Source organism: Chrysoperla carnea, chromosome 4, assembly GCF_905475395.1.
Source record: "Chrysoperla carnea chromosome 4, inChrCarn1.1, whole genome shotgun sequence".
Classification (NCBI taxonomy): domain Eukaryota; kingdom Metazoa; phylum Arthropoda; class Insecta; order Neuroptera; family Chrysopidae; genus Chrysoperla; species Chrysoperla carnea.
In genome coordinates this window covers 61,267,957-61,327,362 of record NC_058340.1, presented here as the reverse complement: position 1 = coordinate 61,327,362, position 59,406 = coordinate 61,267,957, and the positions used below count along the sequence as shown (strand labels likewise).

At 29.1% G+C, this 59,406-nt stretch overlaps 4 protein-coding genes across 6 annotated transcripts; 2 read left to right on the top strand and 2 right to left on the bottom strand.

Annotated features, from left to right (window-relative positions):
- The first annotated feature begins 383 nt into the window (after nucleotides 1-383).
- On the top strand, nucleotides 384-7,712 carry LOC123297379 (nuclear transcription factor Y subunit alpha). 3 transcript variants are annotated; one of them, XM_044879019.1, is made up of 7 exons: nucleotides 384-568; nucleotides 1,147-1,513; nucleotides 2,945-3,168; nucleotides 3,341-3,517; nucleotides 3,801-3,892; nucleotides 4,900-5,005; nucleotides 6,702-7,712. In XM_044879019.1, the coding sequence occupies exons 2-7, from the start codon at nucleotides 1,186-1,188 to the stop codon at nucleotides 6,753-6,755; spliced, it is 981 nt and encodes a 326-aa protein (XP_044734954.1). In that variant the 5' UTR covers nucleotides 384-568; nucleotides 1,147-1,185; the 3' UTR covers nucleotides 6,756-7,712. The 3 variants fall into 3 exon arrangements, with proteins under 3 accessions (XP_044734954.1, XP_044734953.1, XP_044734955.1); XM_044879018.1 differs by having other exon boundaries at nucleotides 2,942-3,168; nucleotides 6,702-7,709; XM_044879020.1 differs by having other exon boundaries at nucleotides 2,942-3,168; nucleotides 3,801-3,874; nucleotides 6,702-7,707.
- A 3,294-nt stretch (nucleotides 7,713-11,006) lies between these two features.
- LOC123297386 (ragulator complex protein LAMTOR1) lies at nucleotides 11,007-13,981 on the bottom strand. Its single transcript, XM_044879026.1, has 4 exons — nucleotides 13,852-13,981; nucleotides 13,700-13,776; nucleotides 13,549-13,638; nucleotides 11,007-12,129 (listed from the first exon to the last, which is right to left on the bottom strand). Exons 1-4 carry the CDS (start codon nucleotides 13,891-13,893, stop codon nucleotides 11,826-11,828), a joined length of 513 nt encoding a protein of 170 aa, XP_044734961.1. The 5' UTR covers nucleotides 13,894-13,981; the 3' UTR covers nucleotides 11,007-11,825.
- A 1,242-nt stretch (nucleotides 13,982-15,223) lies between these two features.
- LOC123298831 (lipase 3-like) lies at nucleotides 15,224-47,630 on the bottom strand. The gene is made up of 9 exons (XM_044880926.1): nucleotides 47,327-47,630; nucleotides 46,720-46,993; nucleotides 24,420-24,465; nucleotides 21,808-22,000; nucleotides 17,239-17,353; nucleotides 16,881-17,124; nucleotides 16,171-16,329; nucleotides 15,875-16,105; nucleotides 15,224-15,380 (listed from the first exon to the last, which is right to left on the bottom strand). The coding sequence occupies exons 1-9, from the start codon at nucleotides 47,628-47,630 to the stop codon at nucleotides 15,231-15,233; spliced, it is 1,716 nt and encodes a 571-aa protein (XP_044736861.1). The 3' UTR covers nucleotides 15,224-15,230.
- A 5,612-nt stretch (nucleotides 47,631-53,242) lies between these two features.
- On the top strand, nucleotides 53,243-59,138 carry LOC123297378 (flocculation protein FLO11-like). Its single transcript, XM_044879017.1, has 5 exons — nucleotides 53,243-53,505; nucleotides 55,344-55,480; nucleotides 55,544-56,654; nucleotides 57,351-57,542; nucleotides 58,022-59,138. Exons 1-5 carry the CDS (start codon nucleotides 53,460-53,462, stop codon nucleotides 58,174-58,176), a joined length of 1,641 nt encoding a protein of 546 aa, XP_044734952.1. The 5' UTR covers nucleotides 53,243-53,459; the 3' UTR covers nucleotides 58,177-59,138.
- Nucleotides 59,139-59,406: the final 268 nt, after the last annotated feature.

Here is a 59,406-nt window from a genome sequence, read left to right as displayed (position 1 = left end):
ATCGGATTCTTTTAAGATGTTTTAATTGTATTTTCTAAAATTTATCAGAATAAATTAAAGTCTCATGCAATAAGCTGGTATAAATTTGGTAACAATAAATTAAAAATTCTGATATTTATTTACTTTGTACACTCTGTACCAAATTTCACAGAAAAATTAAAAATTGATTTCATGAAAATTCATTCGAAATATTTGAGTATTTTTTAGTATTTTAAAACAAATGGATTTTCATTGTTATATTTAATTACATTAAACTCAAAGTTATAAAAAAAATCAATTTAAGAAATAATATTTTGAAAAATGATTGTATACATATTGAAAACAATAATTGAATATTAATTGATATCTGTAATTGGGTAGTTTGTAATAGATGAAATCTGGGCGCGTATGCCGTGATTGGCACTTGTATCCCGATCATATGTAAACGTTTACACAATCGACCGATCCGCGCTTTGGGAGGAGGTGTTGCTACACCAATGCACAACTAGTGTCAGACATATTACGCCGACCATTGGTCTACAAATTCTCGACCAATCATTGGGAATAACTGAAGACAAAAATATCCAATGTAAGTTCACATATTATTAAACCAGCCAATTCATATCGTTTAACCGTTTTGAACCGTTCAATTATACCGGCAAAATAAAATTCGATTCAAATAAACCGAATTTTTTTAGTGAAAATCGAAATGTGTTTATAATACACCATTAAACTTCTGTTTAATTCACAAAAATGGCGTTTTCTTTGTTAACTTTATTTTACTGTTTTTGTCGAAGTTCGCTAACTAATTCGAGGATAAATTTGTTTTGTTAATTTTTTTTTTAAGAAAAATTTAATAAATATAATTATTTTCGACGAAAATAAATTTTTATTATTTATTTAATAAGTACGATTTGAAAGCATCTGTTTCTGAAATTGGCAATTATGTACTAGAAAAACTTAGTAGTGTTTGTTAAAAAATTATAAAAAAATTGTTTTATTTCATTTAATCAAATAGTTTTAAATTATCGAAAATTCGTGAGTTTTATAAAAATTTTCGAGAAGTGTGTCAAAAACCTAACCTCAAAAGCTTAGAAATATACAAAATATATTCAAATTTCAAATTGTCAAAATCATCTGAAAATATGGTAAATATTTATATTCTAGTAAAAATTTTTACAAATTGCGAAAAATTGAGTATTCGTAATGATGGAACAATTGACCACGGATGGTCAAGTTGTGATGCAAACGCCCGTTCAAGTGATGCAAATGAATCAAACTGGACAAGTGATACAAGGTGCAAATGGACAACCGATAATGGTGCATACGGTACCTCAACCTGGACAAACAATACAAGTGGCAGGTCCTGGACAACAAGGAACTGCTCTACCAATTCAAGTTGTAAATCAAGGTCAAATTGTTATACAACAGCCACAACAAGCTCAAATTATCCAAACCGCTGATGGACAAGCTTTTATATATCAAACTGTTAAATTGGAACATGCGTTGCAACAAGCTCAACCGGCTGCCACATGTAAGTATTATATTCTGTGGCCTTTTTATAGTATTAAGGGGACTAACATGAATAGTACAAAATTTGTAGTTCTATCATGGTTTTTTGAGGGGTTTTTTAAGTTTGACAAAGCACTTTAATCGAACTCAATGAGAAAAACTAAAACAAAGAGTAAAATTTTTCCTTAATTTTCGAAATACAAATTTTGAAAATTTGCCAATTGTCAGACAAATTATGGCATGAAGGTGGTTTTAACAAAAAATTGGTAAAAGCACTCGTTTATTAAAAATTATACAATAGCTTGCAAGCATAGTCACATCCCATCTTCCTTGGTACCGTCTCTCGATATCGCTGACATCTTAGTGAAACCGTCCCCCCTGTTTTTCGCTGTAAGCTCCCAGGTTTTCAGGAAAAAAGTCCATGCAGGAGTGTACAAAATGGACCTTCAGGCTTATCTTGCAGCTTTGAGCTTCGTATGCTGCTAGTTGAACAATGGTTTTGTAGTCAGGATCCTTAGTATTTCCCAAAAACTTTCACACTACATCATTGAACGATACACGAGCTTATTTTTTCCTTCTCATTCATACTTTCCACAAAGAGGGTGCCGGTTAAAAGCCTTCTGATGTCGGGGCCAGTGAAAACTCCCTCTTTCAACTTTGCTTCGGGAATTTTGTACATAGATATTTAAAACAGTCTCCACCCTCTTGCAGGGGTTTTACAAATTGTTTCATCAACCCCAAATTGATATGCAGAGGTGATAACAAAACTTTTTCTGGCGACACCAAAGTAGTATTGATAACATTTTTCTCTCCAGGTTTTAAAGTTTCTCGGGGTGGCCAATCACTTTTAGTCCAATGTTTAGTTCTGTGGCTCTACTATCCCATAAGCATAAGAAGCAAGGGTATTTAGTATACTCTGCCTGTTGACCCAAAAGCATCGTCAGCTGCCTGCTGACCCAAAAGTCTCCACAAACCATCCATTAATGGTCCTGATATTTGATTCTTTCCAGGATAATGGCCAAATTATTACAGTTAGTTTTCTTCCATATGCACAGAATACCCCATTGGAAGCGAATCTAATTTATTATCATCGTGCAATAATAATACTTTAAGACTAGTTTAATATAATATTACTATAAAACACTATATAATACTACTCTAAGACTAGTTTATGTTGTTATTATATCTATGAAAACCTATGTGATAGAATGCTTTGAATAGTTTTCCTGTTTTGGGGAGGTCAAAATCTATAAGAAAATGTAAAAAAATCCTATGCAGTTTTTTAGTCGCAGACCTGTGTTATTGTATTTTCAAGTTTGCGATTGAGTGAAAAAAAAACCCTTTTTATGCACCAGGGGCTAGGAATTTTTTTTGCGCATGACTTGCAGGGACACCCTGCATATTTTTGCGAAAAAAGTTTTCCACTTATGATCAATAATTTTTTATTTAGTAGTTAATATCAATGGAAATATTGTACAACTGGGTACTGGACAAGCGGCTACAGCTGTTGCTGCACAATCTACAGTAACAACACAATCAGCGGGTTCTGGAGTAACATCACCTGTAATTCAACAAGCAACAACATTACAAGCGAGTGCTGTACAAACCACTTCAAATGCTCAACAATTAGGTGTAGCTGCAAATGGTAATATTGTTATGGTTGGCAGTATTGCTGATGTAAGTGTTTTGAAAAAACTATTTAATAATATCTTTGTAATTTGAAAAATAAAAAAAAGTTATGGTTCTATCAAACCAAAGTGGCACTGAGCAAGAGATAGACTTGCTCAGTGCCACTTTGGTTTGATAGAACTCTATTACATGTTTTTAAAATTTTTAATGATTATTCTAGATGGTACCTGGACCAAGTCAAAGTGTTCAACAATTTCAACGAGTACCTATACCTGGAACAGAATTTCTCGAAGAGGAACCATTATATGTAAATGCTAAACAATATAGAAGAATATTAAAGAGGAGGCATGCACGTGCTAAATTGGAAGCAGAAGGAAAAATTCCTAAAGAACGACCGGTATGATAATTTTATAATTTTTTATTTTCTTTACTCACGTAGGATAAATACTATCTTAGTGCGCGATATGGGATTTGAATGCTAAGAAAGATTCTATCTAGCCATAGGAAAAACGACTACAGGTGTTAGCTGGCATAGATATATAATATTTAACGGAAATGTTGTTTACAATCTTGTAAATTGCATACTATACACATAGAAGAGAGCAATAGAAAACTCGCATATTGTTGATATTTTATTATATCTGTAAATAAAAAATTCAATCTGTTTATGTCTTTTACAGAAATATTTACATGAATCCCGCCACAGACATGCAATGAATAGAATACGAGGTGAAGGCGGCCGTTTTCATTCTGGGTCAGTTAAGAAACGCAGGTATATAAAATTTGTTTGGAGTTTGGAGTAGACAAAACAGAATTATTGTTCAATGAGACAATTTTTAAATATATTTTATTTATAGAACAAAGAAATGTTCAAATTTTTAGACTTACAAAACTTTAATCTTTCATGGTGGATAAAATGCTACAATATTTTAAAATTTATTTATCGTTATAAGAGAAAAATTAACTGATTGTGTTTATCTAATCTTTGATCGTGAGCATAGGGGCAAATCATAAGGGCATATTAACTCTTTGAATTTTTTTATTATGCTTTGACATTGAAACCAATTTTTTTTAAATTCAGTATTCGTCATCAATCCTTTATAATCGCGTGGTCAGCTTTTTTTTTTTTTTTGCTCTGCAGCTTTAGAGACATAGCTATTTTTTCTCCTCATAATACAGTCGACCTATTTCGATTTGCGTTTATAATTTGAATTTCCGTTGAGAGGGCTATTACAATGTCATCTAATTTAAATAACCTAGCTGAGATAGGTTAGATTAACGAATTCTGCCACGTATTCCGAAAATCGTGCCATTTTTTGCCAATAATTTCACTTTTCTGATACTACCAAGTATTTATGGTCTAAACTTTGCTCTAGTAGGTATTTTTGGCCGCAATAGGAAAGAGGGGGGGGTTAATGGCTAGTGATTAGTTGTCCAACTTTTTTTTTTTTAATTTCAGTACATATTAAGTGAAGGCCTGGTGGGTTACAATCTGGAGCTTTAAGTGCCTTTGACATTTGAACAGACCACTATAAATAAATTATAAGAAACCTTTTCGGCTGAGAATCTTGAATACAATTGCGTAGCTTTTTATCAATCGAATGAACGATATTCTAGTAAATCCAATCAATATAAACGATAAAAAAAAATGAAATAATATAAAATTTGATGAAAAAATTGAAGTTCAAACTCCAGAAAAATTATACTTTAATGCTACCACATTTTACATACGAAATATTTGTATTTTTTAATTGGGTCTTTTTATATTATTTTTTATAGACATGAATCACAAAATGCTCAAAGAGGTATGTCAATTCCAGCCACATCATCGGCCACAAATTGTTTAACCGATTTGCCGTCGTTAGCGTCTAGTATCATTATTGAAGTAAGTAGTTTTGTCACTCATTTTAGTAATGAATGTTAAATTATCAGATCTATTTTATTTGAAAATTATCTTCAATATACAGTGTGTCCCCGGATAGAGGTAACTATACTAGTAAATTTTCTTATTTTGCACTTTAAGAAAAAAAGTTATTCTTTATAAGAAGTTTTGCTTATTCTGAAAAGTATGCAGAAATATTTAAAACTTCTAAATAATGTACAGGGTAGTCAAAAATTTGGTATCACTATTTTTTTTTTGGGGTAAACTACCCTTCGTTTTTAAAAGTTGACAAATTTGTTACTGAAAAAAGTTACTCGAAATTAACAATTATGACTCTATACAAAATATCAAGAAGATCTTCCCAACTTTGACAATTCCATTCTTAGTGAATGTTTATCCGAGAAAATAAATTTTCTTTTTAATTTTCTAAACAAGTCCACAAAAAAATACACTCTCAGATAGTACATGTTAATTGGTTTATTATTATTTTTAACCAACTTCAAACAAAACAGGAGGAGGTTCTCAATTCGACTGTATTTTTTTCTTACGTTTTTTTATAATTAGAGCTTTTGTTCAAATAAAAAATGATGCTATAATTAAAGTACACGGAACTCCTCGATATTTTGTATAGTCATAATTGTTAATTTCGAGTAATTTTCTTAGTAATATTTCGCCAATTTATAAAAAAAAGGGTAGTTTACCAAAAAGAAAAATAGTGATTTCAATTTTTTGGCTACCCTGTTATTTGGCTACATTATTAAGAAATTTTAAATATCCTTACATACTTTTCAGAATGAGCAAAACTTCTTATAAAGAATGACTTTTTTTCTTAAAATGCAAAATAAGGAAATTTATATAGTTACCTCTATCCGGGGACACACTATATATGTATGCTTTCGTACTTAATCAACCAGTCACTCTTAAGAGTACTATCAGAGGGGATAGGACTAAATTTTTGTTATCACTTCAGATGAAGAATTCTCACTTCACAAATAGAAAAGTGAAGTTGGTTTTTAAAAATTTTTATTAGTATATAATATATGAACGTTTAAAATTCCTAATTAAACAATAGAGTTAGTTTTTCATTCCTTCACCCCACCCACCCCAACTTTGTAATTTCAAATGACACTTCCTACTTTGTGATACGTTATTTGAAAGGGCATAAAATTATCTCTTTAACCATGATAACAAAAAAGAAAGCGATCGATTCTCACTCAAAACAATCATCACATCAGGTCCAGAGTTATTAAGGGTGGATACTTTTGAAATAATCACACTGTATAGGGTAAAAAAGACCTAAAAATACATACCCACTTCATTAGATAAAATATAGAATAGGATATTCGTTATATCTTTGAAAATATTTGATTAATCGCCGAATGAACCCGATATTTGTATTTATTTGGTCAAAATTACTCTACACTGAATTTCATCATATTAAAAAACAAAGAGTGATTGCTTGTGATTTCTTCAATTTTTCATAGAGTGCCCTAGCCCTTTGAAAAAATTGTTAAAATTGAGATAGTTTTTAGTCTGCAATTTCGATAAAACTCGTTACTTAGTGTACATTTGACCAAAAAAAATACAAAAATCCCATACTAATAGCGATTTCAAGCAACTTAGAAAATATTTGTTTAAACAGTTAATTGAACTGGATTTACGTGACTTGATATTTAAATTCTGTATTTTTTATTTTCAGAATGCTGGTACCAATGGAATGGGTGAAATCATGTCAGATCCATTATCTGGTTGATATACGACCAACAATTTTTTGTATTTAACTTAAACAAATTCATCAATTTTATTCTTTTAATTTATCAAATTCATGGGTCATTTTGATTTCTTTTATAAAGAAATATATGGCCTTAAAAATTTTATCACAGCAGTTTAAAAAAAAATGGCGTTTAATGTCGTTGAATGTAAAAATGAATGATTGAAGGATAATTTTTTTTGGTTTAAATGCATGAATGAGATAGATTGTAACGGCCTAACCAAATTATTTAAATTTTGCACTTAGGGTTGCCACTTCAATGTTCCGGGAAGTCGGGAAATAAATTATCCATTATAAAAAATTTAAATAAATATTCAATTAATTTTAAATAAAAGCTGCTCACAATTGTCAAAATCTACCAAAATATTAAAAAAATAATCAAAGAATCAATTTACTAAACTCTGAAGGATTTATGTTGATATCGAGAGTCGATAGAAATTACACAATTTCTGGGGTCTCCTGATCAAATCTGCAGAGATGGCAGCCTTATTTGGACTTCGTACTATTTTTTGAATGACAAGAAATTAAAATTTTAATCTTTTTTTAGTTGTTCTTAAAAGAGTAATTTTTCTAAGACACTTCCAATTTATAGCCTGCTTTTCGTCGACCGGACATTTTTTTATTTCTTTAAAGTTTTGACCAAATTTTTAACAACTAAATAAGAACGAAATTCTTAAATTACATTTAGAGCAAGTTATCGACACGAAATTAAGTATTGGACGTATTTCGAGGATTTTTTGATGCAACTTCGTATCTCAGAAAAGAATGGTTTATAAAAGACCAAATATTTATAATTTTTATTTATATAGAAAATAATATTTTGTCTCTCTTGGACAAACTTATGTTTTTGCGATATGAAATTGAAACAGAAAATTCTTGTTATGATTAAAAATTTGAATTGAATGGTGATGAAGATGAAGAAATAATAAAAATATTTTTCCATATATATTAGAACGCCACCAAATACTGCTGAAAAAATATTTATAAATGATGAAATATGTACATATAATAAATTATGAATGTAAGTTTAATTATTAAATAATTTAGTTTATAGACAAACAAAACAACACAAACACACATTTTTGTATTAGTTCTATTTTATAATATTAAAAATAAAAATAATTTATAATGTTTATGAAAAATCTGTCTATCATTATTTTCTTTCCAATTTTTAACCGACTTCGTAAAGGAGAAGGTTCTCAATAGACCTTTTTCACATTTTTTTGTGTGTTCCCATTTCAATTTGCATTAAGTATGTGCGCGACAAATAGACGAATAGCTCAATATCACGCCAACCGATTTCGATGATTCTTTTTTTAGTGACAAATAAGTTAATGTACTTCAGATTCACTAAAAATCACAAAATAAAAAAATAAAAACTTTTAACAAAAAGAAAACCGACTTCAAAAGAAAAACTTTTCCAAAATAAATTAATATGCACTAAAAAGTAAAAAAATAATGATAATATAATGTAGTTAAAATTATTGTTATTTTTGGAGTCGGTGTCATTCAAGCTAATGTAGCAAACTGTTCTGTCAATGTTTTTTCCTTGGCTGCACCGACTACAAAAATAACAATAATTTTGACTACATTATATTATCGTTATTTTTTTACTTTTTAGTGCATATTAATTTGTTTTGAAAAAGTTGTTCTTTTGAAGTCGGTTTTCTTTTTGTAAAATGTTTTTTTTTTTTTCTTTTTAATAAGGAATTTTAAACGTTCTTATCTTGTATACTAGTAAAGATTTTTTTAAACCAACTTCACTTTTCTATTCGTGAAGTGAGAACTCTTCATTGGAAGTAACTCTGACATCTGAACTGTGATCTCCCGCTAATATACAGAAATAAAACAAATAAATTACATAATGTTAGTATCTATATTTATATATAACTGTGTACAAATAGCATTTTTTTAATAAATTTTTCTTTTTATTTTATATCTCTATCTAAATATTAAATATACATGTATAAACCAATAAGAAAGAAAAAAGACAAACAAAATATTGAAAGAATAATAATATAATTAATAAAACATCACATTTGAATCAACAAACGTATAAAAAAAAATTAACAAAGTAATATTAATTAATGAAAAATGTGTTGATTTATATCTTAGAAAATAAAAACAAGCATCAAATCAATCGTTTAGTGGATGAAAGAAAGTTCAAAAAATTTAAATGGAATACAAATTAATGCCATTTTAAGAACAAATTATAATTTTTAATCTATTGCTAAAAATAAGTTTTTAATTAGTAGATGGTTTTTTTTTTCCAAGAAATTACAAATTTTTAACAAATTAATTTCTTTTGAACTACCACAAATATTATTTACCTGACTGAGTGTTTATGGAAAGGATAAACTGAGTTTGAACTCAATATTATCATAATTCTGCCTTTCTCACAATTGATATTTAATCCTTGGTAGTCTTATTAAACAAACGAAAATTAATTAAACTAATTTATAAATGATATAATATGACAGCCCCATTGTCACAGGGAAGCTTCAGAACAATAATTAAGGTGAAAAGATAGATAATTATAAAGATGATTTAAAAAAATTTAAGGAGGTGCAAGTACCCAGTCATAATGAAGAGGGTTTATTTGATACATAGATGATTCCATTAACTAATAATAATTTGTGTAAACTTAGGCCAAAAAAGATTTTTTATCTGATAAAACTATTTCATTATTTAATATTTAGGAAACATAAAAAGAAAATAATAAAATTTGGCATTTTAATAATAAATCATCATCGAATTTCCGATTTTGTACCATTAAAACTTTTTACAATTCTATGAGATTAAAAAAATTATTTCTCATTTCGAGACTTTCAATAAAATACTTCTCGCATATTTTGACTCTCGACTACAATTCCATCACAACAATTTCCGATAAATACATTATCTATTAAGTTGAGTAGTCATGTTGGTCTTGGATCCCGTTTATTAAATTGAAACGCTAAACTACGTACCTTCCTCTCTTTAAAAAGTATTTTCAAGACTTTAAAATGGCATTACCTCTTCATTAAGGAAGTATTAATTACAATACAAATCAAACATTTATTCTGTTAACTAATTTTTTGGGTTGGGGAGGGAGACTGTATAATATAAGAAATAACATCCCGTGGTTAAGTTAGAAAAAGGAAAGATACGAGAGAGATCATTTATTAATTTAAAAACATGGAGTATAGTTAATAGGCCTGTGCCCGAAAATTTTTTTTATTGCGTCAATCGACCGACATTCGTTAACGAATCAAAACATCGTGTGAAATCAATTTTTGGGTAACATCAAAAACTACGAAAATATGAAGGAAATGTACAAATAGAAAGAGAGTAACATAGCAAGTGGTGATGTCATAACTTGCGACTACCATAGAGACTACATATCAAAAATTGTTTTGCAAGAAAATATATAGATAAAATTATTTAATTGATTATATCTTTCATGTTTATCAACGATTTTAATTTTTATTTCAGATCTTGTCATCTATTATCGCACATTTTCAAATTTTAACGAAAGATGCATTTAAATCAATATCAAGACACAGCCAACATAGAAATTTTTAAGTAGTAGTTCATCTCCATGAATATAGTAAATTGTTTAGAAATGAACATTTTTGCTTTCAAACGAAGATATTTTGAAAATGATACAACTCAAGTACCCACATCTATCCTTTTGATTTGAGAGACTGTCCATTAATTTAAAATTCACCATTTTCGATCCAATCCCACTATCCTCATGTCATGGTTTATCTCTTTATCACGAGATCTAATAATAATTTTGATATTTATACTGTTTCCCCAACTTCAAAATTATTCAAATTTGTACAAAACAGCATCCACTAAACAAATGACATAATATTAGGATATACATAATATTAATTCTCAATTTTGTCATTCAAAAATTAGCAGCTACCCTCCTTTTTTGAAAAATTCTATGATTCAGCATTTTTTGAGTATCAAGTATTATTTCCATAGGATGTGAATAATTTTTTTTTTGTGGTTAAATAACAATTTATTATTTTGCACGGAATGTCTAGATTTAACAAACAATATTTTTTTTTACTTTACAGAAAAATGTGCAAATCATAATTTCAATCAAATTCATCGCTATAAAATTTGTAGTTTGTAATTGTAAATTGATGAAAAAATTAAACTAACACAATTGTTATTTATTTTGAGTATTCTGGTCATGGAGGTTAGAGAGAAGGAGAACGATCGCTACACGCTAAAACATTAGCGCGCCTGTCCCTGAAAATTCGTCGATAAGTAGTATCTGCGAAGTTAGTTGTTTATGAGTATAAGTAGGTGAAGTTAGTTTCATAATGTACAAATTTAACAATAGCCCGCTTTTATTGAGACAACTTAGCGATCGCAGCGCCTCACTTATTTTGTCCGTATTCCTGGGACACTATTTCCTACAGCGATCGTTCTCCTTCTTTCTAACCTCCATGATTCTGGTAATTAGTCTGTCACTTGAATAAATATGTATGTCTCAACTCAAAGTCAACAAAAATTGATCATGTTTCTTATTATACAAAAAATAAAATCAACTTTTGACAAACTTTTAAAGTCCAAAGATGTTTCGTTTATTCGAGAAACTTAAGTCTGTGACTTTCCCCACTTTTTTTCCATATAATTTTAATCCAGCTTCCCGAAACGAAGTTTGTAGGGATGCATATAAACTTCATATCTTTAAACTTTATTTATTTTTTTTTTAAATTTCAATCGAATTTTACTGAGTTGGTTTCGTAGAATAAGAAAACTATTTCTATAAAAAAAAATGCTTAAAATTAATTGTCAAAACTTATAGACAGATATAATTTTTTTATTTCTCGCGACACATGATACTTAAAGAAATATTGCTTGTTAAGTAAATTTTAAGGCATACGACACAATAATATTCTAACGGATACACTAAAAAGAAACCAATTGAAAAGCAGTGATTTGAATTAAACGTTCAGTTAACTAAATTAATATTATGTATATCATAGGCAGGGTAATAATATATTTTTTTTTATAAAGTCAGTGTCGATTTTTACAATAAAAAAATATTTAAGGAATTCGAAACGGTACAACTAAATCCTCTTTATGTTCAACTTTGAGATCACCAACAGCGATAACCGCTTGTGCAACACTATTCGTTATTAAATCCCAATCGTCATTTGTTATGTCAATTGATGTAAGAATTTTTTCTGGTGTTGGAATATCTGTTAATAAACATGGTGTAGTTAATGTTGGTATCGTATTATGATTACTAAATGTTTGTTGGACACGTTGTAAATATTGCCGTATTCGGTCTGCATATTCTTGTTGTTCTAAATTATGGGAATCCAACGCTGCAACATCTATTACATTCCTAAAAATAAAACATACTTTTGAAGTTTCTAATCCATGGATATAGGAATATTTTAAAGGGGATGGAGTATAACCGAGTGGGGCGAGTCTCACTCCGGGGGAAGAGGCAAGGTATCATTGTGCCTACTTTCTATTGGCTGTTAACTTGGCGCATGCTGAAAGTATGCTTAAAGCCTTCTTTAAGTGTTTTTGATTCGTTTGTAAGCATGGAAACATGTTTGACGAGTGTGGACAACATAAATAAATAATCTTATATTCAAAAGAAAAGTAAAATTTGTAAAGAAAAATAAATATGTGAAGTATTTATGCTTGTTTTAAAACAATTTTTTCAACGATATAAGTAACCTAAACTTCAATATTCTATTCAATCTTCAATCCTAGTGTTACAACTATTATAAGTTAACTAATGAAATTCAAAAGAAGGCTTAAGAATGTCTCGAAAATTCGTCGATTAATTTTCAATACTAAATTTCAACGTATTATAGAATTTTTAAAATATGAAATTAATGTAAAAATTTATTTGGGGAAATTATTACTTATTTATGTATTGAATTATGTACCCGTGAACCTAATCTTAATTTAAATAAGTGAAGTTTTATTTTTATTATTTTACGAATTATTTACGAGATATTCTTTCGGTAATTAGTCGGTCATAGGAATATTAAAGGTATATTTCTTCATCCAAGGGTAATTAGTTAAAAATATTATATTTGTAATTTATTTCTAAATTGTATTTAAAAAAAAAATACATTTTTTTCTTTAGGGTAAAAGATTTTACTTTAAATAGAAAGATTTTTTGCTCGGACCAATCTACAACACACGCAGAATTCGTTACCCATTTAAATTTTCCCGCAATTGAGAGTGCGAACAGCCGCAGCCAATCAAAAGCAGGCATATTGCTTGAGGCAATCTAAAACCATGGATATAGAAATATTAAAATCTAAAACACACGAAATAATATCGTTCTATTTGAATTTCCCGCAAATGAGAGCCGCAGCCAATCAAAAGTAGGCACATTACTTCCCCCTGAGTGATACACCCCCTCGTCCAAAGTAGGACTTTATACTACATCCCTACTATAATTACTAGCTCCGTGGTTTTAGCTAATATTTCCATGATAACAATATTTTTGAGGGGAATCTACTTTTGGATATTTTTTTGTAATCTGTCAAACTTAAAATACAAACTTAGAGTTTTAGCTACTATTTCCATGACGACAATTTTTTTGACAAACATTTTTAAATCATAAAATTTTGTTTGCACTTAGCAACTAGTAACGACATCCTTTTTTACTTCTGAATCTTAATTTTTGATTTCTGTTAACTCATCAAAAATAAGGTTTCTCATTTTACTGAGAACAAACAAAACACTGGTACCAAGATGATTTAAGTAGTTTTTCAAACAAATATATGATACTTACGACGCTGTTTCTTGTAATATTCTGTTTAATGCAGATTGCTCATCAGTCTTCTTAGGTAATGAATTTGGATATTGACTTAGATAACTATCACTAAAAAAACAAAAAAAAACATAAGAAACAAATAAAATTGATTATGAAATGTTTCAATTACCTATTGTTTATTAGAATATTTGTGCTGCTACTAACTGGATCTACAAGTAAATGAGTTCTTTCATTTGGTTCTCCATTCTGTAAATAACAAAATATAAACAAAAAAAAATTTTACACATGAATATACTTGAAATAATCTTTTTTTATAATTACCTGTGTGGGTCTTTCTTCATCACAACTGTAACAACATCCCATATTTAAAAATGTTGATTATTTGCAAGATTTTGATACATAAATTAATGTCTTTTGACAATTGTTATCATTTTTACATCACAAGACTGACTGACCAATGACTGTACTTGAATATAATAGAATTATTTTACAAGTAGAACTCTGTTGTTTATATTAATAATAATGCGGTTTAGAAAACTTTTTGAAAAGTTTGTTTACCATTTTCCATTTAAAAAAAAGTATATATTTATTTAAATAAAAATCTTTCTTTATTTTTATAAATCGGTTAATAAAAATTTTAACAAAAAATACAAAAATAATATTTTTTTATAATTTTGAATTTAAGTCAATGAAGCGGTCGGTATTTTAGAATGCTGTAAACACTAGCTTTATAATAAAATGTAAAGATGGCACTGGAGTATAATTCTGAGAATTTCGGTAAGAGGATAATAGATGTCGACATTTGTAGCTTTTGAATGCGTACTATACACTCCGTGCATGAGTTTTATTTCAGACAGTTACCATAGTAACAATACACTACTTTATTAATATAATATTGTATAGATTAATACGATTTTCAATTTGTTATTTTTCAATAATTTCAATTTGACTATACCATTTACTTGTAAACAATTGAAAATTGTATAAAACGCAACGCATAATTTAATGCAAATATAAGACAACAGCCCTGCGATCAATTTAGCTGTCCCATCCACTTACTATGCTCCCTGCCAACAAGAAATCGTAAATCGTGGAAAGATACTTGTTTATGTGTTTTGATTATGGCTTTTGTCAGCAATTTTTAGTTACAAATTATATAACTAATTAAAAATATGTATATTATTTAAAAAAGTACACCGAATAAGTATATTACAGGTCGAAGATTTAAATCAAACTAGTTAAAAAATATTAAAAAAATCTTTCAAAAAAGCATTTACCCATATACATATTTATTTTTACCCACACATTCATATAAATGTTTCTATCCATACATAAACATCTTTTTACCTTTATTACCGACTAAGATTTCTGATAACTTGTTTAATTCACTCACAGATGGCAAGACTGTAGTTTGCAATACATCTTAAAAAGATATTTGACTGTATTTGAATTGGCACAAAGCACCGTTTTAGTTAAAAATGATGACATTTATGTTTTCACCGCTGCAACTATGAAACGGTGGAACTAAGACTTTAATACTTGAATCGTTCCTTGTAGCCATAATCTTAATAAAAATCATAACAGGTTTAAGTATAGAAAGTATTTTCAATAGACCTTATGTATGAGGTTCACAGAAAATATTTTGGAATCACTCTGGGATCTTGTTTGGGAAAATAAAACAAATTTGACAAAATTAACTTTCAAAAATTATTTATTAATTTTATTAAGTCGTTGTAAACTAATTCTTTTGCATCTTTCGCCCATAAAAAGTCATTATGGTTAAAACTTTTCTTTGGTACTTCATATACTCCAACTAAGTTTGGTAATAATTTAGCAATTTGTCTCACATCCTAAAAAATTATTAAATTATATTTCAGTTATAGTATGTAAGAATTTATGACAATCGTTTTGTTAAAAAAAAAGATATACAGTCATGGGGACTGTCCACGGAATTGAAAAATTAAAAAATGTGGAATAACTGTGTTTTTCTTTTAATTTTTTAATGAATTATAGTATTAATAAATAAAATTTAATTATTTGAAATTGAAACTATTAATGTGAGTATAAAAAACTATTATGAATAATAAAAAAGCAGTAATACATAGTGATCAAGCGGTCACCCATCCTAGAACTAAGTGTACTCAATATTGCTTAACTTCTGTGATCGGACGCGAACCATGGAGCAATGACTTTAGTTCACCCAAAAAAGTGCTCAACGCGCCGAAAGAAGTTTTCACTTCAAAAATATTTTGAATTTTCGATCAATAGGGACATGTGGTCCAGTATGTAAATTCAAGCCTGTTTACGATACCTAGCTATGAATTCAGTTTTATGAAATACAAACCTTAGTATTAACAATAAAATCTCCACGTGAATAATACATAGCAGTTGGTAAAGTAACTTTCGATAAGTCATATAAAGGAGGCTTTACATCACCATACAATTTTAAATTTTTTTCTGTTCCATAATCAAATGGTTTTAGACCGCGTGCATCTCTAATAATTTGTCCAAAATGTGCTAAAGTTTGTGTTGAAGTGCCCATCGGAAAATGTTTCAATAAATGTGGAATGAAATGCTAAAAAAACCAACAAAATATATAATTTCGGAGTTTTTAATTTTCAAATTATTAGTATTTATTACCAATGGGGTTTGTTTTGGATCCCATCCTAGAAATCGAGCCGTCGTTTCTAAACATATTTCTTCAATAGAAAATCCCGCCTCACAGATCATTCTTATTATTTTAAGATTAACTTCAGATGATGGGAACGCTTCGAATATTCCACGTCGCTCTAAAGTTTGCTAAAAAGTATAATTTTTTCAAATTTAATAACGATTATATTATAACGTTGCCAAGTTGCCAAGGTATAATTGTCAGGCTACAACCATTGGAGTGGGTGCAAATACACTTTGTGCCCGAACGATAAAAAACATGATTTTTCCATGTATATGGCCAAGATATTGCGCCCTCAAGTTTATAAAGTCGAATTTTGACCTGTTTTTTCTAAAACGGTACAAACTTTGGAATGCGAAGATAATAGTGTATTCTCTCCGTTCTTAAAAAATGGTGAGAGAGTAACCTGACTACTTGGGAACATTGATTTTCGGAAACTTTATTGATACCTATATGATATCCGAACGAAAAAATTTCGATCGAAATTTTTTTAACTTGTGCGGCGTTATAAACTGGTATAGCCCAAAAAAACTAAGGGGCATCAAATATCATAATTTCAGCAAAATATGTACATCTTATAATATATGGTACAACTGTACAGGAATGAGCAACGATAGCCTTCGATACTTTTTCTTTTACGCAATTTTTACCGACAAAACAAACTCAACAAAGTACTCACCTGAAAGGAATTCATACCTTCTACCATTGTTGCTTGCATTTGATTTCGAACTTTCAAAAAGTATACTGGCGATAAATTTATACTAATACGAAATTTATCGTTATATTCAGGTCTTGTTGATCCCAAAATATACGTCATTAAGGTACCCATAGAATGACCGATGTAAAATAATTGTTTTTCATTTGTTTTATTCAAAATATAATCAATGGATGCTGGTAAATCGTAATATCCAAATTCATGAAACCTGTTAAATTTAGGAAATGTAATTAATTTTTTTTAAATACAAATTAAGATATTTCTTACGATATGAGTCTAAAATTTTTTTGACTCTATTATAAAAGGCTTTAGTAAACATTACCCGAACTTCCAGAATTTCGGATCCTTAGTTTTCAATGAAATATGCTTTCTTGAATGTGTATTCCCTCGAGCATTTCCTAGCCATACATCGTATCCTTGATCAGCTAATAGATATGCTATACAAAATAAGATTTAATTAAAAATAAAGACATTAAAACAAGGTTTCTAAAAGATGAAAAAATTAGGTATATTTTTTTTTTTAAATATTTTTTTTAATTTTACCTTTATCAAGGTTTTTAATTTGATTTTATTTAAATTTCCATTGACATTGGTTACCTTGATAATCAGTAAATTGGGTGAAAGTCACTTGCAATTTCGTAATAAAAACTTGATCTTACAAAAATTTGGTCAAGAATCAATGTTATTTTATTGAAAGCAGACACAGAAAACAAATCCGGTCTTCAAAATTTAAAAAATGCAAAAAATTGTATTTGTAAATATACGTATATAAAATAAATAATATTTGTTGTTTTCCAAATTATGGAAATTCAAAAAATCATTGCCACAAAGTGATTTTTTCCCTCTGCCATGTTATGTTGCTGGTAAACCAATTTCTTCGAAAACTATGTTTAGGTACTTATCACAATGTCTACGTTTAGCGGAGCTAATCGTTAGTATGTTTCGGTTAATATCATAGAGCTACAAAGTCGCCGATAAACGATTTGATCGCAGTGTTGTCGCCCCGTCTCAGCTATAACCCTTAATAGTATATACAAAACTATAGCCCAACTACAACCCTTAATAGTAAATGCGTTATCGTCTGCGCGCTTGATTCTAGTTGCAATTATTATTGGCTGCGATATACGGAAGGAAGGACGTTTAAAATTTCTGTCTCTTTCTGCCTGATCAAGAATTAACTTATTGCGTTTTCTATGTCTCTACAGCTCTATGGTATTATCTCTATGGTTAATACTGAAACCATCCATCTATCTTAAAGAAAAAGTAGAGTGGTGTGCTGGTGAAAAGTCAGTGCCCAGTTCCACTAGATGCAACCAATTGTAATTTAAAAATTTGTTTAAAAACCTTTTCCAATTTTAATTCATTTGAAAACTCTTAGTCTAAGATCCGTATTAAGATCGTCCTTCACCGAACTCCTTACCAGACAAAAATGATGTTTTAGAGAACAAGATAATTTTTTAAATATGTTTAAATTAGGCAACCCCTTTGGAAATTGTCATTATTATTTTTAATTAAATTTATAAAAAATTAATTTTTTTTTTAATTTCACCGGCGTGTCTACTAAATAAAATTAACTCCGATGGAAAGTATATAATGTATACAATATGCTACACCTCAGTTGCAGACCTTTTTTTTGTCCCTATTACCTGGTTGCCGTGTTTAAACAGGTAAATTGATATTAGTAATTGCGCTTTATTGTTTACCAATTGAGACCAGTCTTAAAATGTAAGCAATTTAATTAGAAATAACGTAGTATAAAGTTGCTTGAGAAAATTCAGTCGTAAATGCGGGTTGCAAGGGTTTAAAGTTAAAAAATTCGGGGCGAGCAAAATTGTTAGACAGAGAGGCATTGAGTGTATAATTCTCTGTTATAGAAAAGGATACACTACTACAGCTGCGCGCACAGGCGTCGTAAACTGTGAGAGAGTGCGCATGTTCCATACTCCATGGTAAAGACAAGAATAAATTAAAGTACTATAGTGTAGTGTTTTGAATGCGTATTTTGTTAGTAAAAACGTGTTGTGTGCTGTAAAAAAGTACAAAAATGACAAAGAAAAAGTGTTTTTTGTGCAAAAAAATTTCAGGTCCTCAACAAACTAGACTTACAGATTTTTTGAAAAGTCTGAAAAATTATCGTTTCAAAGAGGCTTTGATAGAGTTTTTGAGTAACTATTGGGAGAATGACTACTTAAAAAATTTAATTAATGACAAAAAAATATTTTTGACAGTGAAAGAACATTGCTATTCTTATAAAACTCAACAAAATCGCGTGATAAAAAATAAAGCAAAAGATTACGAATGTTTTCACGAAGAAGCGGATACAAGAATGGTTTTTCATGCTTACAAAGCAACAGCAGGATCAAGAATTTTAATTAAATCGGCAGACACAGATGTTTTGATAATTTTACTCGGTAACATGCATAAAATTAAAGATTCTCAAATTTGGCTTGCAAGTTCATTGATGAAAAAAAAAGTGGCAATGATCTTAATTGCATAAATTGCACAGAATTGGCATCAAAATTGGGATCTGATCTGTGTCTAGGTTTACCTGCTTTCCATGCATACACTGGTTCTGATTACACCGCTGCTTTCTATAATAAAGGAAAGATAAGACCTTTCAAGTTATTTTCAAAAAACCAAAAGTATCAACAGTATTTCGCTTCATTGACTGATGATACTGACATTTTTATTGATGAAAAAATGAATGTAGTCCAAGAATTCACCGTAGCAATGTATGGTATTAAAAACTGTAACAAAGTAAACGACGCTCGATATGAAATATTCGTAAAAAATTTTTCTGCGAAAGAAGATAATGAAAATTTTCTAAAAAAAGTTAGAAGTTTTGACTAAAACAAAAAATTTTACGCACTATTTATGTAAATTCAATGTGGCTACATGCAACTGAATCTAATTGCGTAAAATTAAACCCTGAAAATTGTGGTTGGTACCTTGATGGTTATTTAAAACCAAAAGGATTTGATGGAGACCAAACACCTTTAAAAATAGAGGATATTTTACAAATGACAGAAAAAGACAATGAAGAAGTTTCCTCTGACTTAGAAAACGATACAACTTTCGGCGATTCTGATCCGGAATAATAATCATTTAATTTTATATTTTGTGTGATTACTTCTTGTAATGTGATTACTCAATAAAAAATTTTCAATTTTCCTACTAAACATGTGTTAATAATTTTTTTTTTTAAATATTGTTTTTTGATTTGTTTTGAGAATACTCAATAAAAAAATTTCCTATTTTCCTATTAAACATGTATTAATAATTTTTTTTAAGAATATTGTTCTTTGATTTGTTTCAAAAACGTGCTTCTCTACTAGTTTCATATATGCCAAACTTTTCAAAAATCATTTTATTGAATTTAATAAAAAAATCATTTTATCCCTTCCAAAACACTACACTATAGTACTTTAATTTATCCTTGTCTTTACCATGGAGTATGGAACATGCGCACTCTCTCACAGTTTACGACGCCTGTGCGCGCAGCTGTAGTAGTGTATCCTTTTCTATAACTTTTCTATAAAATTCTTGATCCTGCTGTTGCTTTGTAAGCATGAAAAACCATTCTTGTATCCGCTTCTTCGTGAAAACATTCGTAATCTTTTGCTTTATTTTTTATCACGCGATTTTGTTGAGTTTTATAAGAATAGCAATGTTCTTTCACTGTCAAAAATATTTTTTTGTCATTAATTAAATTTTTTAAGTAGTCATTCTCCCAATAGTTACTCAAAAACTCTATCAAAGCCTCTTTGAAACGATAATTTTTCAGACTTTTCAAAAAATCTGTAAGTCTAGTTTGTTGAGGACCTGAAATTTTTTTGCACAAAAAACACTTTTTCTTTGTCATTTTTGTACTTTTTTACAGCACACAACACGTTTTTACTAACAAAATACGCATTCAAAACACTACACTATAGTACTTTAATTTATTCTTGTCTTTACCATGGAGTATGGAACATGCGCACTCTCTCACAGTTTACGACGCCTGTGCGCGCAGCTGTAGTAGTGTATCCTTTTCTATAACAGAGAATTATACACTCAATGCCTCTCTGTCTAACAATTTTGCTCGCCCCGAATTTTTTAACTTTAAACCCTTGCAACCCGCATTTACGACTGAATTTTCTCAAGCAACTTTATACTACGTTATTTCTAATTAAATTGCTTACATTTTAAGACTGGTCTCAATTGGTAAACAATAAAGCGCAATTACTAATATCAATTTACCTGTTTAAACACGGCAACCAGGTAATAGGGACAAAAAAAAGGTCTGCAACTGAGGTGTAGCATATTGTATACATTATATACTTTCCATCGGAGTTAATTTTATTTAGTAGACACGCCGGTGAAATTAAAAAAAAAATTAATTTTTTATAAATTTAATTAAAAATAATAATGACAATTTCCAAAGGGGTTGCCTAATTTAAACATATTTAAAAAATTATCTTGTTCTCTAAAACATCATTTTTGTCTGGTAAGAAGTTCGGTGAAGGACGATCTTAATACGGATCCTCTACTATCTACGCTGTCTTGAAATTTTGGCTGTGTACTTTTCTAAACTCTGTTTTTGATACAAGATATCCAAAATTTTACAGAATATGAATTATTCTAAGTACTATGTCTAACGTGAACTATTATTCTAAGTACGTGTTATAAGTTTGACCGCTATGTGTGTCTGTCTGTCTGTTTGTGGCATCGCAGCCCCTAAACGAATGAACCGATTATAGATTATTTTAGATTAGATAAGAGTAGTCGAGATTTATTTATTCTCTCCTTGGTGAACTTCTTATTCTTGTACATTTTTAAACGTCTTTATTCTCATTTCTTAAAGATTCACAGGTTTTTGAAAAAAAAAAAATAGAAGAAATAACCAACCTACCTAAATCATCTTCTCGTGAACGAAGTAGCCATAAATCTGACGAACCTAATAGCCCATGATGAATTAATACAGGACCTTTATATTTTTTCGTTCTATCTTGATATGGTATTCGATGTAGGGATAATATATATCCATCTTCAGTTACCACCCGATGTGTCTCTCCTATGAATCCTTGACTTTGTATTAATTTTATCTGAAAAAAAAGTAAATATAAATACTTAAATATCGGATAAGAAAATATAAGAAATCTTAGAGAATGAGAAAATAAGAAAATTAACAGTTTTGCCATTCGAATGGCTTTTAAGTTAAAATTAGACGAAAAATTTCCATTTAAGGGGCTGTACGTTGCCAAGAGGGAAGGGTAGGGGGGAGTTACGTAAATTCGAAGCACATATTCGTAATCAGCGATCTAAAAATTTTCAGACAGCACTTCAACTAGAAGCACGATTCTTCGCAGTTCGCAAGCTCAGTATGGCCTCGCGCTAATTAACAGTAATTATATCCATAAGTTTTGTTTACAACTTTTATCGCTAATAATTTTCGAGTTACAGCGATTTAAAGCACAGAAAACACTGTGCCTACTCATCCCAGTTTTACATCCAACGAAAACCCCTATCCCGCGTATGAACTAATAGGCATTTTTCTCGATTTTATACATGTTACCAGTATCTTAATTAACAGTACCTACATTTCAATTTTCTTCACGGCTATGAGCTTGTCATTTAAGTTAATTTTTCCCATTCAATGGTCTCATTAATTAAATTTCGATTACTAATTATGATCATTATTAATGATTGGTGTTTGCCACCTGTATATTAATTTGTACACCATGCCCACATATTTGTAAAATTAATTGTATTTGTGACCTTAAGGTCAGAATACAAAGAGTGTACGGTCAGGGTTACTATTAATAAAAAAATGAATTATTTGTAAGTGATTGAGATGTCAACTTACTTTTGTTTATTGCTTATTGGTTTATATTTATTGCTTATTATACAAGGTGTCCCAGATAACTACCAAAAAAAAATCCAGCAATTCTTCTTAATACATATACTATTTTGATATTAGTTAAGATATAATCAGCAAAGTTGCAGGAAACTTGTAAAATTAATTGTAGTAAATTTTGCTTTCTGAAACTTTGATTATTATAAAAACTTCAATTTCACTAATTTTAGTCGAGAAATTTTTAAAATAACAAACATTAATTAACGAAGCCATATCTAGTGAATGATAGATTGGATCCAAGTAATGCAAATTTTTGGGTGAAAATTTGATGAAGAATTGCTGATTTTATTCTGTCTATATTTATTTGAGACAGCCTGTAGGTATATGAGCTTTTGGCTTATAAATATATTTTCTAATGTAAACTTCATTTTATCTTAACGACATTGTACAATATATATTTAATGAGTAAAATTTTAAATAATGTAATATTAAATTCAAAATTTAAGAAAATCGCTTGCGTTAATATTCCCGGAAAAAAATCTTGGTCAAAATATCTTTACGACAATATTTCTCCGGACAAAAATATCTCCTTGTCGAAATATTCCCACGAAAAAATATGTTTAGACAAAATATATACAAATTTTAGCATAAGCTAGAAAATTTTTAAAATTAAGAGCTGAAATGGAACAAATAATAAAAAAATAACACAAAATGGAATAAAACATATGAAAAAAAAAATTTAATTATTCTTAAAATTCAAAATTTTCATATTAATTTAATAATTATTAAAATGGCCAAAATTATGTAAACAATTTTATATAAATGTATTAGCGTATTTTCTAAAGTGTTTTGCATTAATAAATAAAATTATGGATCACAGGGTGAATGTAAGGGCCAAAAACTCTCTGGGCGTGCTTACACGAACCCATTAAAAGCATGACTAACCCACGGATCACTTGGAGAACGTAAGGGTCAAAAAAGCCACAGACCCGTGCCTAATTCCACCACTTTAAGCATGTCCAATCCGTGAATCAGAGGATGGGCTTTTAGGATGAACACAAGGGCCAAAAGGGGCGCAGACACGATCTCAATAAAGGAGTGACCAACCCGTGGAATACAGGATGATTGCAATCACAGGATTAATTGATTATTATACGATCATTACATTTAGTTGGAAGATATTTTGTTTTGGGTATATTTTATCAAGATTTTCGGAAAGTAGATATATTTAAGCAATTTCTCTGAGAATTTCAGTTGATCCGAGAAATATTCACGAAGATAAATGCATCAAAGAAGATTTTATGTTTTATCTTTTAAAAAAATTGAGTTAAAGTTATCAGAATTAAAAAGCAAACAGAGCTAATTTAAAAAAATACAATGCAATTTGTTTGTTATGTCATAATAAATATCCTGATTAACCAAAAATAATGTATGCATATATTGGGTTGACTATTATATCAGAAGTATGTGTTTTTTAAACTAATACTACAATTAATTCATACAGTAAAAATTAAAAGTAGCTATAAAATAAAATTCTTTAAGTGCTACATTTATAATGTACCAAAGTACGAAAGGAATATAGTTCCTACCGGTTGTCTCACACGACACCTCTCTTTCTTTTTTATCTTATAGTTTTGACTATAGTAAAATATAGACCACATACTTACTGCAGATGGTAATTTTTGAATAATTGGATCATATTTATTATCGGAACTAGTTTGATTATTATAATTAATATCATTAATCAATAATTCATTTTGATAGTAATTAAAAATCGATGGAAAATTAACCGATTTATAATTGAATTGTTGTGCATGAATTATGGTTGAATAACAATACAAACATAATAATAATAATACAATTTTCCGATTCAATGAAGGCATTGTCCTTATACATATACACTTTTTTGTTGTAGACACTACACTTCACTGTAAAACAGATCCGATTGATTTTGTTTTTCGTCTTCCCCGGTGGTAACTTCGATATTAAATGGTCTCACAGTGAATTATTTATATAGTCTTGCTATAATAAAAATAATAACCTTCTCAACAACAATTAAATTCTGTACATGTGTTTTGCTGTATTCAACTGTGTTTGGTTCCTATATTCGTGATTTGGTTAACTAATCAGTTCTTCGTTTGATAATGATTATGTTGATAGCACGTTTTTATATATAGGAAAAATTATGGTGTGAACTGTATTTTAACTTCTGTATACAAATTAAAAGTAATTTTTTATTATTATATCAATAAAAAAAAATTCAGATTTTTCCGAAATTTCAAATAGCTATTTCCGAAAAAAATAGTCGAATACAAAAGTGAAAATTTTAACCCTTACCGCTTTGTGTCGGGGGTTGAAAGTATGAAAAGGTAGCACTTTTTATGTACTATTTACGATATTTTGATCGAATTTGTATTAATAATAGAAACGGGCCTATACCTAATTGTTTTTGAAAATTGATAGGCCGCCGCTGACAATTGAGGCGGTTAGCGACCAAAATGAACCTCCTCAGATCGAAGTATGATTAAATATCTGCAAAATATCAGAAAATAAAATTTTTTATTAACTTGCCTGGCAATAAAAAAATGTTTAAGATAAGGCGTGAATATATAATTTCCGCGATTTAAAATTAATGTCGGGATTCAAGTTTCTCTATTTTAACGCGAAGAATGCTGCTATCGTTAGCGAAGATATCTTTACACAAAATGTTGTATTGATTCAGCCAAGAGTACCAAAAACGTTTTTATTGGTGTATGAGATCAGTACTAGTGACCAAAACCGAGCTAATTATCGAGCAGACTGCTTTCATTAATAACCGATCTCCAATTTTCGGTTTGCTAGAATTGTAGCGATGTATCGGAGGAAGCAGGTCACATATTATTTTATAGCCGTTCGTCAGCAACCAAGGACATTACTTTTTGATCTCTCCTCTGACTAAAGGTTGTATTAGAATAGATAACCACGATTTACTTTGCAGTAAGTATATCGTAGGAAAAGCGCCATGAGAAAAATCGACGAAAAGTAATACACTTTGCGAAAATAAGATTAAAAGCATTTACCGTTCTTCCAAGTAGAAAGCAATTTCTTAAATCATTGTTGCGAAGTCATACTAAGCAAAAAGCTATTCATATTGATTCATGGTGAATCACCAAATACTATACCTTTCGCATCATGTAAAGATTTGGTTAAAAACTTAATTTCAATTTTGAATTCCGAAAACTTAGTCTTTATTTTGTCTACTACTTTTATAGTCTGTATATGGAGGAATCTTAACAGGCTACGCTATGGTTATAGTAGAAATTATGTTGTATTATAGGAATTAAAAAAATATGAAAAATTAATATGTCAATGTTTCTGTGTTATTAGTGCATTAGATTTATTGAATCTGGTATAAGTTAGACGATTAATAAACAGCATGTTGTACCATTTTAAAGTTGCCAATCTAATCTTTAGAAAGATTTAAGCTTGCGTGACTACTATTCGTTGTGTGCGTAGTCATGGTACGGACAATAAAATCGATGCCAGGGCTTCCAGTGAAAAATTTTGGCGTTAAAGGAGGCTGTTATGACTAATTTGCAATTAATGTTATAGAAAATGTCAAATTCAAATTATTGAAAAACACTAATTAATTAAACTTAATGCATTAAAAATTGTGAAAATAAAAAATCAAATTGCACAAACATTATTTTTCAATTGTAAATTATCATAATTATTTATTTAAATTTGTGAGACAACAATATTAAAATTTCAATGTAAGTCACAAATGCAATCCATACAATTATATAATTAAAGTAGTGTATCGTTACCATGGAAACACCTCTAATAAAACTCACGCACGGTGCGAATATGTAGGTACTATGTAGTATTACTCCAGATTATGTGCAGGGTGAGGCAGATAAGTGTTCAATTTTGAAAATGCTGTAAAATAAAAACCTTTAATACATAAAAAGCATTTAAGAAAATTACATTAATTCTTTTTTCACGATAATTATAAATTATATTTTTTAGCGTTTTCTAAATCGCACACATCTCTGATTCATTCTTACATAAGACCCGTATGCAAGCCATACGGGTTCCCATTGACCCAGGGAAATCGGTTATTTTTATGTTTTTGGAGTAGTAATTTACGAATTTTTTAGACTCCCAGCCGAACTTTTGAACCGTCTTTAGCTTTCATTTTGACACGTAACGCCCAAAAGTTCGATTTGGCGGTAAAAAAAATTCGTAATCTATGCTTCACAAACCAAAAGTATACAAACCCTTAAGTTACTAATATTTATAAGTTTTGTTTTTTGATTCTTATATTTTCTGAAGGAACAAGGACTACAAGTTTTTATAATAGTTCGTAGTTCATTATAGGTATGTTATTATAGATATTATTAATATGATAATTAAATAATCCACCTTATTACTCATTTTTTTAAAAGAGGCTTCTGAGGAGTATGACGAATACAATATATGCAAATTCTAAATATTGAATATTAGGGGAGAGTGAGGTAATTGGCACCTACAAAAATATATTGTTAATCAAACTCATAATTTCTATAATTTAAATTTTTATTTATTATGAACTTTCTACTTAAGCTCTACTTATCTGGTTATTAGAAAATCACAAAAAATCTTAAATCTAAGTAACTTTTGGCGCAAATAAAAAAAAATTCTTAATACGGTAGTTGCCTGATGTCGAATTTGCCATATTACGCATAAAAAATGTAAAACTTGATAACCATGAATAAAAATTGATTAAAAAAACGAAGAAGCTGTAAGCATTCAAAGATTGTTGCCCATCTCTTTTTAGCAAAACAAAGTTTAATATATATTTATATGTATCTCTATGGTGATATCGGACAATGACGTCACTAACCTATATCATCTTCCTCTTTGTTTAATTAGGAATTTAAAACGTTCATATTTTGCGTACTTCTAAAGATTTTCAAAAACCTCACTTTTCTACCCGTGCAGCGATAATTCTTCATCTGAAGTGATAAACAAAAATTAGTTAACAAGCCTATTGTGAATCCAATGTGAGAGCCACTAAATGTCCTATTATTCGAATGGGACTAAATCCAAATTGTTATAGGTGCGAGGAATAAAAAATTTTGGGATGGGGTAATGAAACCCATACTACTATCATTAATCGCTTAATCTTGAAATACCACTCTAAAATTTTGATAGCTATTTTAGAGACATAATAAATTAAAATACAATATAATATGTACGTATTTTAGTTCTTGTCTAGGACGTGAAACTTTTGAATTTTTTATACGTTTAGAGCAAAAAACACACAAACGTCTAATATAACTGAATTAGTGCAACTAAAGAATTGTCCGCGGTAGGACAGCTTTATCAAACATACACGAAGATACTCGAACGTTATTTAGTCATTTACACAATTACAAGAATTCGAGAAGTTCATTTTATGGTCGCCCCATTACCACATGTTCCCCTATCTATCAAAGACTCTTTCTGAAGTTAAACTGCATTATTTAATCAAAAATCACTTAAATATTCCTTTGAAGGCAAATAATGGGATGGTGTTAACTGAAATATGAAGGGCATTACGTACGGAGGGATTCATAAAGTACGGAGAGATTTAGGAGCAGATATAAAAAGCGATGCGAGTGTGTCTATTCTAGTAACACAACTTGCGGCCAAATTATACAGGATAATTTGGACCTAAAAACATATTTATCCAGTTATACGACGATTAGATGTATTTCTAGAGAAATTTCGAGAGTCGCTTCGCTTTTTATACAAGATTTAAGGCGAAATCTCAAAAACTAATAAAAAAAAAACTCCCAATCGTTAAATAAATCCAATTTTTGTGTGTTTTGGATCAAAACTTCCCAAAATACCAAGTTTTAAATTCCGAAACAAATTTTTTTCGTGATTTGCTTTTTTTTTTAACGAGAAAGAAAATTGCAAAAAAATGGGAATTGATTTTGGTATTTAACTAGGATAAATTGGTAAGTAATTTAGGCCTAATAAATTAAAAAATCTTATTCATTCATCTAGTTTCTAAGACACCACCCGAAAGTAACGAAACAAAGTAAAAAGTAAGACCTTACCGAAAAAATTTCTGGATCTGCGCTTGATATAAAACTTTAATAATTTAAGCTATCACAGAAATACCGTCGCCATCAGAAATTTGATGTTCTGTATGAACCAAATGCTGTATAATTTTTTTTGCCTTTCTAAAAGGTTCTCAGAAACTTCGTAATCAAGTGCTTCTGCGTAGCTTTTCAGAGGCTGAGACGCCGAAGCTTGTGTCTAAATTCTTATTAATAAATGTTTTGGAGGAAAATTATAAAATAAACAATTTTTTTAACCATGTATTTTGTCTAATTTTTAATAATAAATGGAAATGCAAAAAATAATAATTAAAAAAAAAAAAAATTATAGTTATGAATTTGACAATGAATAATATTTTTAAGCCAAGCAAGGTCTTCATGTTGATTTACTTGGAGTTATTTTATTCATTCATAATTTTTGTATGTGCGTGTATTATTATTTTAACACTTAAAAAAATAATATGGTCCACGGTCCACGGATATAAAAAATCTTTCACAACAAAATCAAGGCAGAAAATATAACTTATTATTGTGTTTTAAGGTATTTCGATACCGTATTTGAAATTTTATTTATCAATTAGTCATTCTTTTATACGTCTTTTGTGGAAAATTCATATCGATTCTCTGTACGGTTTAGGAGAAATTAACTATCAAAGTTAGTGTTTTTACAAAAAAAAGTTTTTCATTTTTATGCACAGTTCTTAATTTTGGTATGATTTTAAAGCTTAAAATTTGAGTACGATTAGAAAGCTCAAAAATCAACATTTATTACTACTTCTTCATATACCATCATGTAAAAAGGGCTGTTGTACCATGTATATATGAAATATACCAAGGTATACTAAGTTTAGTCCCAAGTTTGTAACGCTTAAAAATATTGATGCTATGAACAAAATTTTGTTATAGGTGTTCATAAAATCGCCTAATTAGTCCATTTACAGTTGTCTGTCTTTCTGTCTGTCTGCCCGTCTGTCATCACGATTACTCAAAAACGAAAAGAGATATCAAGCTGAATTTTTTGCGTGCTGAGGACGTAAAAGGTGGAGTCAAGTTCGTAAATGAGCAACATAGGTAAATTGGGTCTTGGGTCTGTAGGACCCATCTTGTAAACCGTTAGAGATAGAACAAAAGTTTAAATGTAAAAAATGTTCCTTATAAAAAAATAAACAACTTTTGTTTGGAACATATTTTCGTAAACATCACTGTTTACCCGTGAGAGCGCAAATTATGCGCAAATCATATAGTATGCATTATATGGGTACATCAGCTATGTATCTATGTGTGACATGTATGTATGTATGTGTAATGTGACAGAGTAATCAAAACTATCTATACATGATATTTCAACAATTAACTCAATCAATTGTTTGTTTTCACTTGTTAATAATTAATTTATCGTAAACCGTACAGAGAATGGACTTGAAATTTATACAGAAAGGGTATTAAATAGTCATTAATTGACACACAAAATTTCAGCTTTTTGGTAACACTTTCGTTTTGGTATTGGAAACGCCTTAATATGCAACGCAACATTAATATTGTTGTAAAAATTATAAAAATGTTTTCAAGTATTGTACATGCTTCCATCTATTAACAGTTTTTAACAGCTGAAAGAGTTTTAATAACAATTTTATAAATGACCAAAAATCAATATAACTTTGATAATATTTTATATAATATGATTATTTTATCTAGATGGTGTCTTATGTATCTTTACATGAAGCTCTCTTGCGTTTAAAGGGGCCCAAATGGTAATAATGTGCACTTGCATCTTTGTCCAAGTATTTTCCATCGGGGTTTATACCATTTGCGTAGGTTTAAGAAACAACATTTACCTTGTTTACTTGATCTAGGGTTGCCTTCTTTTACCTCTCCCAAATTATTCAGAAGTTTCTCGTAAAGTTTCTCCCGACTCCAGATGTCGCGAAGTTTCTGGAGTCAGGTATCAACATATATCCTCCATAGTTTAGTAAATAATCATATTTTTTAATTACTTGTTTCATATTCAGGTAAATTTGGTAGTTCTCAGTAGCTTTTAATTTAAATTATTTGAAGGATATTTTGTGTTATTATTCTAGAAAATCTGTTTTTTCTTCTAAATCTTGCCAGTTCAATCCATTTTTTAAATCAAAATTTGAATTTTAATTCCCACCCCCTGATAGAAGAATGATTTATGACATAAGTAGAAAAGTGGGACTAACATATTATGATTATTTAAATTCCCACCCCCTGACTGAATAGTGATTTATGATATATGTATAATTCGACATTATTTATGGCAAGAAGGCGGGTTATATAGATAATTTTAATTATAAAATGAGTGGAAAATTTAAACATCAGGAAAAATTCATTTAATTTCAAGTGATATAACCACCTTGCCACCCTGCTTATTTGCAACAATATAATTAACTTAATACTTAGTTACCTTTCATAAATTAATAATTAATTGATAATTTTGTTCTGAAAGAAAAAATAGGATTCTAGGAATAGGAATTCTACACAAATTCAAAAATATATTTTGATGGTGAATTATGTTTGATTAATTATTATAATTTGATAATAAGACAAAAAGCTTGGATACCTAAAATTTTTCAAAAATTTTGTTTAATTATTAAGCTTTCGATATTTCGAAAAGCAAGGCAGATATCGAAAAATTTTATGCTTATTTTTCATCTGCATTGGCGCTCGTACTACCTTAAATGAGTAAAAGCTCTGTTGCTCACTAGTTTTTTTCTTTAAATACTTACAGTTTCGATAAAAGCTTAAAAAAAAAAATATATAATCGTTACATAAACTAAATCAATTTTCCTATATGGTAGGTATTTTCCTACATGCGAATGGTATAATCCATGACAAAAATATCTAGTTAAGTTTTGTTTATCGATTGCATTTAATATACGCCTTATTGTGCAAACACAATTATTATCATCTAATTCTAATCTAAAACTAATCAATAACTATTTATAATAATTATTAGAAAAGAATTTATAAAAAATTAAAAGTGCATACGTGATGTGAATGTACGTACATGGAGTACGTAGTCAAGTATGAAAGTGTGATTAAATAAAAAAAAGCTTATGAGCAGCATATCTCCATCACTAAAGTCAAATTTTTCCACTCATTAATGCTTCTTATTTATTAGATTCTTTTTATTGAAATGTGATTTTAGTACAGTAAAAGATATTACAAAAATCGCTCGCATTTTGCTAAAACCTCATGGAATGCGTTTCTTAGGTGTCAAAATCATTAGTTAAACATGATTGAGTGGCGCAAATATTTCTATTTGTTAATAAACAATAAATTGTTAATTCAATGAAACGATCAATGTTAAAGTTGACTTACAAAATTAATAAATAGGCAATTTGTATGACCTAAATGTTAAGTGTTTGTCAGATAATCGAAAACAATGTATTCATGTATACCGTATACGTAAAACAAGTTGGCTATTTATTAATTTTGTACGTCAACTTTAACATTATTATAAATATTATCAAAGGTAATAAATGAGAACTCTAGGATATTTCGAAATAAATTTCGATTTTTGACACTTAAAAAACATATTCCATGAGGTTTTAGCAAAATGCAACAAGCAGTTTCTTGCATTTTACGACTGCAAAAATTTCTTCAAATGTTCATCGATCCTACCTAATAATTGCCAAAAATGACCATCGTTAAAACTCTAGCGGTCGCAATTTAAATCCGATGGTATCAAGAAGGGTTTTGGAATTTGAAGGAAGTCAGCCTAGGTTAACTTTACTGCTTACGTAAAATTTGCGACTACACACACAAAATTTTTTGTTTGAAGCATTTTTACCGATAACACTTCGTGTTTCAAGCATGTGACAACTTAAAAAAGATTTGTGAAGCACTGTATATAAATTGTATATCAAGGTAAACTTTATGGCATTTCACATTAAAGGATGTCTTAAAACTAACGAGACATACTATATTTATAAATTAATTATAAATACTCGGATAATTTACAAAGGTTTTTAATTAGCGAATTTGTCATCATTAATAAGTTAATTAAGTATCATATCCGTTCGTAAATACTTATATTTTAATTAAATTTCCGATAAATATAAATTTTTTTATTTTATTAAATATAAATAGGGGATAGTGTCGTACCTTGGATCACAATTTACATTTATGGTTTTAAAGACATTTGAACGCAATTATATTTGTTTACCTACAAAATTTTTTTTCGAATATTAAGAAGCAGCTACGTTTTCGACAGTAGTACAAATTATGTTGACAAATTTTAAAAATATAATTGGATCGTTGAAAATTTCGATAGACTACCAACATCGATATTCAATTTTTTAAGCATAATTGAAAATAAATGGATTAAAAAATTAATATTAAATTTATTTTACTCTAAAATTTATAAATTAACATAGGAATTTAATTTCGCATTGTAATTGAACAAATGTTATAATTATTTATTATAATTAATAATTATAACATTTGTTCAATAATAATAATTATTTTCATATATCGATTTTAAAACTCAAGAACTAAATATGCATACATTTGTATGTAATTTTTTTTTCATAATATTATAATACCTAAATGCCAGACAGCTTAAGAGATAAGATTGGCTATTCTTTATATTCAAATTTACTTGTTACCCGACCTTCTTAACATTCAAATTAACCTCCATATTCAGATCAGCATGACGTAGTGTGTAACAGAGATTACGTTTTTAGTTTACTGATCTAGACTCACAATCAATTTATGTGTAATGAGTTAGCAGACTACCAACGAAAAACACGTTTTACGTGATAAAAAAAGTGCTTTTAATTACTATAGTTTGAAATTTGATGCTCAAATATTTTGGCAAGAACTTTTATTGAGGAGTATCGGTGCTTTCTTGCAGTCTCTCTCATATGAAAAACCTAATTTACAAAATTCTAATGATTTGCGTTGCAAATGATTTTTTTGTAATAGGTTTTTAGCCCCCGAACCAAAAAAGGTGTGTTCTAAGTTTGACCGCTTTGTGTATCTGTCTGTGGCATCATATCGCCTTAACGGATGTGTCGTTTGAAAGGAAATTCAATGGGGAGTGTTCTTAGTTATGTTTCAAGTGCGAGTTTAAGGTTCCGTGCCTGGAACAACTAAAAAATAGGCGATGATCCTCAAAATCGGTTCAATTTTCAGAAGGCTCTAAGAAAAAAGGTAAAGTAATGGAAAGTGTTCTTAGAGACGTTTCAAGTGCGAGTTTAGGGTTTCGTACCCTAAAAATTTCTCGAATGTTGTTTAAATTTTGTAAATTTCACTTGTCTTAACTATTAACAAGCTTGCTTACTTTATTAATCTTCCAAAGAAAATTGGACAAAAGGTATTTATTTATATATCTTCCTATTCAACTGGAATAACTGATTAAAGTGTTCTAAGTAGGATCTAACATAAACTTGTAGATAGAGGTACTGCGACGTCTCAGTTAGACTCATTTACAAATTATTATTCACATTAATGAGTTGTTACCTAATGATAATGGGACTTACGTAAAGATTTATTGTTTTTTTTTTTTTCAAAAAATGATGTATTTAGTTTTATTCCTTTTGATTTTTCCATGAATATATTTTGTAACATATTGATTGATAGAAATATTGATAATAGATTTTGGTACAAATCTGTCTGAAAAATGAGCAAGAAACGATTTAAATTATTATTAATTACTTATTTCCGAAAATGTGGCTCTTGTTCTTCTGTTTGTTTACAGTAACGACGAGAAATGTATTTCCAACTAGGGCCCATTAATTTCTTGTAAAATTTTCTCGTAAACCATAGGCACATTAAGATATAATTTTTTTTTTTTAAAAGAACTAACATTTTTTAGTGTCAAATGAATTTTTTATGAATTTAACAACTTAAAAAATGTTCCTCCGTACCAAAAAGTTGCGATTTATACCTACAATAATTCAAAACAACAAGAAATCGAGTCCAATTATTTCGTGAATTTGTACTTGATACTTCTATTTGAGAATTTTAGCGATCTCATAAAAGTAACTTGGTGAATTTTTTGATTTTGTTAGGGAGATGGTGCTTACTGCCTAGGCAGTTTCATCTAATTATAAAATTTTAAAAATAGTTTGTTTTTTAATTTTGGAGTGTAATCTCAAACAGAGATTATTGGGTCGATTGAATAAAGAGTATTCTCTTACTCCCAAAAAAAAGTTGGGTGAATTTATCGTTCGGACAACGCGAATAAACACTTCAGTGTTCACGAAACCTCTGTTAGTATCTGGAAATAATGCACACAAGCCTATAAATAGTTATTACAAATGTATATAAATCGTCTTTATCTTATATATTATTTCTGTAGCCTGGTTTTTCCAGTCCACGCGAAATCTTTCTTATTCCTTTATCAAATTCTATTTACCTTTCATTATAAACCTTATCGTTCTGACTAATAGCGAAAAATCACAGTCTTAAAGTTTACCGCTTAGGAAAAATTGGTTAGAGAAATAATATTATGATTTAATTTAGTTATTTATGTATTTTGTATATCATATCTGTGATAAAATTGCCTATAAATAAAAAAAGTAAATTATCATTTATTTGTTATTTCTCTAGCTGTTTCCAGCCAAAGGTACTACGAAACTTCCGCGCGGGTCGAGCTAGTATATCATTAATATTTTCTACATAATTTAAATGATGTAAGAATGAAATGGGGTACATTTTTAATAATATATTTTAATGTAAAAATGATGATTTTATGAATATAACTACAATACAAAAAATTAATTATTAATTTGTAAACATATGTAAACAATTATATACCTACCTTAATAACACATACGAACCCTCATAATATTAGCATATTTTATAATGGAAGGGGTTGAATTGTAGATATGTGGTCATAAGACCCGCACGTGACAATATGTTAGAGTAATTTGAATATTAATTGTAGATACCTGAAATTGTTTTAGAGTTTTAGACTTATCGATGATACTTTTATAAAATTTTATACTTGTTCTATAATCTATATTATAGTATGAAATTTATATTATCAATGCGTTTCCTAAAATAACACTTTATAATCCGGTACTATGATAAGTTTCTAATATTACGATAAGCTAGTGCCGGGCATGGCTTTCATGAAGCCTCAACATAAAATAGAAAGACTGTAGGTAAAATTATTTTACCCTAAGGAGGCTTTATCCCTGTTTTTTAACCTGCGAAACAAAGAAATGGTCTACAGTACAGAGGGGTATGAGTTTGGGACAAACACACTCACAAAACTTCGTGAGTGGCTTCATTTCAGTGTAATCTACAACATTTTTACTAACGAAAACTTTGGAAATTGTAGCGTTAGCATAATAAAACATATAGGCCAGTATGTAAATTGAATTTTACTTATATTTATTAAAAAATTGTGTAAAAATTAGCCGGTTGTTCATAAATTTTCATACCCTCGTTTTTCCAACATGTTGGGGGTGGAGGTCACACCAAACGACCCAATACTTTTGTAGGCAACTATTATTCTCTCTTATTATGTTCATTAAAAAATAAATGTACATAGTGGCCTACATATTTCATGAGCCGTTTTCTTAGATCTACGGCTTAAACATGTCAGTTTAACGACCATATAACCATAACGACCATTAACGAACATAAAGCGAGTATGAAGTAAAACTAATTTTATGAAGACCTTTGAATAATATTGGATTTGAAGATCTCGATCAAACTTTATATCAATGTGTACTGTACAAAAATTATGGAAAAAGGAATTTTATAAGAGATAAAACAAGATTATCATGAATGGTCTCAAATTGACAGTAAATATGATTGGAAATAACTTTTACACTTTTTGTAGAAGTGTTTTTTGTAAATACATGTCCCTACTTCAATTCAAGTTAAATTTTAGTCAAATTTTATTGTCTGACCATAAATAATCACAAAATTAAGATAAACATTCTACTTTATCATACAAAAATCTTATCAGATTGCCGCCAAGGTGTCGGTCCACTCATATCAAATCTCTTAACTTATTTTAGATCAGAACAGAGTCTCGACAAACATTTGCTAGTTATCTTTTTGAAGTCAACATTATAAAAGAAGGCTTACAAAATAGGTGATAACATATTTTGTAAGCCTTGGAATTGGAGTCATATTATTAAGTATGACCAGAATACAATTTTTTTTTAAATGAAAAAATAATAATATTTATATATAAAATATTAGTTTTACAAAGTTATATTAATGTCTAGACTTTAAAAATTACAATATTGGTAAATATTGTAAATTAATAGAAAAGGTATATTCAATAACATTTTGGCGTCAAAGTCTTTGTATATCCAATAAAAATATTTAATACATTTTCATTGGTATGATAAAATCCAAGAGTTGTGTTTTCTTCTTTTTTTAAGCGAAAAAGAAAATTGAAAATGATGTAATATCGTTGTGTGCGTAGTCATGGTAGGGACAATAAAATCGATGCCAGCGCTTCCAGCGAAAAATTTTGGCGTTAAAGGAGACTGTTATGACTAATTTGTAATTCTCAAATTAAATTTATTGAAAAACACTAATTTATTAAACTTAATGCATTAAAAATTGTGAAAATAAGAAATCAAATTGCACAAATATTATTTTTCAAATGTAAATTATCATAATTATTTATTTAAATTTGTGAGACAATAATATTAAATTTTCAATGTAAGTCATAAATGCAATCCATACAATTATATATGCATCCATACAATTCTATAATATAATATAATTCAAATTAAAGTAGTGTATCTTTACCATGGAAACACCTCCAAAAAAACTCACGCACGGTGCGAAAAAGTTTATAAGAGTTAAGTAGCAATCATCACAAAAAAGTTGATTTCAAGACTGTTGAATTTTGTATACTTTTTAATATCCTAGATATATGAGATATATATCATTCATTATACCCTGTATATATGTAATATATATCAAGGTATACTAATTTTAGTCCCAATTTTTTAATGCTTAGAAATATTGATGATACGAGGAAAATTTTGGTATAAGAGTTCATAAGATCACTTGATAAGTCAATTTCCGGTTGTGCATCCGTCTGTCCGTGAACACAATAAATCAAAAACGAAAAGAGATATCAAGCTGAAATTTTTAGAGTGCTCAAGACGTAAAAAATGAGTTTGAATTCGTAAATGAGCAACGTAGGTCATTCAATTGATTTTCCTTGTAAACCGTTAGAGATAGAACGAAAGTCTAAATGTAAAAAATGTTCCTTATAAAACAATAAACAACTTCTGTTTGAAACATTTTTTGTTAAGATCACTATTTATCCGTAAGGGCGCAAATTTGATGAAACTTTGGTGTCAATTTTCTAAAAAACTATAAAAATGTGATGTTGAAAATTTGCACGTAGCTTCAAGTAGTGGTCTTGTGAAACATACTTGAAAACGAAAAAAAATTTTAGAAAATACTTTCAATTTTCGAATTTTTCGAAAACCAAAACAAATGGTGTCTGAAAGGCCGCGATAACAGTGTTGGTTTTTGTAACTTTTCTAATTTATTAAAAATAATGTAAGCATTTAACACTTTCTAAACAGGATATTTCAACAGTTAGCTCAGTCAATTCTTTGTTTTCACTTGTCTTATTAACATTATGGATAAAGTATATATCTTGTTTACTAGTGCGCACACCATAAAAAAGCTGTAAAAATTGCTGATTTCAAAATCAATTAAAAAAACTATTATACTCTAAAAATGATGCGAAAAGACATCTATTTTCAGCGTTAAATTAAATTTATAAATAATGGATTTAAATTTCTTAAATATTAATATGTTGGCGAAAATTTATATGAAATATTGGCGAAAAACGAAATATTTTTTTTTTATCTTTAATTGTCTGTAATTTCTGCAATTTTTTGTGTGCTGAAAAACGCTTTCAATACATTTTTCTAGACATCATTCCGGATCCAACGAGCTATATATTATACTAATTTGAACTTGTTGACTAGGCTATTAGCGTTAAATTTATGGGTATAGATTATATCGAAGAATATGGTATTCATACGAATTTAATAAGTGATTCTACGGTCGCTGTTAAAATTAGTCGAGCTTTAATACAGATTATGTTATTCTATTTTCCGTCGTAGGTTAAAAATCAATCAATCAAATCAATTATTTTCGTAAATAAATTCCTAATCTTAGTAAAAATGACGATTCGCATAAATATTTTTCCTTAAGTATTTTAACCTACAAATTAAGAGTCTTTTTAATCCGAATTGTCAACAAAACTTAGAAATTAATTGAATTTGTGATAAAAATATTAATCATTTTTCGAAAGCATTATACTGCAATTATATTTTTAGCCATAGTTTTCTCGAAAATATAGACTTATGTACTGTATCGAATATCAATGGGAGAAGGGAACCGGAGTTGTTGTTATAAATCTGTTGCATATTCTCTTAGAACACGATTTATGAACAGGAGTTGATTTCAGTAATTTAGAAGGAAACAGAGGGGGCAAAGCAGTTTTTTGACGATTTTGTGACTCTGTACAGCCCTTCCAGGTAAGTTTAGTTAGCATGTAAGCTTAGGTAAATCCCTTGGGGGGCTGTTAACTTCCCAGCATCCTTTTCATTATTTTAAAAACCAAAATAACATATTTTTCACGATTCGATAGACATTGCTCATCTGACTATTCCGCCTAACTACCTGGGATCAGGCCTAAAAATACTGTTAAAAATTTGTATTCTAATTAAGTATAATGTTCAGAAAGTGCCTATATTCGCACCGTGCGTGAGTTTTATTGGAGGCGTTTCCATGGTAACGATACACTACTTTTAATTATAAAATTGTATGGCTGCATACATAATTGTATGGATTGCATTTATGACTTACATTGAAAATTTAATAAATAATTATGATAATTTACATTTGAAAAATAATATTTGTGAAATTTGATTTCTTATTTTCACAATTTTTAATGCAACAAGTTTAATTAATTAGTTTTTTTTTTTTTCAATAATTTTAATTTGACATTGTCTATAACATTAACATGTAAATTAGTAATAATAGTCTCCTTTATCGCCAAAATTTTTTACTGGAAGCGCTGCCTGGCATCGATTTTATTGCCCCTACCATTACTACGCACACAACGAATTGGTAGTGTTAATACTTCAGTCCCGTTCTTAATTTTTATGTAAATATCTATTTCATATTTTCAAAAACATGAAAAAACAGAAATTAAATTTAATCTATCTAATGCAAAAAGTACTTAGTGAGGGAGAAATACAACCTTTAGTGAAGGGACATTGCCAATATCGAGTTTTTTTATAAATATAAATTACTTGACTGTAGGAATATTTTTAAACTTTTAATACTTAAATTTCCTAATGGTACTTAATAATCATTATTAGAAGACCAAAGATAAAAATCATTAATCTATTTTAAAATAATATTTACACATTTATTCATCAATATTTATTATTGATTTATTGTATTGTTATTATTGTCTAAAAGTTTTGACTTTTATACTTTTGTATATTTTCAATATTTAGCTCTGGTTAGGCAAATAAAAGAACTAAAAATAGAAAAATCAATATCTTTTCTATCATTTTTAGCGTTTGTAAATATTATATAGTCTAATCGACAAGTTCAATTTGGTGAAATATAGAAATACTAGTCGTAAAAATACGTTTGATAGCTTGATGAATTCGGAATGATAGCTAGAAAAATGTTCTAGAATCGTTTTTCAGCACCTAAAAAATTACCAAATTATTTAGTGTGAGATACTCGTTTTTGACGATATAACAGCAATCTTACGCGAAAAGACCTATTTTCAGAGTTAAATTAAAATTATAAATAATGGAGGTAGACTTCCGGAAGTGGGAGTTTTAATTGGAAAATTCCTTCTCTTTAAGGATCTTAAAATTTATTATATGAAAATATTTTGTGAAATATTGGAGAAAGATGAAATACCTTTTTTTTCATCTTTAATTGTTTATATCTTTTGCAATTTTTCTTGTGTTAAAAAAAACTTCTAGCACATTTTTAGACATCATGCCCGTAAGCACTCGTGTTATGAGTATTTTACTCACGCTCAATTTAAAACATAAATATCCTTATTTTTCAAATACTAGATTGAAACTTTTTCTATCTATATAGCGAGAAATCTATAATTTGATCATACAGCTTTGGTAGTTCAGTTGGGAAATCGGTGGTTCAGAGAGGGTTATGGTTTCGATCTCCACTCGAAATATACAATTCATAATATCTAAAATGACATCAATATAATATAGTACAATTACAGACAGAAATATTCTCAGAATATGCACTTTAAATAACTATAATAATTATATTATTTGTAATAATTAATTAATCTCAAAAGCAAAAGTGGTTTAACAAATACCAAGATAATTAAATTAAAAAAATTAAGTTCTAAGTAAAACTCAAACATAAGAAAAAAAAACTCATTCTTCAAGTATAGACCGGCATGTTATGAGTAATAAGCAGGATTTCATATCAGAACTTTATCGGAGTGATGAAATTTTAAACTTTTAAAGTGGAGTAAAATTAAATATCTCCGAGCTCTGATTCAGAAATATTTCGAACTTTTCCATTGAAATCTTAAAAATAAACTCAAACTAGTTTTAGCGTGAAACCGTAACAAACAAACAAACATGCTTACTTTCGCAATTTATAATATATAGAGATTTATACGTAAATCTTCAATGAAAGAGAAATTCTGAAAATGGAAAAAATAATAATTAGCGAAACCCTATTTCTTTGAGAGAGAACTTACATCGCGACCATTAGAGACTACATGTATAGAGAAGAAATTCCTTAAAAATGGTGTGACTTTAGATTCTAGAATACAATAACATTCTCGAAATAAAAATGATAATGCATTTTACTTGCATCTATCAAGTGGGTGTATGCTACACTTCATGTCTAGATAAAATTAAATTAAAAAAAAAAAAAACAAGTGAAAACAAACAATTGACTGAGTTAATTGTTGAAATATCATGCATAGGTAGTGTTGATTACTCTATCACATTACACATATACCTATACATGTCACACATACATAACTGATATCCCCATGTAATACATACTATACAATTTACGCCTAATTTGCGTCCTCACGGGTAAACAGTGATGTTTACAAACAAATGTTTCAAACAAAAGTTGGTTATTTACTTATTTTTTAACAAGGAATATTTATTACATTTAAACTTTTGTTCTATCTTTAACAGTTTACAAGATGGGTCCTACGGACTCAAGACCCAATTGAACTATGTTGCTCATTTACGAACTCGACCTCACTTTTAACGTCCTGAGTACGCTGTAAAAATTATGGCGGCCTTTCGGACATCATTTGTTTTGGTTTTCGAAAATTGAAAGTATTTTCTATAATTTTTCGTTTTCAAGAATGTTTCTCAAAACATAGTTGTTGATGCTACCAGCAAATTTTCAATTTCCTTTTTTTATATTTTTGGAGAAAATTGCCACCAAAGTTTTGTCCTACTTTGCTCCCTCACGGATAAATAGTGATTTTAACGAAAAAATGTTTCAAACACATTGTTTATTTTTTTTATAAGGAACATTTTTTAAATTTAAACGTTTTTTATCTCTAACGGATTACAAGAAAACTCAACTGACCTACATGGCTCATTTACGAATTCAAATTCACTTTTTTTTGTCTTGAGCACGCTAAAAAAATTTCAGCTTGATATCTTTTTTCGTTTTTGAATAATCGTGTTGAAAGACAGATGGACAGACAACCGAAAATGGACTAATTAGGTGATTTTATAAACACCTATACCAAAATTTTGTTGGTAGAATCAATATTTTTAAGCGTTATAAACTAGGGACTAAACTTAGTATACCTTGCATATTACAAATACGCATTGTATAAAAATATGTAGATATGCATAAAGCTAAATTAATAATAATACCTAATATTAAATATGAACACTTCAATTATATAGTTGATTAATAACAAAACTATTTTTTTGATTAGATTAATGCATTTTTATGTTGCACGAAGGAAATACGATTAAAATAATACAAAACACTTCAAAATAATACAAATTATAGGTAATAAAATCATTTTCTTTAATTAAAAAATTTTAATATATGTAAGTTATTAATTTATTGAATAAATAACGAGATTGTATTTAATCCTGAAAGGAATATATTGACAAAATTATATAAAGGAATTACACTAAATTTACAAACAAAAACATACCTGAAAGGAATAAATTAAATTACAACGTTATTTAATAGAATGTCCACTAATAAACGTTTATGATTCTAACACAATATAAATTATAAAAATCTTTAGTTCAGGTATGTCAATTGAAACAAAAGTAAACAATTATATCACTATGGAAGTGATAATAATTTACACCTTCCCCCCCGAAGTCATTTTTTGCGAAGTAAAAGGTGACAGCTTACTGCTATGAAAATAATTTGATTCACTTCTTTTCTTGCCACAATCAACTTCATAAAACGAAGATGAAATCCGGCTTAATATTTTAAAAGGCCCAAGGCGAACTTTGTCCATTTTATTGCGATTTAATTTGTTCCCATTCTCTACGTACACAAGATCTCCAATTTCAAATTGAAAAGTTGTTCGATTTTTGTCAACTCTTTTTTTATTTTCCATAAAACTTCTGGATGAATTAATGAAAGCTTGCTGGCGGTCTTCAGCTAAATCACTAGGTGGTTCATATATTGGCGAAATGTTTGATTTCTTGCCTAGGAGCAGATATTGTGGCTCATAGTTAGTAGAGCTATGAATCGTTGAGTTATAATTTTCAACACATTCAGCAGCAATCGTAGGCCATGCTCGTTTATCTCCATCAATAATTTTACACCTAATTCTATTAACTAGAGTTTGATTTAAACGTTCGTTGAGACCATTTGAACTTGCACAATCTATGCTTGTAAAAACAAGTTGGATACCTCTTCTATTTAGGTAATTTTTGAGTTCTACGGAATTTAGTCCAGTATATTGATCGGCAAGAATCAACTTTATTTTATTATTTTTAGCGATCGGATGTATAAGATTTATAAAATCTTTTGCGCATTGGCTTTTTGTAGTAGAAATCCAAGCATACCTGCTAAAATGATCCACTAGTATGTGCATAAATTTCTTTATAGACTTATTTCCGGCAAAACCACCCACTGTATCTATGGACAATATTTCATAGGGTTCTGTTGCAGGTCCAATTCTTGACAATTTTCCAATCAATCTTCCTCGGCGAGTTTTACTTTGCCTACATGTCACACAGCCTTTACAAAAGTCAATGATAAGTTTATCTAAATTTTTGAAATAGTAGTGTTGTCGTATTTTGTTTCTCATTTGTGCAACACCAATGTGACCATAGTGATTGTGCAACTTGTTAATTATTTCAAGGCCTAACTTTTCCGATACAAAAATCCGCTTTCTTCCTTTTAACATCTTAAATATAATATCGTGTCTACGCTCAGTTCCCTTTGCAGTTGTAAGTTCTCTTTGATTTTCATATTGATCCCTCTTTATTTCAGACAATTCTATAAAATTGACCACTTGAATGACATCTTCATTTTCGAAATATTCTAAAACTGGTTGCCGTGATAGTAAATCAGCGATAATATTTTCTTTTCCTTTTTTATATATTATCTGGAAATTAAATTGTGACAAGTAGTGGACCAGATCGCCAAGAATCTCATCAGTTCGTGACTTTGTTCTTAAATTTTCCAATGGTTTATGGTCACTACAAACGAAAAACTTGCGTCCAATAAGATAGTATTTCCAGTATTTAATGGCTTCTTTTATCGCCTTGCATTCTAAATGAATCGTTTCCATTTTCTTTTCTCTTTCTGACAGTTTTCTAGAAAAATAAGCTACAGGGTGTAATAGACCATCTGACTGTGGTTGCCTCAAAGTCGCTCCAAGTCCTTTTTGACTAGCGTCTGTGTCAATGTAAACATCTTTTTCGACATCATAAATTGATAAAATTGGACGGGAACACAGATATTCTTTGATCATGGAGAAGCTGCGTTCACATTCTTCCGTCCAAATAAATTCAGTATTTTTTTTCAGCAATCTGTGAAGGGGCTCAAATTTTTGAGCACTATGATCGATATATTTTATAAAGTAATTTATTGTTCCTAGAACACTTCGAACCCCAGATTTATCTGTAGGTCTTTTCAAATTTTTTATTGCCTTTAAATTTTCTTGTGCTGGTGATATTTTATTTTCTTCAATGTAATGGCCAAGATACTTAACCGATTGGGCTGCAAATTTACACTTTTCGAGCTTTAATTTAAATCCTTCTTCTCCTATTACTTCAAGAAATCTTGAGATATGTTGCATGTGATCTTTCCAATTGCGTGAGAAAATAAGACAGTCATCCATGTAGTTGACGCAAAACTCATCTAGGTTATTTCGTCTTATAATATTTGAAAGTATGCGTTGAAAGATTGCAGGAGCATTTTTCAATCCAAAAGGTAATACTTTGAACATAAATTTCCCGTACTTTGTAACGAAAGAAGTTTTCTCACGGTCCTTTTCTTTTAACCTAATACACCAAAAAGCGGAGTTTATATCAACAACAGTAAAGTATTTACATTTCGAAACTTTTTCCGTTATATCATTTATTGTTGGAAATGGGTAGCACTCTGGGATAGTTATTTTATTTAAGTTTCTAAAATCGATGCAAAGCCTTGATTTTCTTCCATCTTCTTTTTTATATGCGAGTGTTACCGGTGATGCGAACGGTGAATCAGATTCCTCTATTAGATCGGATGCTAGTAACTTCTGTACTTGATCTTTGATTTCACGTTCATCTGGTATAGAACATTTATAAGGGCGGGCCGTAACATATTCATCTCTCATTAACTTTATTTCGGCCTCTCTAGACTTTACTTTACCGACATCAAATTTATTTTTGGCAAAAATTTTCTTGTGATTTTCAATAATATTTAAAAGTTCTACTTTTTTTTCATATCCATCTATGTGATCTAATTTAGGTTTGAACTGATTTTCATTAGTTTCTTCTTGATGGTAAATTCTAATATTTTCAGTGTTTTTCTCTTCTTTTTCATTATCATTGATTTTACCTTCTTTATTAAAATTTTTAACATCTTTATTATCTTCTTTCTTTACATCTCTATTATCTTCTCTCTTTACATCTCTATTATCTTCTTTATTGACATCTTTATTATCTTCTTTCTTTACATCTATATTATCTTCTTTCTTTACATTTTCTTTATCTTCTTTATTTTCATTTGTAATTATTTTGTTAGAAATTTCACAAGATTTCTTCTGATTTTGATTACTTCTTATTTGGAGCATCTCATCATTTTTAGGTTTTTGGTATATGTTTAAATTCTCGTCTTGAATTAGTTTAAATTTTTTAATAGCATCTAAACCTAGTAACAGGTCATAAGAAAATTCTGAATTTTTAACTACAAAAGTATTCAAATTGTTTGTAATATTTCCAATTTTAAGCTTTATGTTTGCCCGGGCCGAACTAAAATTGAAACCATTAATTGTCTTGAATGCAGTGTTATGCTTTAACAAACTTGTTTTTAATACATCTACAACTCTTTGATTAATTAGACTCACGTTAGATCCTGAGTCATACACTGCTTTTATTTTCATTTTATCATCAATAATTACGTTTACATGAATTAATGGAATCAAATTATCCGGGCTCTCTAGTTTAAAGAATTTCGGTCAATTTCTATTTTCATCATTTCAGCCTCATTTTCTGAATCAGATTTCGTTTCAATTAAATTAGATTCTTTTTTCTGAGCGTACAGTATTTTATTTCGGCATTCGTTAGAGGGATGAAATCGATTTTTCCAACCAAGAGCTTCACACATGTAGCATGGTTTTTTCAAGGGTATATCAATTTGTTTCTTTTTAGTCGATTCTCCTAATTTTGTTTTTTCATGCCGATTATCAAATGGTTTATTTTCTTTCGAACGTTTATTATATTGACCATCTAGCTTTCGGAGTTCATTGTATAATTTTTTTATAGTGTTAATGTCTTCGCGATCTAGCTCATCTTGAACTTGAGATGGTAAACCCATTACAATCAAGTTTATTCTGGAACTCATAGTACTATCACTTTCTACTTCTAAACATAAATTTTCTTTTGTTAAAGCGTAATCGATCAATGAGCCGCCTAAGTATTTATAGGTATATGCTTTTCTGACAGCTGTCCAACCTTTGTCAATAAAAATGGAAAAAAATGAATTTCGCCATTCAGACCAATTAGTTAGACCAAATTTTTTCAAATTTCCTTCATACCAGTGTTTGGCCGATCCAGCGACAAAAAATCGTAAAGCTTCAATCATCTGGGTACCACTTTTTATTTTATTTCGGTCGCATTCACTTTCAAATTTAGAAAACCACTCAGAAGGGTTTTGTGTTTTGTCATATTTATCAAGAACAAACTTCTTTTCTATATTTTGCAATTTTATCTCATCTTTGTCATTTAATTTTAATTCTAATTCCTTGATTCTTTTAATTAAAAAATTTTCTTCTTGGAGTTTTTCACCCACATCAAAAAAAACTACAGATTCCTGTAACGGATAGTTTTTGTAGCTAAGGTTTCCATCTTCATCAAAATATTCTTTTTTCAAATCCTCATCTAATTTAATGCCAATTTTTCGGAAACCATTAATCGGTTTAATAGCAGCAATTGCACTTTTAATGGTGGTTTTTGATGATAATACCTTATGTTCATATAAATTTTTATGTTCATCTGGTAAGCTAAACCATAACCGCTTATCTTCGGATAGTCCAGCTAATTCAAAATATTCATCGCTTCTTCTTATTAAGTGGACAAACAATTTTTCCATCTTAAATGATTGTAATTTAATTTGTAAGTTATTAATTTATTGAATAAATAACGAGATTGTATTTAATCCTGAAAGGAATATATTGACAAAATTATATAAAGGAATTACACTAAATTTACAAACAAAAACATACCTGAAAGGAATAAATTAAATTACAACGTTATTTAATAGAATGTCCACTAATAAACGTTTATGATTCTAACACAATATAAATTATAAAAATCTTTAGTTCAGGTATGTCAATTGAAACAAAAGTAAACAATTATATCACTATGGAAGTGATAATAATTTACATATATTGTAGATATACGCAAGTTTTAATATTATTACATATTTTCTAATTTACATAAAATCCCGTAATTAGGGGAAATCCATAATTATAAAATTTTATTACGTGAGATATTATTTACTTTTAAAATGCAATAAAATTCATAAAATAAATTATTTAATTTTTCCTCGAAAAATTTCAATTCCACATGGCAAATAAGGAAATGACTTTGCCGAGGCTCTCCTAAAAATCATCAGTTCGGATTTACCTTGAAATTAGGCAATACATATTAGACTTATTTACATTACACATGACGTATTCCTGATGGATTTTTTTCTTGCATTTTCGAATTCTGCGTAAAACAGTTATAACGTTTAATGGACGACTCATTTTAGATCAAAAAAGGCTAAAATTCAACCTATCAGGCCAGTTTTTTTCAAATGTTCAAGAAGATCCATATGTCAAAATCTACATCTAACTTCTTGCCGCTAGAAACTTTGGCCATTGCTATGGGCCAAAAAAGCCCATTATTTTAATAAGTGATTTTTGAAAATTTCAAAACCTTGAAAATATGCAACAAAATGGGCCAGAAACGTACATTTGGGGGTTTTCCGGATCGCTGATCAATATCTGAAGTCAGAATTTCGATATATTCCCCCTCCGGGAAAAACTCCCATGAAGGGGGTTAGTGTATCCCCATTATAACTTCAGAATCGTGATCAGAGACGCCGAAAACTCCCGAGTATACGTTTCTGACCAATATTTTCAAGATTTTAAAATTTAAAAAAATCACTTCATAAATGGATTCTAATGATTGGCCTATTTGGCCCATAGCAAAAACCAAAACTTTCTAGCGGCAAAAAGTTAGATGTAGATTCCGATATATGGACCTTCCTGATCGTTTTAAAAAAAAAACTGGCTCGATAAGTTAAGGTACAAAAAAATTCTCTATGAAATGCTAAAATGACACGACTATTAAGTGAAATGTAAAAAATTAAAAAACCCCGACAAATTTTTCGGGTACGGAACCCTAAACTCGCACATGAAACACATCTAAGAACACTCACTATCCATTAAATTACTTTTTTCCTTAGAGTCTTCTCCAAACTGAACTGATTTTGAGGATCATGGTATGTTTTTAGTTGTTCCGGAACCCTAAACTGGACATTACACACACATAGCGGTCAAATTTATAACATCTCTTTTTTTGAATAGGGGGTTAAAAATAGAACTTCTACCTAAAAATTTTATAAAAACCCTTTCCTATAAAATCTGTAAAACAGAGGCGGATCATATACTAAATCCTGGGTTCCCCGCAAGCTGCAGAGTGCTCTATTATAATTATTTAAATGTACTATGTATTATTAACTCATGCCATTCTCTCATTTCAATGTAAAATTTTGGTGGATGATTGTATTTAAAAAGATTTGTTTAGAAGAGGAACAAAGGTTCGCATGGTCCCCATGACCTCGCCCCTAAATCCGCGCTTGTACAAAATCTATACGTAAAACATTTGACCGCAATTTGTGGTATGGTGATTTATGATAACGTCAACAAATTAATTGTGATAAGAGCACTCCAGCGACCGTCCCGTCGCGGTTGTATTGCTTAACACAAAAAAATTATACAATTTTCATAATAATGTAACGAGTGATTTTTAACGATCGATCGATTGATGGTGATGCTGATCAAGTGCGTATTCGGTACCTAATTGTAATACTGACATCATTTTACCATCATTTACCATTTATGCATTCAATCAGCTGTTTGCCATTGGACGAAAAATTTTACAAATAGAGATAATTAAGAGGGCGCAAATGAATAATTTTTAAAGTAGGGGAAAGTGGTGTAAAATTATTATGCCTTAAAGTAAAATGATTCTTTGTTTTAAGTGATATATTAAGGACATATATATTATATTTATCTATAGATAGCAAATATAATAATTTTAAAGCTATCGATTTTATAGTAAAATCTTTTTTTTGGGTAAGCTTTCGCGTATTAGTTGTTTAACTAATCATTGATGTAACGTAAAAGAGCTATTATTTTATGTAAACTGTTTGGTAAAAAATGCCTACATTTTACCCACCTATTCTTCAAAGGTCGGTAAAACGATCTTTTTTTAAAAATATTAAATAGTTCTAATAATTTGAATAAATCAAAAGAAATAGGAGTGCAACAATTGAATATTGCAACATTTGAAAAAAGAAATCAAAAATTTTTCGACGTTATACATATCTCGAATAGTTTGGCTATAAATTACATTTTTTATAAAGAGGGTCATTTTTAGAGACCTTCCCCTATTTTCGATCAAAAAGTACGAGCAATTTTTTGATAGATATGTAGAGAGTGATGCAAAACTACGATGAAATTGAAGTTTCGCCACTCTGAATTTTAGTATTCAGCTGTTTTAATTGTAGAGCTTCAAAATTCATACTCGGCCCATCATATTAAGCTCTACTTTGCATTTTTCCAGTTTTTATTATGAATACTTTAGTATCTCATGCTTCCATGTAAGTATTTAATAAACAAGATGCCAATTTAGAAATCGAATAATCACAACAACAAAGTATTTAATAATTTGATGGTGCGAGCGAAAAAACAAAATCTTATAAGGCTACCTTTCGTAAAATGAACTTAATTTGCGTAAAACCCCTATTAAAACTTATAAAATATGACCGAGATTTATCCCTTCTTTTGAATAAAGGAACATGAATAAAGGGTGGCATTTTTTTCATTTCATCGCCGAGTCTTTCTTCTGCTTAGGGAAAGTCAAGGTCGATTAATTTGCACATCATTACTTTAGACTTAGACTGTTTTAAAAAATTTGACATGTTTTTTTTTGTAACTATTTGTAATATAAAGCGGTGAAGCGTTTAATTCTGAATGTCTCAACCCATTTACGTAGATTATAGCACCGATTTATCTCGTATGTGTGTGACAACGAGTTTTTCCTAATCTCCCTGTGTAAACATAACGGAATTGTGTGCAATACATAGTACGGCATATCTCGTTCACAAAAATAAATGCGTGGGGAGACAATTTTTTTTTTCGTTTTTATTATTTTATTATATTTTCATTTTACAATAGGTACCACATAAATTTTTACTGTTAACAAAAAAGTAAATAGTATAACTGTACCTATAATAGGGTATTCCACTATTTTTGAAAAAGTAATTCAAAATGTTGATTTTGCTAATAAAAAGCCACAAAAAATTTATTTCGGAAAAATACACACGCTTTCTTGCCAAAAACTTAAATTAAATTTTGAACCTTTTTTAAACTGTCAAAAACGCGGGCATCCAATTTGATGACGTAATATGGGTATCACTATATGAAATAACACAAATAAGTTTGACAGATATATTCATAGACATTTGATTATAATAAATATAAATACTTATTATCTATGTATATATTATACCTAACTGTCTACACTGAACTAACTGATGGTATATGACTCATACCGCTATGATATCATAGCAGGGCTTACCCGCGTTTTAGGTCACGTGATATACAGTTTAAAAATTAATATTTTTAATTTTAATATTTTAAAAGAAAAATGTGCTTTTATGACTCGAAATCAGAATATTTAAGTATATTTTTACATAAATTTTAACTTTTTTCAAATTTCATGATTTATTTTTGACTAACGATAATACCAAAAGTTGTTTTGCAAGAAAAAGATAGAAAAAATTATTTAATTACTTATATTATCTTTTATGTTTATCAATCGATTTTAATTTTGATTTCAGACCTTGGCATCTATTCTAGCACATTTTCACATTTTTAACGAAAGGTACATTGAAATCGGTATCAGAACAAAGGCCTTTTCTAGGCATATTACCCATTGAAAATTTGTATATTCAATTAAATTGTTAGAATTATTTGGAACACCATGATATAAGTAACTTGCATATTATAAAATTGCAAAAAAGGGAGAAAGATATTTACATATATGCATTAAATGCACATTCCTCTCTCGTTTTAATGGAGACAATAATACAAATACCAGTTATCTATATGGAATAGGATAATAATAATATTTATCGAATATAAAACTGAGCTTACAGTAAAACCATTTTTCAGGTACAAGAAACTTTTTTTAAATGGTTGTGAAATCATCAATTTTGAGAAATAATATCTCATTTCGAATTTGTCTTAATGCAATTAGTAAAAATTTTCTTTATATTCTAAAAATGATTATTTCGGAAAGGGATCTTTAAATTTTCATTAATTTCGTTTATCCAAATTTTTACCAGTTTTTACCACTACTTGGTTAATTTTGACTATTTTTATATTTACAAAATTTAAGTAAATTTTGAAAATTATCTTTTCCATTAGAAAAATCTAACTCAGTTTCTAAAATAGCGGCCGCTTTTTTATAGCCATACATTTTTATCATTTATCTCTTAATTATCGCAGAAAAAATATATATAACGGATGCTTTTTTACAAAGGGCGACTGCGCTTTTTTTTGCTAAATAAAGCCATTGGTATAGCCCGCTCAAATTTTGACAAGGCATGTTTACTGCGGATGTATTTGGTCATATTATGACAAAATATTTAAATAATTTATTTAAAGATAAATAAAAGTAAAATAAAAAAAATTTAAAAAAAAAAAACTTTTTAAAGGACAAGCTTTTATTGTACTAAAAAGTAGAAAATAATTTTATCTATAAGTCACTCATACACGACTATTTGTAAAAGCTTGAGGCGTTCAATTTAAAATATCAAAAATAAATCGGAACACCTCATCTACTCCACATACCTAATTACTTTTCGATTCATCCTGATATTAAGCGCCTCAAGCTTTTAAAAATAGTTGGGTATGAGTGAATTATACGCTTGTCCCTTTAAAAGTATTTTTTATTAAAATTTTTAATTTAAGACTAAATGTATTTATATAAAATATGGTGGAAGCGATGGGAAAATCAGAACATAAATACTTTAGCCACAAATCACTAAAAACCATTTGTTACCCCTTTTCACCCCCGACGCACCCCTTTCCGGCTAAATGCAGCTGTTTTAAGTTTGTTTCCTGAGTTATACATATTATGTTCTACACAAAAATACGGGTCCGATCCTGCAACTAATTTTTTCCAAATGTAACCAATATCAGAGAGGTATTTAGACTGGTGTATAAGAAAATTTGCATTTTATAAAATATTTCACACATTTTATAATATAATGTGTATAAAGTATATAAAGTTTTACTGTAATAACGTTTAGGGTACTTAAGATAAAATTCATTTTATTGGCCAGTTTGAAAAAAGTCCTTTTAACAAAAAGTTGCAGTATGTATGAGATCTTTATATAAATATATTTATTAGGTACAAAAGTTTTAGACATACATTAGCTAAGCAACAAGGTCCTTTTTAGACAGTTAATATTTAGTCCTTCCTGTGTATGAAAGGAATACACACAGGCCATAATCGTTCATAACACACCAACAGTGATTTTTATTTTTTGATAAAGAGATTTCGTTAGTAAACATTCAAGTGTTAACCATATGCCTTTTTAATTTTTTTTTTTTTTGGAAAATTTAATTTTGTGTTAAAAATGTTTTTAAAATATTATTTATTCGTTTGTTTAATTTATTTAATAGGTAAGCAATAATTTATTTTTAAATATTTTAATAAGAAATAATAATTGTGTTGTATTGAATTGGCGCGATATGAATTTATTATTGACTATATATTCAGACTTTGTAACCGTTTCTTTTTCTTTAAATGACATATTTACGCGTAAGCAAAATTTCATAAAAATGCGGTTTCTGCCTTTTAAAATATTTTCAATTTTTAAACAAAATTTTAGTTTTTAAAAGACTCATAGTTTTCTGATTATAAATAAGTAAAAAAATTGACTGATTTCCGCAAACCGGAGTCCTTCGATTGACTGTTGCTATTTAGGTATTATAAAAGCTAAATAAAAGGCAGATCAGAGAAGAAATCAAATCAAATTGCCCGAAATTGAATTATGTCGAATAAAAATGTGTTGACTTTTTACATAGTTTAATTTAAAATTATACAGAGTGTCCCAATAGTCATGATATGAAAATATCTTTGGCGAAAGAAGTCTTCGTAAATTATCGATTTAATTTTGAGAATTCTTCAAATCTGGTTAAAAATAAGAAACTTATGACTGCAATCTGCAATTCATTATATGACCATTTTTTGCACTCCGAAACAGTAAATTACACACGGAAAATGAAAATCAAATAAAAAAAGACATTTTTTGTACAAAATGATCCAATTACTTAACTAAAAAAAAATATGAATTCATTTTCACTATTATAAATATCAATTCATAAATTATCCGACTGATACATGATACATGATTGAAATCGACATGACCTTATTTGGATCAATAGCCGAATAAACTTGCCATATAGGTACAGAATGGGGTTGAGAAGTTGGTAAACGCTATAAAAATAAATTTCATTAATTTTTCCAAAAAATATCTATGTACCTTAACTTCCATTAAAAAAACGTTAAAATTAAGTACGGAGAGAATTAATTGTGTTTTTCAGGAAATTGTATTGAAGTTGACCGCCTCTTTTAACGAGTTGACGATAAAAAAGAATTCATTTTAATATTTCTTTTTTTCTTTTTAAATTATTTTGTTAACTAACTTCTATCTTTTAATAACAAATTATTCCATTTGGCACTTTTATTTAATTAACTGATTGTTTACTAATGAAGCCATTAGTAAATGGTTTCAACAAGGCCATATATTTTAACCAACGGAGGTGATTATCGTTTATTTATTAATACCTAACTTTATTGTTAGTTTACAAAATAATTAAAATTTGTTAAATGGTTGAGAACAAATCAAAGAAAGTAAAATACATAACATCAACGTATGGAAAAGGCTTTTGTCCTAAATTTGAAAAATTTGTTTATACATTACTTTAGTATTTGATTTATACCAAAAAAGTATTATTTAAAAAAAAACACTATTATGTATTTTGCTTTTCAAATTCAAATTTACTTCGAAAACAATTTAAAGTGTCATGGCGTCTTGAATCACATCATGACTTGTCATACACTTGATTTTGTGTATACAAGTATAAGCAGTTGTAATCAAGTAAACTGCTTCGTTCTATTAAAAAGTAATGTTGATTAAATTGCGTTTGCCATGGTGTGACATAAAACTTTCAATACTTTATGACTTTCAATAATTTTGTTGTCACGTGACTGAATGAATAATTTTACTAAAATTATTTTACAAAAATTATAATAATCCTTATTTTTTATGAAAAATAATTTTGTGTTTTGTTATCTTTATCTTATTATTAATTTTAACACCGTTAGGACATTATGATTGAAATTTTGGGTACAGCTTTATATATGTATAGATCGTCAACTCTTAACAAAAAAACTTAATCAAAAAGATAAAAATATGAAATAATAATTTTTAATTAATATGATTTTTTCCCGATAGATTTATCCCCACAACTGTTGGCCGAAGATAACAATATTAAATATAAGGTCCAAGATAAGAATGGGAAAACATGTATTTTTGCTAATTTCGATATTACGCTAGAAATTGGATACGATGAGGAAGACAAAAACAAAAAGGTAAATTCTTATTTTATTGCACTTATGTTTTCTAGGTTATTTTTTTTCGTTTTTATTGTTTAGGTGAAAGCAGAATTACCCGAAAATGTGGAACAGGAAGGAGATTGTTCAGAGTCATTATTGGTATTAAAATGGACACCTGACGACGGCGAATCTACAACTACCACCACAAAACCAACTACAGAAGGTTCGACTGAACCAACTACAGAAGGTTCGACTGAACCAACTACAGAAGGTTCAACTGAACCAACTACAGAAGGTCCGATGGAACCAACTACAGAAGGTCCGACTGAATCAACTACAGAAAGCACTACTGAATCAACTACAGAAAGTACGACTGAATCAACTACAGAAAGTACTACTGAATCAACTACAGAAAGTACGACTGAATCAACTACAGAAAGCACTACTGAATCAACTACAGAAAGTACGACTGAATCAACTACAGAAAGCACTACTGAATCACCTACAGAAAGTACTACTGAACCAACTACAGAGAGTACTACTGAATCAACTACAGAAAGTACTACTGCACCAACTACAGAAAGTACGACTGAATCAACTACAGAAAGTACTACTGAATCAACTACAGAAAGTACTACTGAATCAACTACAGAAAGTACTACTGCACCAACTACAGAAAGTACGACTGAATCTACTACAGAAAGTACTACTGCACCAACTACAGAAAGTACGACTGCACCAACTACAGAAAGTACTACTGCACCAACTACAGAAAGTACGACTGAATCAACTACAGAAAGTACTACTGAATCAACTACAGAAAGTACTACTGCACCAACTACAGAAAGTACGACTGAATCAACTACAGAAAGTACTACTGAATCAACTACAGAAAGTACTACCGAATCAACTACAGAAAGTACGACTGAATCAACTACAGAAAGTACTACCCAATCAACTACAGAAAGTACGACTGAATCAACTACAGAAACAACAACTTCAGAATCAACCACTGAAGAAAATTCTGAATTGAAAACAAGACAAAGAAGATCATTATTAGCCGTTACTGCTGATAAAAACGACGATGAAAAAAAATCAACAATAATGTTGTATTTTAAGAAAAATGATAACAAAGAATTCTACATTCATAAAATTGAAACTAATATAATACTTGATTCAAGAATTTTAAAGGATGTTGAAGATAAAGACAGTAAGTTTTCATTATTCATTATAGACCGGTATTTAGGCCGAAAATTGGGACGGAACTTTCATCCTGACGCTGTTCAGATCAATTATTGGGATTCTTTTAAAATATGTTTCTAGCCTACTCCAATATTTTTAATTCTCGTTTACTTCGAAATGTACCTATTTGTACAATTGAAATTTTTTTTCTCGGATAAACATTCACTAAGAATGGAATTGCCAAAGTTGGAAAGATCTTCTTGATATTTTGTAAAGAGTCATAATTGTTAATTGCGAGTAACTTTTCTAAGTAACATTTCGCCAACTTATAAAAAAGAAGGGTAGTTTACCAAAATTAAAAATAGTGATTCCAAATTATTGGCTACCCTGTACATTATTAAGAAGTTTTAAATATCCCTACATACTTTTCAGAATAAGCAAAACTTCTTATAAAGAATGACTTTTTTTCTTAAAATGAAAAATAAGGAAATTTACAAGTATAGTTACCTCTATCCGGGGACACACCATATGTATTACGATGTAAACACAAATCAAAAATTCCGGATTGATGTGAGTAATGTTAGGATCAGAATTCCAACTCATTTTTCGAGAAAAAATTCAAGCTATTTTTGTTAGTTGTTATTACCACTTGTTTAATTTGTTTGTTTAGTTATACAAAATAGTAGTAACAAATATTCATGAATTTGTTTTCCTTTTTTTTTAGAATATTTAAATAAAGAAGTAGTCGATAAAGTTGAGAATGCGGAATTATTCAAAACACCGGTTGGACAGAGTTACAAATGTGATAAAGAAAGTGAAGTTGATGTGAAATCAGTAGAAGATAAAACTAAATTGTATTTCAAAGATTTACAAATTCAAGCTTTTAATGAAGAAGACGAAGTAAAATTCGGTGACGGTAAGTTATTTTTAAAATAATACAACGTGCCCTAATGTAATTACTCACGATTTTTTTAATGACAAAGACAGCCTTAAAAGTGACTGAATTGCCATAGTATTTATGCCAGAGCCATCCTACACGCCGTGCTTTGATAACATTAACAATGTTGGGGTCCCTATACATTGCATAAACTTCCTCATTTGTCCTTCTTCTCCAAAGCCCACACTGATCTTTCACACCTCCATAAATTTTCCTTAAAACTTTCCTCTCCCAAATCAGTAATTTATTAGCCACTGCCTTGTTCATAGCCCACGTTTCCGACCCATAGAGTACCGTCAGCCTAATCATTGTTTTGTAAATCCGGGCCTTCACCCATCTTGAAACCATTGGAGATAGCAAGATGCTTCTCAAGGTACTGACGACCTTGCTTCATGAATAAACAAATGAATTTATTTCGATAAAAATTTCAACTAATTTTATTAAACTGTTTGTTACAGCCGTTGAATGTCCTTCATCTTCAAGTAGTCCTGCACTTGCAATTACGATTGGTGTATTAGTTGGTGTCATAGTCGTGGTTGCAATTATCGGTGGAATTTATGGTTATCGACGATCAAAGAGTCAAGGATATCAAAAGAAATACGAAGTGCCATAAATCAAAAACAATTTTGAAAAAGTACTTAATAAAATTTAATAATTTTATTATTATTGTTAAGAAAATTATTTTAATATTTATATAAATGTATATATTTATACGCCTGCAACTTACCCTCAAAATGTAGTTCACATAAGTAATGAAAAATTGCCTCTGAATCGATAGGCACTACACAACCAATAATCCAAAAAAATATGGTAATTATCGGGTGTATTCGAGTGTCACTTTTGGTAAAGTCAAACCAAAAGTATTTCGATAATTAAATTAGGATACGTTGCAGGCTTATAACAGTTTTAATCTAAATATTCTAAATTGAATTAAAACCTAACCTAGTTGAATACTTAATTTCAATTGTAAAACCAAAATCTTATCGAACATTACACGATTAATTGATAATTTCTATTTTTCCACGTGTGGAAAACTGGCTCCAAGTGTCCTAAATTTCAATATTATTTACTTGGTAACCAAAATTGGTTTTCTCAGAACGGTTATGAGAGCAAAATGTCGACCACTTGTTCACACCTTTAAAGTTCTAAAGTGCATTTTAAGGTGTCATAATTGACATATTTTTGGAGAATAAAGTTATCTTCATTTTTTGAGGCTTAAAATTTTCAGATTACCTGCAACTACAAGCTTGAAATGAAGACGACTTTATTCTCCAAAAATATATCAGTACTTTACACCTTGGAGTACTTAAGAATATCACAGCTGTGGGCAAGTGATCGACATTTAGCTCTCCAGCGTTCGTTTTGGCTCATTACGACCAATTTTTCGATTTATCCAATCATCAGTGGATATAAATGTCTTGGTTCAGGATATTTAAGTTAGATGGACAGTAATTAGAATAATGCCACTTTTTATAGAATAATTACTGCACATTAATCTATAAACTGCGATTTTTTTCGATATTCACAGCCTCTGCTTGAACCAAAAGAAATCGTTTGGTGAAATTGAAAGTTTGAAACCGAAAAAAATATCCAATAATTAAATTTCTATCATGATTTATATTTTTATGGTTTTACGGTTTTACTAATTAAAATTAGTTTATTTTCGGTTTTAATTGCAACAGTATTTAAGTTTAAAACTATGTGATAAACATTTTTCAATCGTAATTATTCGTCGAAATTAAACGAAGCCTTAATACAAAAAAAAAAGAATTGTTTTTGTTAATTTATTTTTGTTTCTGTAAATATGTATAAAAAAAAATTGTGTTCTTTAGAAAGATTTTTT

Coding starts and splice junctions, on each gene's coding strand:
- LOC123297379 (XM_044879018.1), top strand. CDS start 1,186: ATGATGGAACAATTGACCACGGATGGTCAAGTTGTGATGCAAACGCCC. Junction 3,169..3,340: donor TGGTTGGCAGTATTGCTGAT/GTAAGTGTTTTG, acceptor TGATTATTCTAG/ATGGTACCTGGACCAAGTCA. Junction 3,893..4,899: donor GGGTCAGTTAAGAAACGCAG/GTATATAAAATT, acceptor TATTTTTTATAG/ACATGAATCACAAAATGCTC.
- LOC123297386 (XM_044879026.1), bottom strand. CDS start 13,893: ATGGGATGTTGTTACAGTTGTGATGAAGAAAGACCCACACAG. Junction 13,639..13,699: donor AATATTCTAATAAACAATAG/GTAATTGAAACA, acceptor TTGTTTTTTTAG/TGATAGTTATCTAAGTCAAT. Junction 12,130..13,548: donor ATATTACAAGAAACAGCGTC/GTAAGTATCATA, acceptor TTTTATTTTTAG/GAATGTAATAGATGTTGCAG.
- LOC123298831 (XM_044880926.1), bottom strand. CDS start 47,630: ATGGAAAAATTGTTTGTCCACTTAATAAGAAGAAGCGATGAATATTTT. Junction 17,354..21,807: donor TTCACGAGAAGATGATTTAG/GTAGGTTGGTTA, acceptor TATTTTGTATAG/CATATCTATTAGCTGATCAA. Junction 17,125..17,238: donor CCGAAATTCTGGAAGTTCGG/GTAATGTTTACT, acceptor TAAATTTAACAG/GTTTCATGAATTTGGATATT.
- LOC123297378 (XM_044879017.1), top strand. CDS start 53,460: ATGTTTTTAAAATATTATTTATTCGTTTGTTTAATTTATTTAATAG. Junction 56,655..57,350: donor GGATGTTGAAGATAAAGACA/GTAAGTTTTCAT, acceptor CTTTTTTTTTAG/AATATTTAAATAAAGAAGTA. Junction 57,543..58,021: donor CGAAGTAAAATTCGGTGACG/GTAAGTTATTTT, acceptor TGTTTGTTACAG/CCGTTGAATGTCCTTCATCT.